Source organism: Lithobates pipiens, unplaced genomic scaffold, assembly GCF_037356315.1.
Source record: "Lithobates pipiens isolate NorthernLeopardFrog02 unplaced genomic scaffold, aLitPip1_a1.2 Scaffold_22, whole genome shotgun sequence".
Classification (NCBI taxonomy): domain Eukaryota; kingdom Metazoa; phylum Chordata; class Amphibia; order Anura; family Ranidae; genus Lithobates; species Lithobates pipiens.
Window position 1 is genome coordinate 270,404,259 of NW_027507784.1, and position 72,089 is coordinate 270,476,347.

Sequence of the window (72,089 nt, forward strand, 5' to 3'; positions counted from 1 at the left end):
CACAGAAAATCAGAAAGGCCTGAAAAGAGCGAGCTGAAAATCAGAAACGAGCAGACAAAAATGCACTGAAAATCAAATACGTACTATAAAAATACGCCCTGAAAAACATATACGAAATGACTACATGCACTGAAAACCAGAATCAAACCCACAAACACAAACTGAAGAGCAGTATTGATCTGAAAAGCACGAGGCTGAAAAGCGTGAATTGTCTCTCACCATGCTTCTACTAACACGAAATTAGAAAAAGGAGCCGAAAGGGTGGCACACTGGCTATTGAACTTCCTCTTTATAGTGCCATTGTATGTGTTGTACGTCAGCGTGTTCTTGACAATCGTAATTTCTGACAACATTTGTGAGACCGTGTGCATGCAAGACAAGTTTCAGCTAACATCTGTCAGAAATAAATTTAGGATTTTGTTGTCGGAATGTCCGATCGCGTGTACGCGGCATAACAGTGGTGGATCTTAAAATGACATTTTGGTTAAATAATAAACAGTGTTGCTGCATATTCCCGATCGGAATTTCAGCCAGCAAAAGACCGATGAGAGCTTTTCATCGGAAAATGCGGCTGTGTGTATGCTCCATCGGAATTTAGCTGGCCGAACTCCCGCCAGCAAAAATTTGAGAGCATGTTCTCAATTTTCCAATGGAAAAGCGGAAATTCCGATTGTGTGTATGCAATTCCGACACGCAAAAACTCATGCATGCTAAGATTCAACTACGAAAAATGTATTTTTAATATTTTTGGGGATATTTATTATAGCAAAAAGTTAAAAATAATGAATTTTTTTAAAAATGTCGCTATTTTTTTGTTTGTAGCACAAAAAATAAAAGCCACAGAGGTGATCAAATACCACCAAAAGAAAACTCTATTTGTGGGAAAAAAAGGACATCAATTATGTTTGGGAGCCTTGTCGCATGACCGTGCAATTGTCAGTTAAAGTGACGCAGTGCCGAATCGCAAAAAGGTGCTCTGGTCAGGAAGGGGGTAAATTCTTCCGGACGGAAGTCGTTAAGTCCTTTCTGGATCTGGAATCTCTGAAAGACTGTCTAGGCTGCCTAGCTTTATGGGTGTTGTTTTCATCTGCAAGACATTTTTTGGTGTAGGTTTCATGGGCACAATTAACACCCAAAGACCAATTTTTGGGCACCTATTTGACAGGTGCATGTCATTAAAATTTCTGACAGCAAGGCCAATTCTTGCTTTCCTCAAGAATACCTCTATAGGGTTACGGTGTGAAGGCACCGCCAACACCCAAAGGCCAATTTTTCCTCACCTGTTTGACAGGTGCATATCATTTAAATTTTTCATAGCAAGGCCTATTCTTGCTTTCGCCAAGAGTACTGTACCTCTATAGGGTTATGTTGTTAAGGCACCACCAACACCCAAAGACCAATTTTTCCACACCTGTTAATTCTATCCAAAGTCTGCGAAAGAGACACCAGAATTTATCCAAAAAGACTCTAATCTTGTTCTGAGTGCACACAATTGTGACTTCATCATACAGACTGGCTTCCTAAGCCAATGTTTACAAAATAAAGAGAGCTTTCATGGAAAATTTTATTTTTGTTGGCTTTAAAAATATCATTATTGCTGCAGCAGGTTCCATACAATGGTACAGGCGCTATGTTTAAAGGGATTTGTCGCATATATTGTTATTTCTCATTTTTATGGTTTCACATTAAGCATCAGTAAATCACTGCTCGTTTAAAAATTATGTTTTTTTTTTTACAAACTTTGTGTTCATTGATACGTGTCCCCCAGGGCAGTACCCGAACCCCATTTGTATGCCTGTTTTCTTGCATATAAGCCTTCAAAATGGTCACTTTTGATTCCAGTTCTAGTTCAGGTCCCATAGACTTCAGTGGGGTTTGTTATTTGGTTCAGAACTTTTGCGATGTTCAAAAGTTCTGCTGCAAACTGAACCAGGGTAATTCGGCCCATGTCTACTCTTATATGATATAATATGACCCAGAATAAAAGTGCCCGAGCAATTAATTTGCCTCACCCACCAATGGGAACGTGATAGTTATAAAGCATAGTTTAAGCCCATAGCAACAAGCAGTTTTAAAATGTTTTACTGTAATTAGTTCAGGAGGTCACATAGTCATAACTGCCATGGCACCAGCTACTAGAAGCTATTTAAATGTTAAAATCCTGTGAAACAGCTGTCAGTCAGCGGTCAGCAGGAGAAGAAGAAGCTTCCCAGCCACTAACAATGAAAACTTTACTGCGTCAGCAGGGCGATGGCGATGAATGGATGCTTCACTGCCTGGTTATGGATCCTCAACATACAGACATTCAACAAGCTTCATCACTGTTGTCTTCCTCTGCACTTTCTGTGCATTCAAACTAAGCTACACAGCTTCTCTGTGCCCCGAGGGAGTTCTCCAGTTCTGTGGTGTTATCTTCCTGCTACAAGATCACTCCTTCGGCTCCTCCTGCTAACCTCTCAGATGTCCACCCTCTTTCTTCACAGAGCCACAAGCTGGCTGGCAGATCAGATGTTGGTGCGGTCCTAGCTCATGCTACTTCATACAGAAAAAAGAAGACCTTGTCGCTTTGACTCCCCATCACCACCCAGACAGCATTCATTGGGTAAGCGCTGTTCACAGGCTGCCCTAAAGAAGAAAGCATCCCTGTGGTGCAAAAACAGATTGGAGGCCCTAATTTGGAAAATGTTTCTCTAGCTAATTCTGTTCCTGCTTTACCAAATTTATTGCAGATATATGCTGCTGCAGATAATGACACTGTCATTGATCAAAGTGATTAGTCACTGGCACATGATACTAATTGTAATGATAATGTTATTGATGCATCTGTTAGTATTCCAGCTCAGTCTGCAATGCCTGTTGTAAATACGCTGATGACTGCCTCCTCCAATGTGACAGGTAAGTGTACTTTTGCGATTAGTACATTCATTGTCTTCATTACAAAATAATATAGAGTACAACCTACTCCTACTAACACGGTTGAAGCCAATGTTGCTGTTGTTTGGTTGGATGCTTCTACTGTTGACCAACCTACAGTGTCTCAGGTATCGACATACACTCCTTCTGTGCCAATTTCTACACCTGACTCATATATATGTGACTCTTTGAAAGTATCGTAAACATGTGTGTACACCTGTGTGAAAAAAAAAATGTGTATGAAGTGACCCCAAAAAGAGATGGGGACAGATAATAGTGTATTCAAACAATTAATAAGAAAAAGATAATATATATGGTAACCTATATGCATAAAATCAATTGGGGACTGTATGCATGCTTATCCCAGTGAAGGGGGAAACAAAAAAAAAACGGTCAATGTAGACACATAAAAATATGACTAATAACAGTGATAAAGTCCATGATAAAACATGAAAAATGTAAAGTCCATATGAAGACGTGCAGAATATCAATCCCAACGTGTTGCAATGTCAACCAAGGTCCTGTGGTGTTGTGACCTCGGTTGACATTGCAACACATTGGGATTGATATTCTGCACGTCTTCATATGGACTTTACATTTTGCATGTTTTATCATGGACTTTATCACTGTTATTAGTCATATTTTTATGTGTCTACATTGACCGTTTTTTTTTTGTTTCCCCCTTCACTGGGATAAGCATGCATACAGTCCCCAATTGATTTTATGCATATAGGTTACCATATATATTATCTTTTTCTTATTAATTGTTTGAATACACTATTATCTGTCCCCATCTCTTTTTGGGGTCACGTCATACACATTTTTTTTTCACACAGGTGTACACACATGTTTATGATACTTTCGTTTCAATAGATTTTTATTGTTATTAAGTAAAATAACAGATTACAAAACATGTCAATAATAAGTGATAGTAGGGCAAGACGCCCCCTAAAAGACATATGGATCATACTGGTAAAGCATATAAGAAGAAAACAAATAAGAGAAACATATCCCCCCCCCCAGACCAAGGTTGCAATAAAGGAGATAAGAGAATAAACCCGGACCAACCCGAGAATGAGAGCGCGTGATGGCAAAGATACGCTCGATAATAAAGGATCAACGAGGCCCCACCCCAAGTCACGGGGACCCGGAGATCCCTCCATAGCACCTTCCACCAGAGGCCGAGGCGGGCCCAGGGAAGATCGCCCTGCCGCCCCAAATGGGATCACACTGCGACTGGGCACCTCCCCAGGGCCCCCCCCCCACCCCCCAGCGAAAGGGACTGGCCAACAAACTACATTGGTTCTGTAAACTAAATAGCACAAGTGAGAGCTTTGAATTATGCAACTGAATAAGGCACACGCGATATATACTCATTTTCTGGGAGGGAGAGCAAAAGAACATAATAGAACGAAAGAAAAATTTCCTTGCAGTGTATAGACTAGGAAATCCAATAAGAGAAATGTTAACTAATCACAACAAATATTTGCAATCAAAGGGAGCATCCCCTACAGAAAGGGGAAAAGGGAGTATAGGAGGAAAAAAGAATAGACAAAGAAAATAAGAGCAGGAAAGGTAGAATAAGGGTAAAGGAGAAGGACAAGTAGCGTAGAAGAGTATAAAAGGAGGTAGAGGGCAGTGTAGAAGGTCATCTGGAGAAGTGAGCCACAGCCAGTAGAACAGCTATTTCAATGTGGAAGGGTGATCCCAACAAAAGATGCCCAAGGTTCCCAAGTGTGATAGAATTTCTCAGAACGATCCAGGATTACACCGGCCATTTTTTCTTGGTTCATGATCCAGGAAATTTTTTTCTTTGCTGCTCTGGGTGAAACATTAGGCGTTTTCCAGGCTTTTGCCAGGGTGAGTTTGGCACCTAGTAAAATAAAGTGGATGAGGCGTTGAGTAATCCTGGGCGTTCCCGAGACTGGGAAGTTGAGAAGTGCAATGAGGGGGGATGGTACGATAGTCTGTGAGGCAATAGTGCTTATCCAGGAAAAATTTTTACGCCAGAAATGACGCACTCTAGGGCAGGACCACCAAACATGAAGCATATCACCTCTAAGGTCACAGCCCCTGAAACATAGAGGAGATGTGGACGGGAAGATGTGAGCAAGTTTCGTGGGTACTAAGTACCACCTGGTAAGTACTTTAATGCTCGCTTCTATGAGACCGGTATTCATGATACCCTTGTATGAGTAGGAAAAATTCCTTTGCCAAGTCTCCAGGTCCCAAGATTGGGCTAAGTCATCTTCCCAGGCCAACATGTAAGAGGTTTTGGACTGTTTACCTGAGAGTGCCTTGTAAACCAGTGAGATCCCACCCCTCTGCTCGATGCCCTGCCCACACCATTGTTCATAAGGGGTAATTTGTGGAACGTCTGTGAAGGATCTATATTTTTTGTGAAGAAATGCAGATATCTGTGTAAATCTGAAGAATTCAGATCTGGGCATGTCCAGTTTACTGACACAATAGGCCTTCGTTAGGGGGCCTAAAGGTCGGAGAAAGTGACCTATTCTGTATAGCCCTTTATCTAGCCACCACCGGAACGCTTTGATGTCTAGGCCTGGGTGGAAGTCTGGGTTGTGAAATAAGTGCTTCAGGGGTTCTAAAGAAGAAATTAGGTGTGCATTGCCTTTGATGGAGTCCCACAAAGTGAATGAATGGGATAGCGTCGGCGACATGATTGGGGGTCTAGATTTTTTGGGGTTCCATAGAAGGAAATCGAGGGTATGAAGCGGGACTGCCAATCTCTCAATGTGTATCCAGTCAGGGTGTTCCCATCGGGAGTAGATTCTGGAGAGCTGAGAAAGTTGAGCTGCTTGGAAATACCAAAGCAAGTTTGGCAGTCCCATTCCCCCCTCCGTCCTTGATCGATATAGGACCGACTTAGCCAGTCTGCGTCCACATTTCCCCCAAATAAATTTGATGACCTTGGCTTGGAAGAGCCCAAGGTGGTTTTTATTTATTGGTATCGGGAGGGTTCTAAAATAGTAAAGGATACGCGGGAGTAATGTCATTTTGATGGCATTGATCCTTCCTAGCCAAGTCATGGGAAGACCCGACCACTTTAGGAGATCTTTCTCTAATGTTTTGTACAACGGCGGGTAATTATCTTGGTAGAGGAGGTCTATCCTTGGTGTTAGTTTTATTCCCAAATATGTAATATATGAGTTGGTCCATGAGAGTTTAAAGCTATCTCGAAGCCTAGAGATGAGTGAGTCTGCAAGATTAATGTTAAGTGCTTGAGATTTGCTGTAGTTAACCTTGAGGCCAGATACCAAGCCAAAGTCATCCAATAGGCGGCATAAGTTAGGGAGCGTTGTGAGGGGAGAGGATACAAAAAGTAGGATGTCATCCGCAAACAGTGCGCATTTGTGAGTTTGGGAGCTGCAGGAAATACCTTTGATATTGGGGTCGTTTCTAATGGAAATCGCCAGAGATTCAATCGCTATAGCGAAGATAAGAGGGGATAGAGGACAGCCTTGTCTCGTCCCCCGTAAGATAGGGAAAGACTCAGAGTAAAATCCCTGCAGACGGACCTGGGCCGAAGGGGTTGAGTAGAGAGCCCTCAGAACATTGAGAAAGTGCTCACCAAAGCCCCAACGCTGTAAAGTGGAGAAGATGAACGACCAGTTAATAGAATCAAATGCTTTTTGTAGGTCCAAGGAAAGCAAACAGCCTTGTCGGGGAGCTCCTTTGTCCCAGTTGGAGTTTAGGATAGAAATCAGGTCAATGGCTCTGCGCGTCTGGTCAGAACCCTCTCGGCCTGGGATAAAGCCTACCTGGTCCTTATGGATATACAGACTAATGAAAGAGGCCAGGCGGTCTGCAAGGATCTTAGTCAGAATCTTTAGATCATTGTTGATGAGGGAAATTGGTCTGTAGTTGGAGACAGCACTAGGGTCTTTGTCAGGTTTAGGAATAACCGTTACATATGCCATATTAGAAGAAGCTTCTAAGGTACCCCCTCTCCGGAGCTCATTGAAAAAACGAGCAAGGTATGGGGCTAGAGTGGTGGAAAAGGATTTGTAGTAAGGTATAGAGAAACCATCTGGGCCAGGAGCAGAGTGGGGTTTTAATTTTTTGATCACAGCACAGACTTCCTCCTGTGAGATAGGGTCATCTAAGATTTGACGATGGGAAGATTTCAAAATTGGGTTTTGTACCGTGTCGAGGAACCTATCGACCTGCGCTTGCGTTGGACAATCTTTATTACTATAGAGGGATTGGTAGAAAGAATGGAATTGTTCCATTATGCGTTGCGGATTTTGGGAGAGGGTACCACCCTTTATTTTGATTTTAGGGAGAGCAGTGTGTTTGATTTTTGGAGAAAGTCGACGAGCTAAAAGTGTACCTATCCGATCTCCCTGGCAGTAAAAACGGGATTGATTCCAGCGGATCCATTTTTCAGCTCTAGTAGTGAGTGCTAGGTTCAAAGAAGTACGAGCTGCATCCAGGTCCGAGATGGGAACCTCGGAGGGGCGAGCCTTGTGCCTTTTAGATAGGGCCGCAAATTCCTGCTCCAATCTGACAATATCAGATTTTTGTGCTTTGTTAATTTGAGAAGCAATTTGAATAAGGTGTCCCCTGAGAACCGCCTTATGAGCAGCCCAAAGGCATGAGGGTCCAACCTCCGGGGTGTCGTTGACTTGAAAATAAGCTTTAATTTTGGTTTCAATCTCCGCCTTCCTGCCCGGATCGCTCAAAATAGATTCATTGAGGCGCCATCTCCTACTGGGTCGAGCCACTCCAGGGCGGCGAAAGACTATCACCACCATAGAGTGGTCCGACCAGACTACGTCTTTAATGAAAGCTCTATTTGTTAAGGGTATGGTATGGGAGGTAACCCATATGTGATCTATTCTCGAGAAAGATTGGTGGGGACTGGAGAAATGGGTATAATCCCTCAGGGATGGATTCATTTCCCTCCAGATATCAATCAGCCCATGTTGGGAGATTAGTTTGGCTATACGCAGACTTTGTTTAGTGGGTCGAACAAGGCGTTTACCCGGAGGACGTGCCTTGTCCATGCCCGCATCAAAGGCCGTATTCGAGTCACCCCCAAAAACTACAGTCCCCTCCAATAAAGGTGACACGGTGTCTAGAAGATTCTTAAAGAAGGCATATTGGCCTCTGTTGGGGGCGTAGTATGAGATGAATGAGTAGAGATGACCATCCAGCTCTCCAATCACTAGGATAAATCTGCCTTCTGGATCTTTAAGTTCTGACTTGAGAGAGAACGTACATCTGTTAGAAATAAAAATACCCACCCCCTTTGTTTTATCGTCTGCATTGGCCAGTGAAAAATTAGAGAATTTGGAATGGATAAAAGTAGGATGAAAGCGTTTAGGGAAATGGGTTTCTTGTAGGAGTGCTACATCAACTTTTTGGGAGTGAAAATGTTGAAACATTTTCCTACGTTTGGCCGGGGAATTTAGGCCTTGGGCATTATGAGTAATAAGCTTAAGGGGAATTTTGTCTGGATCAGTTACCGCCATCGAGCAGAGGAGTGGGAATACCCCGATACACAAAGGCACTTACCCGTAGAAGATTTATAGACCAGGATAAAAGCAGACCGGTGAGTGACTCAACGAGCATGGATGAAGATCGTGTCCTCCTTCTCCAGATGACCTCTAGGGGAAAGAAAGAGCAGAGAATGAGCAAGAAAAGGAGATAGAGAGGAGCAGAGAAGGTAAGAAGGGGGACAAACATGACCCCCGATGCGGGCGGAAAGAATACCGCCTGCAAATAAAAATTCAGAAACCTCCCCAATCTCAATCCCAAAGGGGATGAAGATAGGGAGTAATCCTGACCAGTGAAGGGTCAATACCGAGTTCACTAGGCAGGAAAGGGTGCATGAGCACCGCCCTAGCAAGAAGGACCATCTAAACATTTAAACAATACATAACTGTCAATAAAAAGGGCCCCAGAACCAACGCTAACATTAGAAATCGTTTAAATCTCCCCAAGGACCAGGAGAGAATAAAGAAATACAAATCAGGAGAAGTAAAATATTTGAGTGTGGCAACAGAAAATTGGTACAAAAGGGTTAGCTAGTTCCCCCCAACACAGATGGAGACCTTGAGTGTTGTTCCCACCCCCATGGTGAGGTATAAGCTAGGCAAAGTCCCTGCTCAAGGTCCCCGAGAGGGGATTAATATCCCCCCAAAGTCCCAAAACTTGTACTGTAGGTAGATCATAGCGAGTCAAGGAGGGACGTTGTCCTTCGATTTCTTGTGTCTTGCGGGTTTCCACATCGAGTTCAGTGGACTGGATGGACTGGAGGGAAGTTGCCTTTTAGCTGAGTGAGGAGAGGGCTCCTGTTGCATAGTGATTGGGTCGTGAGAGATGAGGCCGAGTCGTAAGAAAAGCTGTTCCCCTTCTGGAAGAGAACTAAAGGTGTAGGGTTTGCCATTGAATAACATCTTCAATTGAAATGGAAAGAGCCACCAATATTTGATGTCCTTATTCATAAGGATTTGAAGTAGCGGTTTCAAGGTGCGTCTCTTTTGAATGGTGGAGGGAGATATATCAGCAAAGACTTGAATTTGGTGACCCTGAAAGACGATTTTGGACATGGATCTGGATTTCTTCATGACTGCTTCTTTCACTGTATAGTGATGAGGCTTTACTACAATATCTCGAGGCAGGCCATCATCCCTGGGGGGCCTGAGGGCCCTGTGAGCCCTATCAAGCTCTAGGTGGTGTTGTGGGACGTCAGGGAGTAGATCTTTAATGAAAGCCTGTATTGTCGCAGGAATGTCCTTGTAGGATTCAGGGAGTCCCCTGACCCTAAAGTTGCACCTCCTATTTCTATTTTCAAGGTCATCTATTTTGGCGTTGACAATTTCCAGTTTTTCTTGTAATACTTGTAAGCAAGCAGAGTTTTGATTTGTTCTGGAAATCGTCGCATCCAGGTTGGATTCAATAGTTTCAATGCGAGATCCGATGTTCTGGAGGTCTGCTTTGATGTCACTTGTGATTTTGGTAGCCGTGTTTTGTAGGCCCCTGTCCAGGAGTTCTGCAAATTTAGCAAAGAGTTCAGTCACATTGATCGACTGCAGTAGGCCCGAGTCTCCAGGCTGAGTTAGAAGTTGGGGCTGAGGGAGGTTAGCTCCCAAGGGTGGGAAATCCATGTCTGGGAATGATTGCTCCAGAAGAGATACTGTGGAGGCTGGGGAAGCCATTTCAGGACAATCGGTGGTTGGCCGTCGTTGCAGAGCAGATGAGGAAGAAACCGCCAGTTGTGCCTCGGTCATGTAAGCCGCGTCCGAACGGTGAGGTCCGGTCGCCAATTTCACCTCTGTATTGGAAGAACGGGTCGTTTCATAAGTCGGCTTGAGGTTTCTCCTGACAGCCCCGGAATACATTGGGGAGATCCCTGGTATATTTACTACTCAGCGGACAAGTTGTGGAGTGCGCGTTGGTTCTTTGGGCACCGTCATCAGTCCGGATCCGCCAGGGCGGGACGGGGCTCCAGATCTATGCGACCATCTTCGGAGCTGCCGTGCATGCGCCCTCTGGGGGCAGAGCTAGTAGAAAGCAGGAGACTCCCCTCCCCCACCACACCAGCAGCGTGTGGAAAGAATACTATTAGGCCTTTGGGTGTAGCAAGATGGCTGACCTCAGTCAGCACAGACCCGGTCCAGGGTCAGGCCAGACTAAAGATGCAGTGTGGGGGGATTGGGAGGTATATGCTGTCCAGGGGGGGCCCTGCAGTCAAAAGTAGCGGGTAGTGGGGTAGCGGTCCGAGAGCGATGCTCTTCCGCGGGCGTCCGCCGTAGGAAAGTCCGGGGATCTACAGGCTTTACTAGGCCGCACTAGGCCGGACCCAGCCACGGCCTCCCTGCTCACCCCCGAGGCCCGAACGAGCCACCGGAGCACTCAGGGAGGGAAGATCAGAAGGTTTGGAGGGTGGATGGTCGTCCCCTACCGCTGGATGCAGCGAAAAACTTGAAGATTCGGCAGGCCTCCGGAGCGGCAAGATGGCCGCCACGAGCTCCCGGTATCGGCTGTCCCGCGGCCGAGTGGAGGGGTAAGTGCGCCAAATAATGTCACCAATCGCTGCAGGGCACTCCAGAGATTAGATTGCTGTAGGTTTGATCACCAGACAGTGCTGGAAAAGGGAGGATGGCGATGGATGGAGCTCGGGATACTCGGAGCTCCCTCAGAAAGCGTCCACCGCCTAGCACTTCCGGTCACGCCCCGTTTATGATACTTTCAAAGAGTCACATATATATGAGTTGGGAGCTTACACTTTATTTTTGACATTTTCTCCTAGCTAAAAAGTTCCCAATTTTAGCGTGTCAGCAGGCCTTTAACTTATTCTTATTCCCCTCTAACTGACCATTGCGCAGTATTGTTGTTATATAATATCAATTTCTACACCTGCACTTTCTCTAGCAGTCCCTGAAAGTTGTTTTAAAGAGGCTCTGTCCTGAGAACTTTCACCGTTAGGTTTCCATTTGAGTAATTCTGTTAAAGATAATATGATAAAGATTACTCTTTTAAAGATAATCGTATACACAAAAGAGAATTTGATAAGAATGTTGATGAGAAGCATAAATCAGTGCCTTTTAGCTTTTATAATTGGTTACAGGCATTCTGTATCTTTGCAAGTGTCATAGGAGAGAACCATCTAGAACGCTGTTGTGGATGGTTCCAGCATGTTTAAATTATACTGGAAGCATATAAGAAATGTAATGGTCTGGCATAGTTCTTTTATGACAAATAATTTCTTCAGAAACTTGCTGTTCATAAGACATTGAAATGGGGGTGAAAAATGTAGGGCTGTGGATGAACTTCCTACTCCCTCAAAAGCAATTCACTAAACCTTCTGCTCCTCCTACTGGATCCTTTCAGCGCGGCGTTTGTTTTGGCTTCAATGAAGGCCATTATAAATGGCCCAATTCATGCAACTATAAGCACAAATTTTCTTATTGTGCTGGCAAACATTCAGTGTCACGTTGTTTTAAAAAGTTAGTTTATAACAACTCACTGCAAAATAAAGATCTTTTTTTCACAAAAGCAGTAATGCCAGTGAACTTAACAAATATGTTACCATGGCTGCACATTTGGCCAAATCAACAGATGGTGGCCCTGTTGTTTAACGTTTTTTCTAAAGGATTCCCTTTGCCCACTTTCTCAGGTTCTGGATGTTTGCTTCATGATAATTTACTATCTGTTAGACAGCATGCTGCCATTGTAGCTGAATTTTTTTTTTGCAGAAGTTCAATAAGGTTGCGTAGCTGGCCCTTTTGATTAACCTCCTTTTTCCAATTTTCTGATTTTGCCATTAGGAATTATTCCTAAAAAAGATCCTAATTCTTTCTGTCTCATCCATCATTTGTCCTTTCTGGATGGAATGTCACTAAATGATAGCATAGATCCTTCTCTCTGTATGGTATCTTATGCATCTTTCGATGACGCTTTCAAGAAGATCGGTAATATTGGCAGAGGTGCGTCGTTATTATGGCGGAAATATAAAATCTGCATTCAGGCTATTACCTAGCCATCCCAAAGCTTTTAATTCTTTGGGTTTCTCTTTCAATTGTGGATTTTATTACGACAAATGCATCCCAATGAGTTGCTCTCTTTCATGTCATTATTTTGAGACATTCTCAACTTTTTTAGATTGGGTGGTATCTTTTAAAACTGGGTCGGCTAATTTGATTCACTATTTTAATGATTTTCTGTTTATAGGACCCCCTGATTCTTTGGAATGTTTATACTTATTGGGAGAATTTCAAGTGGTGTGCAGAGCTTTTGGAGTCCCCTTGGCCCCTGAAATAAAAAAAATTGCCTTGAATTTTTAGGCATTTCGATAGATATCGTTAACATGGTAGTTCACTTACCTGTTGAAAAGGTTAAGAAAATATTAGAGCTAGTTTCTTTTGTTCTTACCAAACATAAAGTTACTTTGAAAACCTTACAGATGTTATTGGGATTATTGACTTTTGCCTCCAGAGTTATCCCTATGGGTAGGGTCTTCTCTAAGTGATTATATCGGTCCATTTTGGGTGTTTTCTCTCCATTTCATTTTATACATATTATGACAGAGTTGAAAGAAGATTTAATCATTTGTCAAATTTTTTTATTAAATTTTAATGGTTGAATGTTATTGCAGGCACCTTTTTGTTCTATGTCTACAATCAATTTATCGATTGATGCTTCTGGGGCTGTTGGATATAGGCTTTTTGGGCAAGGATATTGGTCAGCTGATAGTTGGCCACAATCTTGGAGAGAAAAGGGTTTGACTTAAAATGATTGTTCTTTTAGAACTCTTTTTTATATTAGTTGCCCTGGAATTGCGGGGTCCTTATTTTAGTAATCGTAGGCTTTTGTTCTATTCCGATAACAAAGGGGTGATTTATGCGATTGATTGTTTCTCATCTAAATCTTTACCAGTTCTTACTATATTGAGGCAAGTAGTATTAAAATGTTTAAAATTAAATATTTGGCTAAAGGCTCAATTTATTCCAAGAGTGGATAACATTATTACTGACTCATTGTCCTGCTTTCAGATCCATCATTTTCTGCTTCTGGTTCCAGAGGTAGGTGAAGAGGGTCACTGGTGTCTGCCACATTTATGGGACATGTTTTGACCTCTGTGGCTTCTTCTATTCAAAATTAAATTACACCTTCCATGTGGGAAAATGATCAAGCCATGTGGTGCTCTTGGTGCTCTTTTTGGAGCAATTTGGGATACAGACCTTCTCAATTCTCTGAAGCACTTGTTTTGTCCTTTTTGTATTCTTTTTTTGGCACGGTGTTATTCTTATTTCCATGTAATGAAAACTTTGGTGGCCATTTTTTTTCTTAAATCACATGGTTTTAATTCTTGCACACAATTCTTTTCCGTGAGACAAGCACGGAAAGGGTATCATAAGTGCAATATTGTTGCAGACTCAAGATTGACAATTACTGCAGATGTTCTATCTCACATATGTGAGTCCACTACTTTTGTTTGCTTCTCTGCCTATGAATCACTACTATTCAAAGTATCTTTTTAGTCTCTGTTTTTTTGGAGCATTTTGCATCTCCTAAATTGCTTACACTTAAGATAGGGGATTTCTCTGGCATTTTCATTTCTGGTTTAAAGTTGAGTAGTGGCTTCCTGCAGATTCTCTTAAAAAAGTGCAAGACTGATCAGCTGGGTCAAGGGCATTGGATTATGCTTTGGCAACTTAGCAACTCTACAATCTGTCTGGTTTTATTGGTACAACGATTTTTGGAACTTAGACCGTCTATTGAGACTCACTTGCTGATCCATGCATCTGGCTTACCTCTCACTCATTTTCAATTCAAATCTGTACTAAATAAATGCTTGCAATTTCTCAAATTACATCATTTACATATTACATCCCATTTGTTCCATATTGGGGCTGCTACGAAAGCTGCAAACCTAGGATTGTCTGAAGATATCATTAAGGGTATAGGGGGTTGGCAGTCTTCTTGTTATCATTCATATGTTAGACCTCAATTTTGTTTTTAATTTTACAGATTCACAGTGCCATGTTTGATTGTAGGCCACTCCTATATCTATTGAGCTCATCAACGTGCTTCGGAGAGAGTCTACGGTTCCTATTTGGGCCTTCGGACAGATCAATTTAAAATGTGGTGATTTGGTAAAAGGGGTATGATATTGTTTGAATTGTGCAAAGCCTTGTCCTCCTTGTACTTAACCTGTCCTCCCCCTGGTATCCTCATTCTTAATTTATCCGGCAATGATATAGGTTACCACAAAACGCTGGATGTTATATACCAAATTAAATTTGATTTGTACCTTATTCATTTCATTTTGCCTAATACCATCCAGTTTTTTTTTTTCAGAAATAATTCCTAGACTCCAGTGTTTGTTAGTTCCTGAATTTAAACATTTTGAAAAAATCAGGAAATGTATAAACCAAGCGATTTTAAAATGTATGCCTTCAATGAATGCCTGGTCTTTTTGTCATGTTGACCTAGAAGGGGGTTTGAGTGGTTTTCACAGAAGGGATAATGTGCACTTGTCTGATAATTTTTATTTCAATATAAAGTCTTGTATCAAATTGGCCGCAGTGCAGGTGGGGTGCCAGGCTCATTTAGGTCGAGCCTGGCATGTAGGACAGTTTCTGGTTTAAATAGTTATAACTCAAACTGTAATGGCTGCGTTATGAGATATAGATTTAAGATATGTGTAGAATGATATAATAATATGTTGGTTTGGTGTAAATATATTTGGTGATAACACAAGAATGTAAATTTGTGTATTAAATTGGATTAAAAATCAAATAATTTATTGCCTGGCCAATCTTGATTTATTAAAGGTATGTCCAGTGTTTTTATTGTCATCAGTTGTATTATTAAAAGGTATTATATGGATTATTAAGTACTGTAAATGAACTTTAAAAGTACTGCATAATTGAAGCCCATAGCAACAAGCAGTTTTGAAATGTTTTAATGTAATTGGTTTAGGAGGTCACATGGTCATAACTGCCATGGCACGAGTTACTAGAAGCTATTTAAATGTAAAAAATCTGTGCAACAGTTGTCAATGGGTGGTCAGCCGCAGGTACAAACTGTACTTTTAACCCTTTCACTGCCAGGTCCGTACAGACCTAAAAAGTGCCCACAGGTGGCCAAGTCCGTACGTCGTATGAACCTCATATCTCCCTCTCCTATAAGCTTATGTTCACTTCAATGACCACAAGCTTAAATCAGAATTGTTCAGCAGACTCTGCTGAAAAATTCTATAAGTCTCATTAGCGGATTACAACCCTCTGATCAGAGTTATTAACCCCTAATGTGACTGCACCCCCCACGCCGCCGCCTTCCTGTCCCCTGCCTCTTCACCTCCCGCCACTAACTTTCACTTAGAACTACTCCCCCCACTTATCTCACTTCTTATCCCCTTCACCCCCTTCTCCCCCCCAGCACTGATTACCCCCCTCCACCCCATCCAACCCCTCCAGCAAACTCGCATCCCACAGCCACCATCATTAGACGGCTTCAGGTGCTGCATGGGGCTTGGGGGTCCAGATGTGTCCCCCCAACACCTCTGATCACCTCCCATACTGTCCCCACACCCCCGATCTATGGCCGCTTGTGGCTTGGGGGGCTTGGTATTCATGTGTATACCAAACCCCCCTGTACAATGGATATAGGCAGCGATCGTTGCTATATCCACTGACAGCTGATTATTGTAACCGCAAGTGTTACAATGTATCAGGCTGTCATTTAATTTCATGAATGGAATCTCTATACAGATTCCTCATTCATTCATGTAAAGTGCTACAGAGAAAGGGACTATCTCAAAAAAAGAGATATGGGGGTCTGTTAAAATCTCTGATATCTCACCAAAGACCCCCCCAAAAAATGTAAAAAAATATAAAAAGTAAAATAATAAAAAAATAGTAAGACAAACGCCCCTGCATCCCTAATGGATCAGTCCCCTTTTTTATGGTTCGGACTCTGTCAAGCAGGTCTGCTGATCCCTGCTGAGCAGGCTGATGACAGGTCCGTGTCCGCTCCATTGGCACAGAGTGAACACGGACACAGCCCGTTATTCTCTATGTGTAAAGTAAAAGAGCAAAGGAAAAATTGCAAAAATGGTCTTGCCGCCTGAGGGTAAAAATGAAGAACAGGGTCTGGCAGCGAAAGGGTTAAAAGATATCTTGCTGATTAACCACTTGCTGACCACCTCACGACAATATACTTTGGCAGAAGGGCTCATACAGGCAGAATCACGTACTTGTATGTGGCCCTTTAAGAGGCAGCCAGCGGGCGCGCCCACGGCAAGCTCCGTGAGTCGAGTCACAGGTCCGCTGGGATACCTGCGATCATCTCACGGGGAGGAAGAATGGGGAGATGCTAATGTAAACAAGCATCTCCCCGTTCTGCCTAGTGACAGTGTCGCTGATCTCTGCTGTGATCGGAGCAGAGATCAGTGACGTGTCACACACAGCCACTCATCCCACAGTTATAAACACGCCCCTAAGACACACTTAACCCCTACGGTGCCACCTAATGGCTAACCCCTTCACTGCAGTGACATTTACACAGAAATCTGTGTATTTGTATAGCACTGATTGCTGTATAAATGACAGTGGTCCCAAAAATGTGTCAAAAATGCCAGATATGTCTGCCATAATGTCACAGTCATAATAAAAATCACTGATGGCTGCAATTTAAAAAAAAATATTGATAAAAATGCCATAAAATGATCCCCTATTTTGTAAAAACTATAACTTTTGCGCAAACCAATCAATGATCCCTTATTGCGATTTTTTTTACCAAAAATATGTAGAAGAATACAAATCGGCCTAAACTGAGGAAAAAATAGTTTTTTTATATATTTTTGGGGGGATATTTATTATAACAAAAAGTAAAAAAGAATGTGTTTTTTTCAAAATTGTCGCTCTTTTTTTGTTTATAGCGCAAAAAATAAAAACTGCAGGGGTGATCAAATACCACCAAAAGAAAGCTCTATTTGTGGGGAAAAAAGGAAGTCAATCTTGTTTAGGAGCCACATCGCATGACCACGCAATTGCTGAATCGCAAAAAGTGCTCTGGTCAGGAAGGGGGTAAATTCTTCCGGGGCTGAAGTGGTTAAGTAAAAATATATTGTTGTGTAAGATGGGTCTTGTGTTGAAAACAAAACTAGGCATAGGAAGTGATGTATGTGTCGTAAGATCCACATAAGGGTCTACATTTATATCTGTCTAGGTGGCATAAGGATATTGTGATATTGTGATTGGTTGATGTAATTTGAACATGTTGGTGGAATTTGGTCGGTAACGCCTATCTTTCATTAATACTTATCCCCCCATCAGGGATAATAAATCGGAACAGTGTATGAAGCACCGTGTTGTGTCAATTATTATATACACTGTCCCCCTATGCAGAGAAATATATTTGGGTGAAAGCAATGGAATCGGCTGATAGAGTAATTATAATTAGATAATAAGATAATAGGCAGGACTAGTGATTAAAGGTGATTAAAGGTTTTTAAACAGATTATAGGGACTTAGATAAAAGAGAATCGTTTTTTTCTTGAGTATTTTTTGTTGGGGAGGGAATTCCTAACTTTCACCTGTATTGTCCACCTTTATAGGACAAACACCTCAGGTTAGGAAGTACTTAGAAACTATTTTGAAGTGTGTGCAAATTAGTATTACTCCACTGGTAGCATAACTTGTGATTGCTGGTTGGTATTGCTAGATTGCTTGTATATTTTTGTTGTAGCAGCCTGGGGTTTCTATGATGTTGTGCCCAGGTTGGCTTTAAGCGTTCTGGGAACGCTGTGTGAAAAAATGTACACGCCCATTGTTAGCTTTTGAACCACGTGGGAAAGGAACACTCGAGGGACACTCAAGTAGGTCGATTTTAGAAATAGGGAATAGAAAAGAAATAGAAATAGAAAAGAAATAGATGTCAGAAATAAGGAAAATAACTAAATTAGGAATCTCCCTTGTTTATACCCAAATATCATGAGAGCGGTAAGTACTTTTGTATGTATGTTCATATAATCTGCTAAGTTTTCTTTAAAAAATAAAAGAATGTATGGAGAAAATTTCAAATGTGGTTAGATCATTACTTAAGGGGTTAAAAGAGGTATTAAAAGAGACAAAAGAAATTAAGAAAATGTTCTTGCTGTGGTGCAGCAAGGGATATGTTAAAGGTTAAACAGGAGAAAGCTTCTTTGCTTAAGTTACCACAGTCACTGATGCATTCTAACAGAGGGGTAGAAATGGATATGCCAACACATATTTCAAGAGAATAATACAGACATACAGTATATAAAGAGAATGAATATTAACCACTTCAGCCCCGGAGGATTTGGCAGCTCAATGACTGGAGGACTTTTTACAATTTGGCACTGTGCTGCTTTAACTGGTAATTGTGAATTACCATGAATATTTTTTTTTTTTTGTCGCAAGTGATTGAAAAATGACAAAAAAGTTGTCACTAAATGATATATTGCTCAAATATACCATGGGCATATGTGGAATGACACCCCAAAATACATTCTGTTGCTTCTCCTGAGTACAGGGATACCACATATGTGAGACTTTTTGGGAACCTAGCCATGTACATGACCCAGAAATCCAACCACCGTCTTCAGGCTTTCTAATGGCGTAAAATGGTGACTTCACTTCCTAACTACCTATCACAGTTTCGTAGGCCATGAAATGATAAGATAGCATGAAACTCCACCAAATGACCCCATTTTGGAAAGTAGACATCCCAAGATATTTGCTGATAGGTATTTTGAGTCCATGGAATATTTTATATTTTGCCACAAGTTTCAGGAATATTCAATTTTTTTTTTTTTTTTTACACAACATTGTCATTAAATTATATATTGTTCAAACATGGCATGGTTATATGTGGAATTACACCCCAAAATACATTCTGCTGCTTCTTCTTAGTATGGGGATACCACACGTGTGGAACTTTTTGGCAGTCTAACCGCGTACAGGACCCCGAAAACAAATCACCATAACATTACAGTATAACAGTTATGCCCCGTACACATGGTTGGATTTCCCGACGGAAAATGTTCGATGGGAGCTTTTTTTGTGTAGGCTCCATCGGACATTTTCCATCGTAATTTCCATCACACAAAATTTGAGATCTGGATCTCAAATTTTCCGACAACAAAATCCGTTGTCGGAAATTCCGACCATATTTACACAATTCCGATGCACAAAGTTCCACGCATGCTCGGGATCAAGCAAAAGAGCCGCACTGGCTATTGAACTTAATTTTTTTCGGCTCGTCGTATGTGTTGTACGTCACCGAGTTCTTGATGTTCGCAATTTCTGACCAACTTTGTGTGACCGTGTGTATGCAAGACAATTTTTATCCAACTCTTATCGGAAAAAATCCATGGATTTTGTTGTCGGAATGTCCGATCATGTGTACGACTTACCATACCTGCAAAGCAAATACAATAAAAACATAGTAAAAATATTTTTTTTTTAATGTAATCTGCCTCTAATGTTAGGAGCAAATCACTCCTCCACCCCTGCCCCCATGCTTCAGCATATATGTTCTTTTTTTTTAACTATGGTGGTGAAATCACCTCCGAGTCACAGCTTTATGTATCGTGGGAGCAAATTCTGTTGCTGTCAAGATAAATAAACCCATGCTGCAGCTGAATGGTGTACCTGCTAAGCAAATGATGGTTAGCAATAAAACAAACATTACAGTATAACATACCATAACTGCAAAGAAAATACAATAAAACATAGTAAAAATAAAACAGAGAGAACGATAGATATAGAACAATAGTGAGCGAACAGTAGAGCGGGCAGTAGAGAGCGAACATAAGAGAGAGAAAAATAGAGAGAGAGAAGAAAAATACAACCACAACAATTTTGGCTTTTTTTTGTGTTTTTGTGTGTGTTTTTTTTTTCAATTTTTTCACTTTAAACTGTAAAAAAACTATAAACTGAACGTTGCAGATTAGGGTCTCTCAAAATAGGATGACTATCACATCTTTGGAGACCCCGAGACCCTGTGTATGTGTGCCTATGACTGTGTGGTGCTGTACCCTATGCTAATACTCAACTAGTGTGTGATAGCGTTCGTCACCAATGCAAAGACCAGGTTGGTCAGGACAGGAGGGACAATAAAAGCAGATGTCACGCCTAAATCCGTGCTTTCTACAGACACAACATCTTCTGGGGGTTTCTTTGGCTTGGAGTACCAGAGAGGACATGCAAAAAATGCCCCTCATGCAGGTTACTGCATTTGGATTGGGAAGTTGCCCCCCCCCCCCAGCCTAGGACGGGAATCTACAAGCCACTGGGGTAAGCCCCAGTGATTAGTTTACACGGTGCCACATGCGCCAATTTGATGATCAAACAAGTCACTAAAAAGTGGCATGCTTGTGTAATAATTGTCCACATACAAGTGGTACCCCTTTCCGAAATAAGGGTGACACCAAGTCCCATACAATCTTACCAACGCTCCCTATGTAGTTAGGGCAGTTCTCCGGCTCTACGTAACTATCTCTTCCCTCGTAAACCATAAAACTATATGTATATTCTGTGGCCCCGTCACAGAGCTTATACATGTTGACCCCGTATCTGGCACGCTTGCTGGGAAGATATTGTTTGAATGACAAGCAGCCAGAAAAGGTAATCAGGGACTCATCAATGCAGACAACTTGATGGGGAGTAAACAAGGCTGCAAAACATTGCTTGAAGTGGTTTACAAGGGGCCAAATTTTGTAGAACCGAACAAATTCAGGGTCAGCCTGAGGACAACAGAGTTCATTATCGTTGAAATGTATGAACCTCAAGATCTGCTCTTATCGTGTCCTGGTCATGGAGGCAGAGAACATGGGCATATGGTGAACTGGGTAAGTGGACAAATATGACCGATACTCACTCTTTTTAGTTCTGCCCATGAGGAGGGATAGGCCCAGGAAGGTCTTAAATTCAGAGACCGTAATAGGTCTCCAATCTCTGGCAAGGGTCAGCTGGGGATTAGCAGTGATGAATTGACCAGCATATAAATTGCTTTGGTCCACAAAAGATCTACAGAGATCTTTGGTGAAAAACAGCGAATAAAAATCAAGTGACGTAAAATCAACCTGAATTCATGCTCAGAAACGTGTAGGCCTCTTCACTACTCTACCTTCGATTTGTCAGCGACTGATTTAAGAGCTACCAAAAAAACTGTTATGCCCCGTACACACGAGCGGACTTTTCAACATCCAAAGTCCGAAGGACCGAGTCCGTCAGACTATCCGATCGTGTGTGGGCTGCAACGGACTTTTGATTCGCCAAAGTCTGACGGACTTTAGAAATGAAGCATGCTTCAAATTTTCCCGACGGAACTCCGCCGGACCCAGTTCCGATGTAGAAGTCCGCTCGTCTGTATGCTGTTCCGACAGTCCTAAAACGACGCATGCTCTGAAGCAAGTACGAGACGGAAGTGCTCGGTCTTGTAAAACTACAGTTCGTATTGGAAGTAGCACATTCGTCATGCTGCAAATTCTGTGCTCGTTTAAATGTATAGCGCATCTTCTTTATAATGCTAGAAGAACGAAGTCTTTATTTATAATGCTAGAAGAACGAAGTTGCTTTGCTGCTCATATTCACTCACAGAGTTCTCACCAAACACATTTCTGTCTTATTTCTCCTCATCTCATGAATGATCTTGTTTTTATTTTAAAGCCCCATCTCAATATATTTTTTTTTTTTTTTTGGAGTAATTTTTTTCCTCCATATTTTTGGTAGAATTCTTTACTATGTTTTTCTTGTGATCTCCATATTTAATTATTCTGTCAAGTAAAAAAAAAAAAAAAAAAAAAAAAGTTATTAACTTGACAGAATAATTAAATATGGAGATCACACGAAAAAAAATGTTCAAGAATTCCAAAAAAAATATGGATGAAAAAATTACTCCAAAAAAAATAAAAAAAATAAAAATGTTGTTGACTAGTTTTTTTCCTCCATATTTTTGGTAGAATTCTTTACCATTTTTTTTATTGTGATCTCCATATTTAATTATTCCATCAAGTTAACACCAAAAACGTTTTTTTTATTTTATTTTTTTTCATTACCACAATAACCTTTTTATTTTTTTTTTGGTGACAAGTTACCACAATAACATTTTTATTTTGTTTGTAACCTCAAGGAGGTTAGTGTCCCTTGTTAATTTCACATTGTTTTTTATAGAAATGTATTTGACCAAAAAACACAAAGGCAATTATATTTTCAAACAAAAATATCCATTTATTCTGGTTCAACAAACAAAAAAATGAAGGCAACACTGGAGAAACTTGTGACATTTGTGTAGCCTTTTGGCCCCAGGGCAAACGTGAAACTCTGTGGAAAAGAAAATTCAAATATTACGAAATCCAATATGGTCCCAGAATCCCAGACATCAAGAGCAGCATCAGATGGTATATATGTCCCCAGGCTGTGGTACAACAGGCTGCGTCTTTTTGGTCGGACCAGAGTGAAGCCAGGTCAGCACCTTCTTCTCTTCGCTCCACCCTTCACTGCACCCTTCCCTGCAGACTTCCCTGTAGCCTTCCTGGGAGGCTGTGTCTCCGGTGGTGTACTCGTGGCAGGAGGAGGAGGAGGAGGAGGAGGAGGAACAGGAGGAACTTGCTCCACAATATTGCTGTTGGCAGATAATTCGCCACTCAGCCCCTTCTGTAACGCCAAGAAAATTAGCCTTTCACACTGCAGACGTTGGCCCATCTCTATTTGGTGGAGACGGCTGGCGATGTAGCAGCCATAGGCCTCTTCAGCGTCAGGGGGGCTGTTTAAGACATTAGTAGCCTCTCGAATTAGGCGCAGGGATTCCTCCTGTGCTAGCGAATTTTTTTTTGCCCTTTTTGATGGAAGACGGAGGGGAGGCACCTGTGATGTTGTCAGGCTTCTACTAGGCCCGGCCACCTCCTGGCTGACAGAGGGCATGGCCTCCTCCTGGCTGACAGTGGGCCCAGCCTCCTCCTGCCTGCCACTTTCCCCACCTTCCTCCTGGCTGAGCTCATCCTGTGTATAAAAAAGGGACATTGTTTTAGTTTTTTGTTCATCAATCCTAAACATTTTTCAGCTCCTGACTTCAAAATTCTGTTAATACATATAAAAGAGTATCATTATGACACCACTATTTCTTGTTTCCGCTGGTGACAAACATTTGTGGCCACTACTGTAAATTGATATGTCCAAATTTTAACTATTTTTTAACATCAATAATAGCGTACAAATTCTAATAACATCTAGTTAACATCATTAATATTATGAATATCACTATTTTTGGTAACAAAATACCTGGCTCCAGCTGGGTGCATCCGCTTCTTCCAGGATGGAAGGCTCCGCTTGCTCATCAGCCTCTGCTGAGGTGGAGGGAATGCTGCAGGGAAGGGTGGAGGGAAGGGTGGAGGGAAGAGTTGAAAGCGACTCCCTGGCTTTACACTGGTCGTCCAGGAACCGTAGCTTTTCAAAGTACCACAGCCTGGGTACATACACATCACCTGGTGCTGCTCCTGATGTTTTGGATTTATCGATTTTCCTCTTTTCCTTTCGGTGCATATTTCGCAATATTTGAATTTTCTTCTCCACAAAGTCCACGTCTGCCTCTGGGATCCAAGTCTGCACAAATGTCAAAAATTTCTCCAGTGTTGCCCTCCTTACTGGTTTATTAAAATAATCCTTGTGCTTGGCATGCCACAGATTTGTCATCTCTTTATATTTGTCTATAAATAGACTTAAAAATTCCGGGTCCTTGAATTTCTGATTCATTTTTCTGAAAGGCAATACACAAGCCAAAAACAATAATGTTAGCTCAGACTCTCCTAATCTTAGCCCAATATAGACTCCAGGATCTGCCACTTATTTGGGGAAATGGTTTAAACTTACCTTCGTTTTGCTTGCTCCCAACTTCCGTTCCTACTTTTGCAAACGAACATACGACATGTGATTTTTGTCGTTATATACAGTGCGTACGCGTAGAACTACGCCTGCGTTGCCCGCCCCTGACGTTCTTTTAGTCAAGTTCTTGTTTTCCCGCCCCTTTCTGCGCACTTAACGTACGTACGACATGTGATTTTTGTCGTTATATACAGTGCGTACGCGTAGAACTACGCCTGCGTTGCCCGCCCCTGACGTTCTTTTAGTCAAGTTCTTGTTTTCCCACCCCTTTCTGCGCACTTAACGTACGTACGACATGTGATTTTTGTCGTTATATACAGTGCGTACGCGTAGAACTACGCCTGCGTTGCCCGCCCCTGACGTTCTTTTAGTCAAGTTCTTGTTTTCCCGCCCCTTTCTGCGCACTTAACGTACGTACGACATGTGCATTTTGGCGTAAGATCTAGTGCGTACGCGTAGAACTACGCCTGCGTTGCCCGCCCCTGACGTTCTTTTAGTCAAGTTCATGTTTTCCCGCCCTTTCTGCGCACTTAACGTACGTACGACATGTGCATTTTGGCGTAAGATCCAGTGCGTACGCGTAGAACTACGCCTGCGTTGCCCGCCCCTGACGTTCTTTTAGTCAAGTTCTTGTTTTCCCGCCCCTTTCTGCGCACTTAACGTACGTACGACATGTGCATTTTGGCGTAAGATCTAGTGCGTACGCGTAGAACTACGCCTGCGTTGCCCGCCCCTGACGTTCTTTTAGTCAAGTTCATGTTTTCCCGCCCTTTCTGCGCACTTAACGTACGTACGACTTGTGCATTTTGGCGTAAGATCCAGTGCGTACGCGTAGAACTACGCCTGCGTTGCCCGCCCCTGACGTTCTTTTAGTCAAGTTCTTGTTTTCCCGCCCCTTTCTGCGCACTTAACGTACGTACGACATGTGCATTTTGGCGTAAGATCTAGTGCGTACGCGTAGAACTACGCCTGCGTTGCCCGCCCCTGACGTTCTTTTAGTCAAGTTCATGTTTTCCCGCCCTTTCTGCGCACTTAACGTACGTACGACATGTGCATTTTGGCGTAAGATCCAGTGCGTACGCGTAGAACTACGCCTGCTTTGCCCGCCCATGACGTTCATTTCCAAGAATATTTCCCGCCCCCTTTTCTCTACGGTGCGCAGTAGGAGAAACATGGCGGAAACACAACAGGTGGTTGATCTTAACGACTCCAGTAGTCACGAATCCCCGGAGCCACAAACGTCCCGATCCGGAAAGAGGAGATTTAAGGCCTCAAATATGGCATTTCAAGAGATGGTGGAGATGGTGGCAATCTTGCGAAGTAAGGATTATGATGGCAAGCATGGACCATACACCCATCCGAACTTGTGCAAGGCCAGAATCATGGCCAAAGTAGTTAAGACCCTGCATAATCGTTTTGGGGTACGACGGTCAAAAGACCAATTGAGGAAACGGTGGTCCGACCTTAAATTGAGGGAGCCGGATCAATACAGAAGGATCAAGAAAGTTCTGAAAAAAAGTAAGTACTTGTCGTGTGTTCCTATTTTATGATTATTGCATACAGATCCATATGCTTTACCTTTGTACAATGTAAAAAATTGCTGCTTTCGTGTTGGATACAGTTAAAAGAATCGTATCGTTTTAAACCCTCGTAAATTGTTCGTGGCAAACCTCGTTTATGATACAGGGTTTAAACAGCATTTTTTGGCTGTGTAATTTTTAGGACACAAAAAATGATTAGGACATTGTGGTTTAGATGTGTTTCAAAATACAATGACTAGAAAAGAACATTCAGTGTAATTGAAGGAGAGGACACTTGGCAGCTGGGTAAAAACACATCTGCACTCATGAGCAAAGGTGTGGGACACCAGAGAACATTTATTAGGGTAAACCACACGCCACACGGGGTTCCCTGGTATACTTTGGGGGGGGGGGGGTTGGGCATGTGTGAACCTTGGCACAAAAAGCAAATTATTTTTGGCAAAGTGAATTGATTTATCATGTCTTCACATTTTGCATCTCTTCATAAACCGACAATTGTACAACACTTCTAATCAAGGTTTCATCTTCCTAGTTCTGGCCTTAAATATCTGTGTGCTAAAGTATACCTTTTTGTTTGTTAATTTCTCATAGGGGAGAAAAGCCTCACAAAGCAGGATCCCAGGGACCGCCACCCTTGCCAGCAGGAATGTGAGGTTAGCCCCATCCCCCCCGTGGATGTGCATGTGGAGGAAGGAGAGGTGGAAGAAGGAGAGGAGATGGGCACCCCACCAGGTGAGTGTCTGACACCACAGCTTCAGGTAATCGATGTATACCTACATATTTCCAAACACATGTTTTTACATCTATTTTAGGTGATGTTCTGGAAAGCGACACATTTCCAAGCACCAGTGCCCCCCCCGAGGATGTCGAGGAAGGAGAGGTTGAGGAAGGAGAGGTGGAGGAAGTAGGGGAGATGGGCACCCCACCAGGTGAGTGTCTGACACCCCAGCTTGTTGAAATCCATGTATGACTACATAATTTTTGACCCAATTTTTCCCATCTATTGTAGGTGATGTTATGGTTGAGGAAAGGGCCCCATTTTCCAGTGACAGCGCACAAAGGCTGATTGGCCAGATAATGTGCTGGAATGGGGAACTAGATGACATGCGAACTAGCCTGGATCTCATGAAGACTCAGATTGACAATATGCAGCTGGAAATGAAGAACATGATCGATATTTTGGGGAGAATATAATCCGTTTCTCCATAATATCGATCATGTTCTTCATTTCCCTTGTTTTAGTTCAAAGATTGTTACTTCCCAAATTTTTACGATTGTGGCTGATTGTTGTTATACATTTTTCATATTTTTTATAGAAAAATAAAAACCACAAAAAAAAAAAAATGTTTTTAAAAATTGGAAAAAAAAGGAAACTAAAAAATGTTTGGCAAAGAAAGTTAAATAAACCCAAAAAAAAATGATATCACTAAATATTCAATGGCACATGTGAATGTGGCCAAATTAAAATTTTGAAGAATCAAGAATGTGTGGCGTATTCTTTCAATGCTTAATACCAGTTTGGGAAAAGTGATTTTGTGTATCCAGTGACAATGGGCCTTATTGAATTTAATGAAAATACACTTGGCACTACAAGTGCACTAGGATAACATAGGAGACAGCACAAACCAAAAGCAAGCAAGAAAACACATTTCAGATTTGAGGTTCTTTTATTATTTTACTCTTTTTAAAAATTAAATATTGTGTGGCATTGCAATGGCCCCCCTACCGTTAAAATAAGTCACATATCTTTGGCGAACTTCACGGGCACTTTGGGGGGCCAAGCCAGTATGGCCAGTATCCAGGCCTGTCAGTGATTCCGGACCAAGTCCAGCCTCCGGCATTATTGTGGATAAATAAGTTGTTGAGTTTTTATGTAAAAAATTGTGCAAAATGCAGCACGTAAGTACGACATGGTTCAGTTTGTATTCGGCTAGGTTTATAGCAGTCAGAAAAACACGGAACCGGCTGGCCATTATTCCAAATGCATTTTCCACAACTCTTCTCGCTCTGGCCAGCCGGTAGTTGAAAACCCTCCTCTCCGGGGTGAGGGCTCTTTGGGGGAATGGCCTCATGATGTGGTCGTCCAGAGCAAAAGCCTCATCAGCGATGAACACGAAGGGTAGTTCCTCCACATTCTCCGAATCAGGTGGCAATCCCAGGCCACCTGTCTGTAGACGGCGGTAGAACTCCGTCTGGGCGAAGACTCCTCCATCCGACATCCGGCCATTCTTCCCCACGTCCACATACAGAAATTCATACTGTGCCGACACCACCGCCATTAACACAATACTGTGAAACCCCTTGTAATTATAAAAGTATGACCCCGAATGGAGTGGTGGCACAATGTGGACGTGCTTCCCATCTATCGCACCACCGCAGTTCGGAAAGTCCCAACGGGTGGCAAAATGGGATGCCACAGTCTGCCATTCCTGTGGCGATGAAGGAAACTGGGGAGGCAAAGCAGAAAAAACCAAAATAAGTACTTTTGCACATTAAACATTGTACATTACAACACAAACTTTATTTCACGCTTCTGCCTAGTCACAGGACACCGATCGTCTGCTCCCTGTCATTGGGAGCAGTGATCAGGGTCATGTCACTGCTAGCCCATCCCCCAGACAGTTAAGAAACACTCACCCAGAACACACTTTAAACCATTCCTTGGCCCCCTTGTGCTTAATAAAACACCTTCACTGCATGTGACATTTTTACAGTAATCAAGACAATTTTTTACAGCATTGATCACTGTATTAATGACAATGGTCACAAAAATGTATGGAAATTGGCCAATGTGTCTGCCATAATGTGGCAGTCACCAAAAAAAAAAAAAAAAAAAAAAAAACGGTTAGCAACGCCATTACTATTTTCAAAAATGGCAAGATTTTACAAATGCCAGCAAAATAGACCATATTTACCAAACGATAGAACTTTTGCCCAAAACAATCAAGAAACGCTTATTGTGATTCATTTTAACACATTTTTGTTTACTAAAAGAATACGTATCAGCATCAAATGATGTCCAAAAAAATCATGGTGATATATTTTTGTGCCTATTAGAGCGAAAAGTGAGAAAAAAATGCATATTTTGAAAAATGCATTTTGGGTTTGTTGGTGGTTAATCACCAAAAATAAAAAAGCAGAGGTGATCAAAGACAACCAAATACAAAATCTCTTTGTGCTAATAAAATGAAGATAATTTACTAGGAGGAGCCATGTTACAAGGACGCACAATTGTCAATTCAAACAACGCACTGCCAAATCACCCAAAAAAGTGATGAAGGTCAGGAAGGGGGGAAAATCATTCCAGGGTTGAAGTGTGTTAAAAATACAATATATAATGCAACATTAATTTAAAGACACACAGACTCATTGGAATTATATTAAGTGTGGGGGGGGATCCAGTTAAAGGACACACAGACCATTTGGGATACTATTAAGGGGGGGGGGGGGGGTCCAGTTAAAGGACACACAGACCATTTGGGATACTATTAAGGGGGGGGGGGGATTCAGTTAAGGGGACACAGACCATTTGGAATAATCTTTAAAATGTTTGGTTTTAGGATAAAGCAATAGAATGGAGCTGACAAAAGACATTTTAAGTGACTAGACTAGGTGGATATGGGCCTACCATAGCATGTTGGTGAGGTTTAATGAAGGCAAATATGCATGAAAAACAAAAAAGGAGCATTAAAAGATTGCAGCATGCATGAGGACAAAGGGGACATTCACAGCATATTGCAATCATGGTAATTAGAGATTGAGGAAAGAAATACAAGGCATTAGCAAACATTAAAGACAATAAAATGTGATGTTAAATGCTAAATCTTACCTTAATATAGTCCTCCTGCAGGACCTGTATAATGGCAGAACAGGTCTCTGGGATAATGATGCTTCTCCCTGTCGCCAAGTAGCGCAACGTGGCGACGAGCCTCTTCTCCGGAGTGATGGCTTGCCGCATGCAGGTATCCTGCCTGCTGATATAAGGGGTCAGCAAAGCCAGCAGATGGTGAAAAACGGGGTCCGTCATCCGGAGATAATTCCTGAAATCATCAGGATTATTCTCCCGGATCTCACGAAGCAAAGGCATGTGCGAGAACTGGTCACGCTGGAGCAACCAATTCTTCGTCCATGAACTCCTCAACACCCCGTCCACGGACTGTTCTTGGGTTGCAGAATGAACTACAACACCAAGCGCAAGCAAAGCACGAACTCGACGACGAGTACGTACACGCAACATGGCTTCAAAACGGTCGGATTGTCAGAACGAACTTAACAGACGTCACTGAAGAACAGCAAGGCCTGTGAAGAGCGAGCTGAAAGTCAGCGAGCGCAGTTAGATCGCACTGCAAAATACAGACACGAACTGACTACACGCACTAAAAAACAGATACAAACCTCACAAGCACAAACTGAAAAGCAGTGAAAAACGTTCTGAAAAATACGAGTCTGAAAATCGCGAATCGTCTCTCACCAAACTTCTACTAACACGAGATAAACACGAAATTAGCAGAAGGAGCCCAAAGGGTGGCGCACTTGGTATTGAACTTCCGTTTTATAGTCTCGTCGGACCTGGTGTACGTCACCGCGTACCAGACGGGCGGACTTTAGTGGGATCGTGTGTAGGCAAGTCCGTTGCGTCGGAACTCTGTCGGAACTCCGGCGGAACTCCGGCGGAACTCCGGCGGAAACTCCTACGGATTTAAGTCCGCTCGTGTGTACGGGGCATTAGTGTTCACAGGGATCAGGCCTGACTCTGCGAACGCTGCAGTTATGTGTTTTGCAAGTGACAGTTATCGATTGATACTGCACTTGGGTGGGCAGGGCTGGGAGGAGGAGCTAAACACAGGTGCTAGCAGGTATCTTGGCTGCTCCCCCTAACACTGCATTTTTGGGAACCCTAAACTGCTGGGGAAGCTAGTATAGATCAGATCAGATATTGATCTGTTCAGACACTACTACTAAGGGAGGCGTATGGTGCATGTGTGGGTGTTAGCGCTACTGACACTGATCTGACGCTGCCTGGGGCGACGCAGACTCTATCTGATGCTAAAATCTTACTTTAATCACCTGCTGGGTGATCAGGGGGTTAAACCTTTATTGGGTAAAACACAGCGGGTACCCTGACACTATAAAAAAAATCTAGCTAAACTGCATCACCCATGACACTTATATGGTGACAGGGGGTAATCAAGGGGTTAAACCTTTATGGGGGGGGGGGGGTTGGGGGTTCCCTAGACCTATCTGAGCCTAATACTATGTAGCGGCCATAACCCATTTCAGGGTGGCCTTGACTTAATGGGCTTACTGGTTGCCTTCTCCTGGACTGCTCTTCAGCGTCTAGGGGTTCCCAGAGTTGATACCCAACGACTTGTACACTGACACAGATAAAGTCCTTTCAAAAGGTTTTATTTTGCAGTAGAACTTTCACAAAACACAGTCTCTGGGAACAGAGGGCACGGGTGAAGAACTCAGGTACCTTGAACTGCAGGTTTAACAAAGTCTCTACTTTTACCCAGAGAGTAGCCACTCGCAGCTGGGTACTTCAAGGCTGAACAGACCTCTAGCCAGAGCTCATGGCAGTCAGCACGTTGACTCGAACTTGAACAATCAACTGAAGATAAACAGGAAAATTTTTCCAACTGTACCTGAAACGTTTCCTGCTTCCTTTGAGGTACTGGAAAAGTGTGGACTTGTCAATGTCCTTCCCAACTCAGCAACCCGGCACTTCTCAGGATGCCACTTGTTGGCCCTCCTCCGAAGAGTCCTCCCCGGTCACTTCCACGAGCTGTGGTGCCCCTCCAAGCTAAGAGCACCCACAGACACTCTGAATCCTCCCTCAGTTACAGCGCCCTGGACCAGCGCTGTAACTACCCCAGACCAGTCGGGTCTAACAGGGGCCACTGACAGGAACATGTTGCGGGATGTCAAACACCCCGGGACCAGGACCCCTCGCGGGGCTACCCCGGCCCTGGAACCAGAACAGACCACATGGGTCTCTCGAACAACTCCGGACCCCAAACACGTGATCCACACCTGCTTAAGTACCCCCTCCCAGACTCCTCAGCGGGTTTGGCACTCTCGCTGATTGGCTCTGAAAGGGCCATACCCAAACATCCAACCAAGCCTGGTTCTCGCCTGTCATGTGCACATCACCACTCACATGACCAGGCAGAACATCAATCATGGCCTGGCCAGACTGGTGTTCAGTCTTACCTACACAATTAACCCTCAGTATTGTAAGGTCCAGAGGCAAAAACTAAATTTACAAAACGTGTGGCATTTGGTCCCACATATCATCCGCTACAACGAATTACCCTAACACTGATTAGTGTGACTAATGACACCAGTACAGTGATCAAAAAACAATCTGAACGCTGCATTGGGTGACAAAGTGATAGGTGGTGAAGGTGTTTACTTGAGGGGTGATCTGGGGGTGAATTGTGTGCCTACATGACCTGATGTCAGTGTAGTGTTGTGCAACTCGGCCACATGCCCGACGTAACATGAGGGTGATTCGTCTGCCTGTGCCATTCTGCCGCAGTACAACTGTGGCAGATGGTCGGCAAGCGGTTAAACGGCCAGTCAGTACTGCAAAAGTACAATAGTATATGAGGAAAGTCTCCCCTTTACTAATATTTGTTAATAAGAGCTTAAATTGCTTGCAAGACGTGTAATTGTTTAAATACATGTTTTGATGACTCTAAAGCCCCATACACACGGTCGGACTTGTACAAACTTTTCCGTGGACTTTTGTACAAAGTGTGTTGTCCACAAGTTTGTATTGCATACACACGGTCGGACTTTTTGACAACAAACACGAACGTAATGACGTCACAACGTACTGACGCCGCTTCAAAAGAGGACGTTCAATGACTCCAGCGCCACCTTTGGTCAACTTCTGTATTGTAGTCTGATCGTTTGCAATGGTTCTGAGCATGCGTGTTTGTACCTTGTACAAAAGTCCGATGCTTTTGCGTACACACGGTAGGACTTTGCTCCATCGGACTTCTGTTGTCAAAAAGTTTGTCCGTTCGCAGAGCCAACAAAAGTCCGATGAAAACAGAAAAAGTTTGTCCGATGGAGCGTACACACAGTCGGATGTTGCTCCAAAACAGCTAATTTGCATGTTTGTTGTCAAAAAGTCCGACCGTGTGTACGGGCCTTTAGAAGGTAAAAAGAATAGACTTTTGAAGGTTGCAAAAGAATGTGTTAGGTGTGCTGGAGGGTTGTGTAAGGAGAGGGAGTGTTTTGAAAACACACACTTTGTGGTAAGTATAAAGTAAGTGAGTTTAACCACCTTCAGACCGGACCATTTTGCTGGTAAATGACCAGAGGTCTTTTTACAATTTGGCACTGCGCTGCTTTAACTGGTAATTGCGCGGTCATGCAATGTTGTACCCAAACAAAATTTGCGTCCGTTTCTTCCCACAAATAGAGCTTTCTTTTGATGGTATTTGATTGCCTCTGCGATTTTTATTTTTTGCGATATAAACGTAAAAAGACCACAAATTTTGAAAAAAAATGATATTTTCTACTTTTTGTTATTAGAAAAATCCAATAAACTCAATTTTAGTCATAAACACGGTACAAAAGGTAAACCGCGCTACTCAAACAACAAAAGAAAGCAACCTATAAGCAGCAACCCTAATCGTAATACTCCGATATCAAACTAAATAGGTGAACAAAATGAGCTGCGCTAAAAACAATGAAACTAGAAAATAATCAAACACCAAAAAACCTAATCAACCTATACCAATAGACGTAAAAACAATATTAAATTGACAGAAAAATGTGATTAGTGAATAGTATACATGAATACTAACGTATCGTCATAAAGTGAATAAAGTGTATACTAGACCTAAAATGACATTGATGTGAATATTACAAAGAAAACCCCCACAATAATTAATGTAGATTGACACAAAAAAAGGGTTATAATGTGTGCTAGATTTAAACGAATAGTATTAACTAAAATAATATTCAAAAAACCATAAAAAGTTCATATGTGATGAAAAAAATATATTTATATATAGTCCCAAGATTAATATTGGTTCTTCAAACTTGACATAAAGGTGCAAAAATATCCACAAATGCGTGTATATAAAAACAAAAAAAAAATTTTTTTCAAAACAATCCTCCACCAGTGAGAAGAGGGGCCGCTTACCAGAGCTTAAGATCCCAGTGTTAGTGAGATCAGTAAGGCAACAGCACAGAGGTTTCTGGGTGAACCGTCACAGGCATCCCACCATCTCCATCTCCAATATGAAGCCTCCAATCGAGAAACGAAGGTGTCGTAGATTGCTGACACCACGCTGTCTCTATCTCCAATACGAAGCCTCCAGTCCGGGAACGAAGGTATCGTGGATCATATAAAAAATCAAAGACACTCGCATAGCGTAAAACCACTTGGTTTAATAAAGTAAAGTTTAAAAGATTTACACTCACATGCGTAAAGAAAAAACGATCATATAAAAACGAGCCGGCCGGACTCGTGTGCCGCCCGCACTTCCTGGTTGGGCGTAGAACGCGGAGACGTCAGAACGCCTATCTCCCTACGCGCGTTTCGTCACGAACGGACGTGTTCACGGGATGCGGGACGGCGTTCTGACGCACCGCCTATATACAAATTCTTAAACGGACAGCCTCGGTCTGAGCTCCATGCTGTCCTCTCAATCCACCATGTTGGGTGAGGGAAAGAGGACTGGAATGCCCATATTAACCCCCAGTCCACCATTTTACATAAGAAAAAAAAGGGGTAAAGATTTTTGCCCTACCATTACGCAGAGGCAAACCCATAATAATAATCCTCCCGATTCTTTTAGGAACCATAAATTAAAAATACAAAATTGTTATAGAAGTACATAAAAAGAAATTAAAAAATTTCTTTCAAATATCAATTGAAAAATATATTTATCAAAAGGTATCCAATAAAATAATAAAACAATATTAAACACAAACAAAACAATCCAAACGGATAAACAAGACAGCTTCTGTAGTAAAGATATATACTGTCTCGTATGTCCAGATACTAATACGTTCTTAATTGAAAGAATTATATACCAGTGGAAATTGGAAACTTTTTATAGTAGTAAAACCACTGATATGGCGTGTCAAAAAATGATAAGGGCAAAAAAACCTCATTGGGGACTCATGGAACTCACACCAAGTTTACAGTTGAAAAAGCAGCAACTACCACAGGAAGCTTAAGCTATGTAAATTATTCCAACCAATCATATACTATTCAAGAATTGTCAATAAACGCATTTACGTCTACTTCAATATTAAGACCATGAGGAACATAACTTTTTAATCTGTGTATCCACATCATTTCAAGCTTGGAAATGCTTCTTACCAAATGGGTTCCCCTCCAATGGGGGTTGAACTTGTCAATTCCCATAAATATTGTGTTGGTAGGGTCTCTATTGTGTGCCAGCAGGTAGTGTTTGGAGACCGAATGCTGGGTATATCCTCTACGAATATTCCCAATATGCTCATTCAAACGTACATGTAAAGCACGTTTGGTCCGCCCTACATACTGGAGGCCACAAGGGCACTCCAGCATGTAGACCACTGCCTCTGAACAGCAGGTAATAAAGGGTTCTATGGTATAAGACCTAGATGTGACCGTAGATCTAAAGGTAGTACTTCTCCTAGACCGACAGCCATTTAAGCTACATACCGTGCACTTCCTGCATTGATAGTACCCAGTAAGGTTCGAGAAAAAATGCGGACGATTCGTGGGTGGGTCCAAAACATTAGGGGCCACCCTATCCCTCAGAGAAGTTACGCCTCTATAAACTACTTGGGGTCTGTCAGGCAAAATGGTTCCCAATACTGAGTCGTTCCTAAGTACATGCCAATGTTTTTTAAGTATATGTTTGATCCTAGTGTGTTGGCAGGAATAATTGGTGATGAAGGGGTAACGAAAATTGTTTTGACGGTCTCCTTCTCGTTCCTTTAGTAAATCGGATCTTTCTACTTGACTAATCTCATCTATCAGACGTGTCAAGGGTTCAGGTGGATAACCTTTATCAATGAACCTCTGAGTGAGAACGCGGGCCTGTTGTATAAAAACATCCTGTTCTGTACAGTTACGTCTCAATCTTAAGAGCTGACTTCTAGGTACTGATTTGAGCCAAGATGGATGATGGCAACTAGTAGTAGGTATAAAGGAGTTCCTATCGGTGGTTTTAAAGAAAGTTGATGTAATAAAACGTTCTCCTTTAATAGTGATAGTAAGGTCTAAAAAATTTATTTTAGTAAGACTGGCTTCATAAGTGAGGTGTATACCCCTGGTGTTGGCGTTAAGCTCACTCATAAACAAGGAGAGATCCGATTCACTCCCATCCCATAGGAGGAGGATATCGTCTATGTACCTGGCCCAAAAGGTCAGCTGTGGCCTGACACGGGCATAGACGACATCCTCCTCCCATTTCCCCATAAACAAATTCGCCAAACTAGGGGCATATTTGGCCCCCATTGCGACCCCTTTAATCTGGCGAAAAAAATCCCCTCCAAACCAAAAAAAGTTATGCGTAGCCGCATAGTCTAAAAGTTTCATAATAAAGATTATTTGTTCTGAGGGGAGGTCAGAAAACCTTTCTAGGGAATCTGAAACGGCCTCTAGGCCCATATTTTGGGGTATGCTTGTATAAAGTGACGCAACATCTGCAGTCACCAGCAGAGTCCCTGGTTTAGGATGGTATCCCTCGAGAAGGTTAATTATATGCCTAGTGTCTTTAATAAATGATGGCATTCGACGCACTAGAGGTTGTAAAAAGAAATCTATATACCTGCCCACCCGGGAAGTGATGGAATCGATCCCACTAATAATGGGTCGTCCCGGGGGGCAGGTTAGACTCTTATGGACCTTAGGTAGGTAGTAGATTACAGGGATTCTAGGAGTTTTTGGGACAAGAAAGGCCTTTTCTTTCTTATTTAAGATTCCCTGATCGAATCCCTCGGCAACAAGGGACTCCAAAGTTCTTTTATATTGTACATTTGGATTAGAGGGTAGGGAGATGTAAGTAGCCCTATCTCCCAAAATCCGATTCATCTCGCCTATATAGTCATCCTTATTAAGGATGACTATGCCCCCCCCTTTGTCCGCTGGGCGGATGACCACATTTTTATTGTTGCAAAGGGATTCAATGCCAGCATCAATCACCTCTTTATTTCTAACTTTTTTTATACGCAATTCTTCAAGGTCTTTGAGGGCCAGATCGCGAAAGACTTTTAAAGAGGGACACAAATGCCCAGGTGGGTTGAAAAGTGATGGATTAGAAAGCCCCGAGTGACAATAGTCACCAGAGGTATTTCTAAGAAAGTTGGTAGGATTTGAAGCTACATATCTTTGAATATTGAGTTTTCTAACATACCTATGAATATCCATGTATGTTTGAAACTTGTTCATGTTTTTGGCTGGGGCAAACTTGAGGCCCTTATCCAGGACACTCAGTTCACAATTACTAAGAGTGGCCGAGCTAAGGTTAAAAATACCTGCACCAGTTATGTTCTTGGTCTTTTTGGGCTGAGTACGCCTCCCCCCTCTAGTTCCTCTCTTAGCTCGACCACTCTTTTGATGCCTTGGTTTGGCCTGGGAAAACCCCAATTGCTGTGGCTTGGGTTCATACCCAAGTTGCCATTACCAGAGCTTCCCTGAATGTCATTATAGGGACCCATATTGTTAGGCCTCAGATTAGTCATACCCTCCATAGGTGGAAATCCCGAATCTTGTAAAGGCAAAAAGCTGTTTTGTGTAGGAATATTAAATTGAGATTGATAGTCCACATCATAATGTACCACTTGACTGTTATTATAAGCAGTTGATGGGTTAGATTTTGGATATTGAGAAGGGAGGGGTAATTGACTATAAGTAGGGGATGGAAAATAACCCTGTTTTGAAGCAAAGTTTCCCATCCATCCAGGGGGAGGTACAAACGGTCTCTCCTGTCCCCAGTTTGGAGGGGGGGCAGCCTGACCATAATAGGGAGAGGGGGCTTGGGCATATATGTGGGGGAGAGGGGGGGCATTCTGACGTTGCCCACCCCGTCCCCTTCCTCTATTGTCATGCCCCTGAGGGGGTCCTCGCTTTCCACCTCTCGTTTGACTGTAGTTTCTCTTTCCCTCACCAGGGGAGCGGAAACGGGAATTTACAGAATTTGCAGATGGTACTGTCTGGTTTTGTATATTTTGGGGTGGTATCCCACCCTGGGACATAACTACCGGGGTAGTATCCATAGCTGGACCGGAGACATCGATTTGTTCTATCAATAATCTCTTTTGCCATTCAAAAACAGTCAGAGATTGATAGTCCAAGATATCTCGGTTATATTTCTTTTTCTTTTTTAGTTTTTGTTCCCTATCCTCTTTCTCCAACAGTTTGAGAAGACCTTTGGATCTATCTAAATATTCCTCATTATTTTTGAAGGGCGATATTTTATCTTTTAAGTTTTTGATCTCAATATCTAAACGGTTAAGTTTCAAATTTTTCCTCTCCACCAGGAACCGTAGAAAGGCAACGCCAGCTTCATTAAAATATTTATACCATCCATCCAGATCTACTTCACCTTTCTGGGGGCAAACCTCCCACCTTAAACTGCGTGGGACCATCTGTAATTTTATATATGTTTCCAGAAACGCAATGTCCCATTGAGTGTGGATCTCAGATACTATAAGGTTTTTTAGCCTTGTAAAGAGACCACCCAAATCCCCATCACCTTCAGCAAAGGGTTCAAAAACCCCTTCTGTGTTTACCACTCTGGAGGCACGAAAATCAAAAATATCCATAAATAGAGTAGCTGCAGTAAATGTATAAGAATCACAAACACGGTACAAAAGGTAAACCGCGCTACTCAAACAACAAAAGAAAGCAACCTATAAGCAGCAACCCTAATCGTAATACTCCGATATCAAACTAAATAGGTGAACAAAATGAGCTGCGCTAAAAACAATGAAACTAGAAAATAATCAAACACCAAAAAACCTAATCAACCTATACCAATAGACGTAAAAACAATATTAAATTGACAGAAAAATGTGATTAGTGAATAGTATACATGAATACTAACGTATCGTCATAAAGTGAATAAAGTGTATACTAGACCTAAAATGACATTGATGTGAATATTACAAAGAAAACCCCCACAATAATTAATGTAGATTGACACAAAAAAAGGGTTATAATGTGTGCTAGATTTAAACGAATAGTATTAACTAAAATAATATTCAAAAAACCATAAAAAGTTCATATGTGATGAAAAAAATATATTTATATATAGTCCCAAGATTAATATTGGTTCTTCAAACTTGACATAAAGGTGCAAAAATATCCACAAATGCGTGTATATAAAAACAAAAAAAAATTTTTTTTCAAAACAATCCTCCACCAGTGAGAAGAGGGGCCGCTTACCAGAGCTTAAGATCCCAGTGTTAGTGAGATCAGTAAGGCAACAGCACAAAACCAAGCACCGCCTTCAGGCTTTCTAAGGGCGTTACAGTTTTGAAGGCCATAAAATGCCAAGATGGCACAAACCCCCCCAAATGACCCCATTTTGGAAAGTAGACACCCCTAAATTTAGGGGTACACTAGTGAGACTAGGTAATAAATGGCGGGTGCCCTGAAACTATAAAAAAAATAACTAAACAACCAGCGTCACCTGTAACAGTTATATGGTGATCACTGGTGAAAGGGTTAACTAGGGGGCAATCAGGGGGCTTTATGCGGTAGTATATGGGGGTCCCTGGCGCTATAAAAAGCTGTGGCGAACCTAAATACCTACCTGCCTAACTAGCGTCACCTGTGACACTAATACAGTGATCATAAAAACTATCGCTTATTAGGCTGGGTTCACACTGGAGCGATGTGGGAACGCCACGAATGCGCGGCGGGTTCCCGCATCACATGCCTCCCGGCGGCAGTTCACACTGCCCTATGCGAACTTCTGGGAGTGTCAGTGAAATGTTAATGACACCCCCAGATCAGTTTGCATATCGCAGTGCGATCTGCAAACTCGGATCGCATGGTGTGAACACCCATGCGATCCGATTCTGCTGCGGACCAAAAAAAGGGTCCCGTGCGAGTTTGCGGCGGGTGCGGCGGGTGCGACACGAATTCAGCCATACTATCTGTATGGCTGAACTCGAATCGCACAGAGATCGGATGTGATTTGCACTGCAGTGCGGTGCGAATCACATCCGTTCTCATAAACCGCTGCAATGTGAACCCAGCCTTAGTGACACTGGCGACGGGGGGTGATCACGGGGTTAAACCTTTATTGGGGGGGTTAGGGGGGTACCTTAGAACTAAAGGGGGCTAACCCTAACTGCCCTAACAGTTATTACAGTCACAAATGACACCCGCCGGGTGATCAGGGGGTTAAACCTTTATTAGGTAATAAATGGCGGGTGCCCTGAAACTATAAAAAATAACTAACCAACCAGCGTCACCTGTAACAGTTATATGGTGATCACTGGTGAAAGGGTTAACTAGGGGGAAATCAGGGGGCTTTATGCGGTAGTATATGGGGGTCCCTGGCGCTATAAAAAGCTGTGGCGAACCTAAATACCTACCTGCCTAACTAGCGTCACCTGTGACACTAATACAGCGATCAGAAAAATGATCGCTTATTAGGCTGGGTTCACACTGGAGCGATGCGGGAACGCCATGAATCCGCGGCGGGTTCCCGCATCGCATGCCTCCCGGCGGCAGTTCACACTGCCCTATGCGAACTGCTGGGAGTGTCAGTGAAATGTTAATGACACCCCCAGATCAGTTCGCATATCGCAGTGCGATCTGCAAACTCGGATCGCATGGTGTGAACACCCATGCGATCCGATTCTGCTGCGGGCCAAAAAAAGGGTCCCGTGCGAATTTGCGGCGGGTGCGGCGGGTGCGGCGGGTGCGACACGAATTCAGCCATACTATCTGTATGGCTGAACTCGAATCGCACAGAGATCGGATGTGATTTGCACTGCAGTGCGGTGCGAATCACATTCGTTCTCATAAACCGCTGCAATGTGAACCCAGCCTTAGTGACACTGGCGAGGGGGGGTGATCACGGGGTTAAACCTTTATTGGGGGGGTTAGGGGGGCACATTAGAACTAAAGGGGGCTAACCCTAACTGCCCTAACAGTTATTACAGTCACAAATGACACCAATGCAAAAAAAAAAAAAAAAGCAATTGGTGTCACTGTGACTGGGGGGGCAGGGGTAATTGGGGGGTGATCGGGGGGTAAAGGGCGGGTGTGAGTGTGCCTGGCATGTTCTACTGTGTAGTGTAGTGCTTGTGCAACTCACCGATGCTCTCTCCTCGGTGCCGGAACGAAAAATACCGACACGGAGGAGAGAATACATCACTTCCTCTCCTGTGTTTACATTACAGGAGAGGAAGTGATGTCACGGGACATTTTCATTCGTCGGGAGCGATCGCGAGGGGGTGGCCATGAATGAATGGCCGTCCCCTCGTCCGGGATCGCTTCCGAACGAATACCGACCGCCGCAGGCACCGGGCGGGGGCCCGATCGGGCCCCCGACCGGCGGGCAGGCAAGGACGTACATGTAAGCCCTTATGCCTGCCCGTGCCATTCTGACGACGTACATCGTCGTGCGGCGGTCGGCAAGTGGTTAAAGGTGTTTTTAATGAAAACATCCTACATTGTAGAGGTTAATGTAAGTTAAGATTTAAAGGAAATGTAAGAGGTGTATTTATTAATGAAAGTTAAATTAAATAAAATTTAAAAAGCAGCAAAGAAAAACAATCAGAGAGTATTAAGGTATTAGGATTGCAGTGGAAAAGTTAATTGAACTTACCACTCAGGTCAGGTGGAGCTCACATCTAGAAGTTTAGGAGCACTGGGGGTTATTTATGTAAGGAAAATCCACTTTGCACTACAAGTGCATAGAACATATGTTATTGTGGGTTTAAACGCTCTGGTAAGCCTCCCTAATTTTCTGTGGTGGTATCCCTCACTTTAGCCATATATCCAGGTTCACCGTATGGATATTCACGTGAAGTTTTGAACTATTTTTTGAATATTATCACTTTGATTTTCTTTTGGACTTTTATCATTTGTATATATTGCTTATCACATTTTTCAATTGTTTCTTTTTTCAATTTATTAGCTGCAAATATTTGGGTTCATTGCCCCTTGTTTGATATCTGTATCATGTAATGTTTATTCATTAGAGCGCTACACTATTTGTTTTTATTTGTTTTGCTATTATCTAATTGCTGTGTTAGCTACTATTTGTAAAGGGTAGCGCGGGATTACTTTTTACACTCTTAAGTAAATACCCCCCACTGTGTCTGCAGTTAAATCCATTATCGAAGGTGAATTAGTATGCTACCAATATGTCTGCCATACAGTTCAGAGACAAGATATGCAGGAAAAAAAACAGAAAGTAACATTATGGATCATCAAGGTTTAATGTTACATGGTGTCCATGTTTGCTTTAGCATTGTGGGAAAATTAATTTTCATGTATTTATTGATTATGAAGAATATTTGAACCAAAGGGTGGTCAGGAATTACATGAGTCTGTCAAGGACTGTCTATATTGAATGAATGATAAAAGGTTTAATATGAGGAAGTACATTTTTTTGCAGCCTGTCTCAATCTACGCAGTAGAGACATTTTGAGATATGTGTAAGCCCATGTATTAATATTAAAACTAAAAAGAGGGGAACCTGCCATTCAGCATAATATTGTTACTTATTTTAAATGATTAACCAAATACAGACCACTTTAACACAATTGTTTAAACACATATAATATTGCCATCTTTGTTCTGATAATTCAATAATAAAGGTTGGAACAGAAGGATAAGAGTTAAGAGGTTAACCTGAACATAGATATAAGAAGTATTGTATAGCAGAGCTTTGGAGTGTGTATGTGTGCAGGGCACACACAAGTGGTATCACTGGTAGAATTTTTGAAGCTTATGAACTACTGAACGCTGTTTTTTTAGTATAAGGAATTCTCTTCCTTCTGCTCAGAGAGAAATGCTTAATTATATGTGCATGTGAATTTTTGTCTTGTCTTGAAATTTCAATTTAGAGTATACGTTGTTTTTTTCTTCTGAATGCAAATGGTTGTTAAGTAGTTGATATATGTCCTTTGATCTTGCCAAGACAGAGAGTGTTACCAAAGTGGGAGGGACGGAATAGGGTATCTGTGTGTGGTGCTTTAAGAGGATTGACTCGTGGATTTGGACAAGGACAAATTATAATTTGAGTGAGTTCTCCTATCCAAATTATTGTTTAGGACAATACACAGAGGTACATAAAAACAAAACAAAAATATTGCGCTTGGGGCAAACCTGAGAGCTGCAACTAAAAACCATCTAATATCCAAATATGGGTCAAATCAGAAAAATTATACATATACAAGTTGCGCTAAATATACATGAAAATTGAAGTGAAAAACTCAATACAAATCACAAAGAAAATGCAAATCAAAAAAACATCCTGTGTAAAGTTCAATCAAGAAAAAAAGGAGTCTTTGTAATCAGGGAATCTTAGTTCCAAAAAGAAGCCAGCGAACAGGAAAATCAATCCTTTTTACGAATACAGTGGAATCTTCCTGACTTTGCCACTATCACATCCAGATCTGAAAAAGGTTTGACTCTTACCGCAACGGGTGGACTCCAAACCAGCGGAGTCGTTAGCGTGAGCAGACAGCCCTCTGCGGGGCTCTTTTGCATGTATTCCGTTCCGGTGTACTACTGAGGGCATGAATAGATGCGGGTCAATCGAAGATAATCAGCCCAGATCGAAAAGTTCCGGAAACCGTCGTATGTTCTGCTTCTCCTCTCGGTCACCGTAGAGAAAGGCAAAGTGGCCGTCCGATCTCCCTGTATGCCTGGAGTTATGTAAAGCTCCCCAGCGAATCGTCGGATGCCAAGGTTTTTCAATGCGCAAACCTGGGTAGTGGTAAATGAGCCTGGAGCTAAAACGAAGAGCTCCGAGAGCCACGGAAAGACTGAGACGACTCCGCTAGTTTGGAGTCCACCCGTTGCGGTAAGAGTCAAACCTTTTTCAGATCTGGATGTGATAGTGGCAAAGTCAGGAAGATTCCACTGTATTCGTAAAAAGGATTGATTTTCCTGTTCGCTGGCTTCTTTTTGGAACTAAGATTCCCTGATTACAAAGACTCCTTTTTTTCTTGATTGAACTTTACACAGGATGTTTTTTTGATTTGCATTTTCTTTGTGATTTGTATTGAGTTTTTCACTTCAATTTTCACGTATATTTAGCGCAACTTTATGTATAATTTTTTTTTACACAGAGGTACATGTCTGCTTGCATGAATCTGCTATTTTGCTTCAAGTGAAAAATGGGCAAATCCCAAGGTAAGGGGATCAAACCGCCGCCCATACCTTCGCCACCACTTTCGGGGAAAGCATTAAAAATTTGTAAACAAGAGTATCACCCACAGACCGCAGGCTGCAGCTCAGGCTCAAGCGATGGCTGCTGCGCCACTGGTGGAACAGGTTGAGGTAGCTGTTCATACACAGTCCCCTCCGAATGAGGCACAGGCTTTTCAAGCCAAGGCTTCACAATCTCCTGTGGTCCATGTTTCAGCAGCTCCTGTAATACAACTAGGTAGTCCAGAACAGCATCGGTCACCAGACTCTTTCCAACTGGACTTTGACTTTCTGCTATATACACCTGATCATGATGAGGTGGAACTTACTCCCCCTTGGCTACAGGTTCAGCAGAGGATGGCTATGGTGTCGGTCCTTTCTGTACACACTGAGAGTTCTCCTCTTGTACAAAAAATACAAGAGTACAAACAGAGAGCTCAGTCAGAATATAAAGCTCTTAGAAGTGAAGTGGATAAATTAAAAATGCTTTTCACTCCCAAATCAGATAAAGCTCATACCCTGAAACTTAGGAATGTCATGTCTATGGCTGATTCCAGATCAGAAGTAGATGATATGATAAAATTGATTCTTATAAATTGTATTTTGTGGGTGCACTTCATTATCATGTGTAACTCGGGAATGCATACATATTGCTGCATTTGCATTTCATATTTAGCAAGTCCTGAAGTGGAGAGTGAATGTTAAGAAGAATTTAATTCAGACAAGTTATGTATATAGATTTAAAATATGCTATTACATGTTTATTGTTGAAAGGTTGCAACTATTGTCAGTCTATTTATTGAATGTGTTGGGCACATATTATTAAGCTCATGCCCAATGCACAGTTAATAGGAATTTTAAAAGGGAAATCTGATGTCACTACTAAATTACCTGAATTTAATTGTACCAAATTTGTTTTGAGGAATCTGATTAGATAATTAAGTAGATTAAAAGGTTTAAGATAATTGCAAGATACACATTTTTAAGAGTAACATTTCAGAGTAACATTTCAACTTATAGCTAAGGGATTTTGTTTATTTCAGTTAGAGTCTGACTTTAAGGAATGTTTTAATTGTATAATTGCCTATCCTTACATTGTTGAAGGTTTTTAAGGTATTTTTTCAATATCAATATCAACAAATGTACTATATTTCAGATTGATATAATTGCCTTGCTCTGAGGTGTTCAATAAAAGGCGTTAAGGTGTGATAGAAGAGCCTAGAAAGGTGTTTCAAGATGAATTATGGAAAAAATAGATAGGTTTGAGGGGTAGTTATGCCGAGGGGCCCATTTGTTGATATTGAATTTAAGGAAATGGGAACTTGGCATTGTGCTAGGACAGGGGTGCCCAACCTTTTAAAGAGCGAGGGCCACTTAAAGCGGAGGTCCACCCTAAAATGGACCTCCGCTCATCGGAATCCCCCCCCCCCCCCGGCGCCACAATTGGCACCTTTCAGGGGGGAGGGGGGTGCAGTTACCTGGATAATCCAGGTAACTGCACCCACTTCCGGGATAGCTGTCTGCGGAAAGGGGCGTAGATTACGCCCCTTTCCGCAACTGCCCGCCCCTTTGCGCAAGTGCCCCGCTGCCTGCTGGGAAACACACAGTTCCCAGAGGCAGCGGGGACCGTCCGGATTGCGCCGCGCGGCTCGCGCATGCGCAGTAGGGAACCGGGAAATGAAGCCGAAAGGCTCCATTTCCTGATTCCCATACCCAAGATGGCGGCGGCAGGACCCGACAGACGACCTAGCGATCGGCTTCGGGTGCCGACATCGCGGGCGCGCTGGACAGGTAAGTGTCACTATTTTAAAAGTCAGCAGCTGCAGTATTTGTAGCTGCTGGCTTTTAAAAAAAAAAAAAAACGCGGAGTCCCGGTGGACTCCCGCTTTAAGTGAATTGGTAACTGGTCGCGGGCCACAGTGAGCAGAGCTGGAGGATGACAGCCCACTCAACCCTATGGGCCCTCTGATCCAATCCAATTCGCCAAATGGCAGAGGCAGATCCCTATCTATTTTTTTTATGTAGGCAAGTCCGTTTTACACCTGCTGCTGAATAGTAAGTCCGATTGGGTCAGACCAATCATGTGAAAGGGGCCTAAGGCTTCTTTCATACTGATGTGCTGCGATTTGCCCAAACCGTGGGTGCAGCGCAGTGAACCTGTGGATTTTCTGCGGGTTAGCTGCACTTTGCCGTAAACTTGTATTATATCCTGCAGGTGTGGTGCACTTTCTAAAAGGGCAACAAACCCGCAGGTAATAACAGAAGTCTATGCCTCAATGCAGGTAACCCGCAGCTACACTGCACCTGCAGATCAGTTTGAAAGCAGCCCAGTAATCACTGCAAAATAGATATACCCATATATGCTGTCTATTTAGTAGTAAACTTACCTTTAATAACCGTCTTCCATTTAGGTATCACTGGCTGCTGCTGTCCCAGGCAAAGTGCATTTGGTATCACTCCACCTATGACAGGAGCAGGCACTATACACAAAGCATTTGGCTTATGTGGCTCTTCTCTGCAGCCACTTGCTTCCACTACCAGCGTCTTAATTCACACAACTACTGCTCTGGGATGGCGGGTCGGCAACCTGTGATCTGGGATGGCCAGCCTGCCATCTTAGAGCAGAAGCTCAAGGGCCACATCAGAGGGCTCCGCGGGCCACATGTGGCCCCCGGGCCACTGGTTGGGCACCCCTGTGCTAGGATATATTGCCTGTTACAAAATGGTTATTTGAGCAAATGTTTTTAGTTGTGTTTAAGCTGTTTTAACAATGATTGGGAATTTTAAAACATTTTTGATTTGTACCTTTTTGGTAACATTAGGATTATTAAAAAAAAGGGGAAAGTGTTCCAGGCACTATGCCAAAGGAATTGTGGTTAAAAAAAAAGGTAAGTAACTTAAGGTTGTGCAATTTTAATGTACTAAGAAACAAAAGAAAGGAAAAATATACCTTTTGATAAAAATATGGGAAAAGGTGTTCAGGGAGAAAATATGGAAACATTTCTAAATGTAGAATGAATTAAATGGCCAGTGAATGTGGAATAAGAAAGTGGTTGTATTGTATTTAATGAATGCACAATCAATTATTTGATTAGTAAAGTATCTAAGTGGTTGTTTAAAATGTACACAACGAGATGGTTATCTCTGTTCTCTTATTTTGAGAGTAGAGGTTATTAGGCCCATGTTCCTGATAATATATTTGTTTATGTACAAAATATTTTCCTAAAAGTTTGGAGGCAAAATTAAAATTTGATGATGGGATTTTGGTAAAAAAAAGGGTGAAATTATAAATGTTTGAAGAGTTACTGAAATTAAGTAATAAGGACCAAAATAAATTGTTACATGTATGTTGAGTCCATGAAATTCTAAAATTTCAGGGGGAAGTTTGTTTGAATAACAGTCAGGGTGACTATTCTGGATAATTCCCAAAATTTCAACCATAAAGTGTTAATGATGTAATGTTGTTTATTCATCAAATGTTTTGTTTGTTGCTGATAGTCAGATATATTTGCAAAGTTGAGAGGCTGACTTCTGAGTCAGAATATGTGTTTGGGTCAAATGCTCTGTTCTGTTCTGAGACCCTGGGGTCCACTTGGGTCCCAGAGATAGAAGGTGTTTATGGTTTCTTGAAATCCTGCTGTAATACTAGACTTGGGAAAATAAAATGCTTTATCATACATTGTGGTATTGTGCATATCATAAACGAGTGATGTGGCTCTTATGAAGTTCAAATGATAAATTATATATCCATTCCTAATGTTAGCCAATGGGAGTAAAATGTTAAAAACAATAATGGCTTTTCTCTAGGCCAGCCTTTAGGTTCCTTCAGGGGGTCTTGGCAAAATGCCTAAAAATTGACTCAGAATTGTACTGTCGGGAGTCCTACATTTGTGGATGATTTTGCATTATGTAAACCTATTAGTTTAGATTTTTTTATTATTATTATTTATTTGGGGTGCCTTGAGAGTGTGCACAATTTGAAAGGGTGTATTGATTGAAAAAAGGGTTGATAAAAACTGCTCTATAGGCAAGGGATTGTCAAACAAGTTCCACAGGGCTCTTGGTACTACCTTGGGGAACAATTTCGAATGCAAAAATCAATAATAAAAAAAATTTTTTTTAATTAACATGCCTGGTGGATGTCCCTGTCCTATAGATGCATTGCCTGTGGGGTAACACATCTGAATGACAGATGCATAGAACACCTTCTCATTTACACAAAAAAGTAAATAGTAATTGAAGCCACAATTTTTGTTTAATTTAAAAAAATCTAAAATATCCCATGTTGTACATACTTCATCCACCAATCGCATTGCCCAACTATGCTGCTCCACATCAATCATAACCGCTAGCCGACCAGCCACTACAGTTATACTGTGGCAGTTTGTCGCGGCCATATTGCTGTAGGTGTGCATTGGCTGAAGTGGATAATAAATAACCCTTGACACCTGGTAGAAAGAAAATAATCTTGCCAACCAATGGACATGTCCAATGTCATCACTGACTAGCGCTGAATACGATCTCTCCTGTTAAACATAAACAAAGCTCTGGGGTCTCTCCAGTAATGTCATTGCCCAAATATGGCTATGGCCATATTTGGTCTGTGTCATTGCCTAAATATGGCCCCATGACCTTATTTAATCAGTGATGTCACACTACCTCACCCTTTGTTTACATGGCTGGGAATTGCTGGCCAGTAAATGAATCGAACCAGGTGATATCACTGGTTGCTAATATGCTGCAGTCCCAGCACCCACCACTTCTTTAGCAACCATTGATAGGTAGGAAGATGTCGTAAATAGTGGTAGTAGATATACTATTACTATATATGATTTTCGGCTTCTGCTAGACAGGCAAAAAGTCTGGGGTTTGGATGAACGCTGGAACAACCAAAGTTCAGACCGAACCTTGCATTCACCCCTACGTTTTAATATTCCCTCATGTAAAACAGATTAGGAATTCAGAGGTCACGATGAATCATAAACTCAGGGGATATAAGATACTGGTGGATGAACTGGTCTTCGGATATCTACCTAAAACAGAAGCATCAGCTTGAATGGGGCCTACCATTTAATACTATAAAAAGATAAAAAAATATATATATTTCTGTCTTCTAATATTATTAACATAAAATAATAAATGTAGTAAAATAATTGCTCTGAGTGATATTTTTTTTACCCCAAAGTGTATTTTTATTATGGTATGCATTGGAATAGTCTGATAAGACATAGGTAGGTTCCAAATCAATATACTGATACTATTCATTATTTTCACTACCATAATAGAAAGTAATTTTCTACGTAAGTATGTTAAAATATATAACAACATCCCTAACTATGTAACTAAAATTAATAAATTTGATAAGTGGAATAACTGAACCACAAAATGAATCTGACTGACACTGTTGGGGTCTGTAAAAAATCTTCTTAAGATAAATTGACACTGGTCTCACTGGGATTTTGTTTTGAGTCATTCTGGATCAATGGTTTTGGAACATTTTTACAATGAATTGTACTTGATGGACTTGAGCCTTTTTTCAATTTTGCTAAGCACTAGGCTACTATTTTATGATTGTACACACACCAAGCTTACAAAATGCCATGACATACTTATTTTGGGTTCTGGCTCCACGTTTCCTTTAAAGTACAGAACATTATTTTATTAGTGGATCTGGCTGCTACCAGCAAGGACTAGTTATCAAAGCTTCTCTGTGATGTCCATTACCTCCCATCTCAAATGCCTTGAGGAAACAGCATCTGTTCTCTCTAGGGGCTGAAAAAAGAGGGCATGAAAGAAATGTCAACAGGGAGAAAAATCAATACATGCTGGAGCGTGTTTCAATTTCATTTCACAGAAGGAGAACCTACAATGTAGTTCTCTTTTCCTTCTTGTTCAAATAAAGCTAATGAACAATGTCATATTATTGTGTGATGCGCTTCTTTCCAAACTTCTATGACAAGACTCTGTATTGTTTTCTCTTTTGCCATTTTTTTTCTAGCATCAGTGGCTTTGAAAAAAATAGTGTCATGGGTTGTCCCACTTACAGATTTACGTAGCTTTTTCATAAATGTTAACGAAGGCCCCCAGTTTTTCTAATAATGATAGCTTGAGAGATTAGGACACATGAGTTAGTTGCGTAATTATTGAACTCCTTTTATATACCATAGATACTGTAGATTGACATTTTGAACCCTTTTTTGATTCTGGAAATTCCTGAAGGGCTGTGGTGAAGTTACCAGATAACAGAGAAAAGGTTTTAGTGTTACATACTTCTTTTTTTGCCAGTCACCTGGCAGGGTCAGTGCAAGGATTTTTGCCTACACAGTTGAAGGTGGTGGTGGAAGTGATAGGCGGCTTCAAAGCCGCTTGCATCACTTCCACATGAAAGCTGACAGTCAGCTCTACTAAAGTTTAAACACACTCCCGACATGTATAGTGATGAGGAGTGTGTAAAAAAACACATGTCTACATCACTGCTAAAAATCTAAATCCCCTTTATGCATCCCTGAATGGACTCTCCTCATCAGTATCCCTCTCCTACATGTGTCAATGGGAGCTGGACCTCCAGTCCCCAATTGATCTGGCAGACTAGAACAAGGCTTGGAAAATGGTGGCAAAACGCTGCGTATAAGGTCCTTTTCAGATAGTACTGGGTTCCTGCTCAACTTGCTCATGCCTACCTGAGAAGTGGTGACAGATACTTTCACATCACTTTTCTGAACGTTCCTGGAAAAAAACAGGGAAAACAAACTTGTTTTTGCATTGGCTTAAAAATTTCTGAAATTTCTACATCTCTAGTCCTGATTAAAAATTAAATATGAACTAAACCTAAAGCAGAACTAAAGTCTACAATGTTAACATCTGCTAAAAATGGTCTAAGGTCCCTTGACAGCACCAACATCTTTTTTCTGGATGCTAAGGTGTGGCTGTCTTCTTTGGTTGATACGGGGTGATGTCACTTCTGAACATGGGCAGGAGTTCTGCCATCCTATCACACTGCATCTTCCATCTGCTTATGCGTCTGAGGTGCCAGTATCTTCTAATCGGCTTTTTCCAGATGCTGCCATCTTCATTGGCTGGTGAGGGATTCCTTCACACCTAAACATGGGCCGAGTTTCTGTCATCCTGACACACAGGAACTGTGCTAGATTGTGAACTGAGCTATGCATTCTAAGGAAGAACTTAAATCTCTAATTAAAAAACTGCTGGTGGGCAGGTAGGTTTATTTTGTTGCAGGAGAGACTTTGCATGTCTCTTCTGCATTGAAGAGCCTGCCTGTTTACAGTTTTTATATAAGAGACCTAAGTCCCACTTTCCACTTATACTGGTAGAAATTCTAGAATGGAATTTATACAGTTAAAAATGGCCAAGGTTTAGATTTTCCTCCAATATTATATGAAAATAAAATTAAGCCTTGTTAAACGTAAAGTCTTGTAAATTTGCCAGCTACCACGACTTTCACTCGCTGATTTTTTATTTTGTTTTCTATCAGTCACCTAAAATACCTGGTCTAAACTGCTGTCACTTCCCATTACATTTTTATGTCGGAATTCCATTCCTTTCATATTCCTCCACTTTGATCCATTCACCCTCACTGCTGTCATCCTGCCAAACTTTCATGTTTGACTTTCAAAACTTTATTAATTGACTGTCAGAGGCTCATTATGTGCCTTCATTAGTCTTCTGTACATGTATACTCCCTCACAGCAACACTAGAAAGCACTGTGTGCATGGACATGATGATCTGCGCCCCAGGAGGTAAGACTTCAGTCAGATTCGCTTATTGCAAGCAACACTGAACAACGGTGATACTGCTGACCTCAAATACTGTCAGGAATAAGCAAACCCACAAACGTCCAGACAAAACCTTAAATACTGTTTAAATCAAGCCTTTGGCTAAAATATAAATCGCTGACTAATATTGCTTTGACATGTTCATAAATGCTGAGGAAATGCCAAAGCACCAAGGCTGGCATAGGTATATAAATAAACAAGCAGGAGATTAAACTCACCCTACATTAATTAATTGCATTAGGCTAATATTGGACATTGTGCAACATATCTGACATTTAAAAACACGCCCTTATATCAACTTGACCTTTGTGGTCCTACCACATAAGAATTAAAGAGATTATTTAAAATTATGGTCATAGCACACACTTCCGTTCTATAACTTATGATTCCCAGCATGCTTTGCAGCTTCTCCTCTGCTGTTTACTTACATTTCTAAGGACTATATATCCCATGGTACCTTGCTGCCTGCAAGCAATGATTCATCTCCTGAAACTCCTCCTCTTATAGCTGTGCTTTAATCAGAACTGTTCTGAATGACAGGATAATAGAGTATTACACTATCCCACTTGTATTTATAGTACATTTTCACAAATGACTTGAGCACAATTGCCAGTGAGTAACCATGGAAAATGTACCAGCATTTTGACAGAGTGGATGTTAAGGTTATGTTTACACCTGTGCAATATATTCACACAAAGTATAATGACATGTGTTAGTTCATGCATTAACTTGTGTTGTGTTAGGGCAGTCCGTTTATTTGAATGGGCTACCTTATTCACTAAGTCAGTGCACCACAACACACAGTAGTGTGTTACCATTTGCTGTGGTGCAGTAAAATGCACATGTGTTGGCAAAGTACATCAGATGTCATCAGGATTGAATGGCACCATAGCACCACAATGTGCAGTTAGCAGTTATTTGAGCATTGTGCTAATGTGCACATTTCCATGATGCACAGGTGTGAAGCCAGCCTGAGTTTTATTTTGAGTGGGTATATACCAGTTCACCAAAATATTCACTCTCCTTCCAGAAGCATGGGGTCTGAATGTTAAGGGGGGTTGATCTGGGGACTAAATGTTAAGGAGGGCTGATCCAGGATCTGAAAGTTAGGGAGGGCTGATCCAGAGTCTGAAAGTTCAGGGAAGACTGACCTGGGGTCTGAAGAAGGGCTGATATGAATGTTAAGTAAAAACTGATCTGGGATCTGAATGTTAAGGGAACCGATCTGAGGTCTGAATGTTAAGAGAAGCTGATTTTTTCCTAGAGCAATAATAAACATAAACAGCAGGGGCTTTAATGATTTTAAGTATAAGGCCAGCTGACTTGTTCATTGTTGTTATGGTAACTAATAATGGTAAACATATGAGAAAAAAGGGGTTTCAACCCTATCTAAAGGGGGGGGGGTGACTAGTGGTTACTTAAATGACAGACATGGCTTAAATAATAAAATGTAACATTTATTTGTTAATTTCAGTATCAATGTGTCAAATCCTCCTATATAAATGTAGCACTGATATCCTTGTCTTCTGATGTGTATTAGCATTATAATGAAAGTCTATGGACGGTTCTATAGCTTAGTGTTTGGCGCCATCTAGTGGCCAAATACCAAAAGTAACCTAAACATGGACACCCTCTCTTGCATTGCATGCTGCGTAGGAGATAAAAGGACCCTGAGCGGCCATTTTAGGTCTCTTGGGAACACATGGCCTGCCTGTGAGGACTTGTGCAGGGCAGAGGCCTCCCGGAGGAAGCGACTTATTGCCTGTGAGGAGCGCAACCCTGCTGGGTTGTGTGAGTGACCAGAAGTACCAGCGACTCAGAGATCGGATTGAGAGGATCCAAAGACACTCGTTTGAGCATCGGAAGACCAGGTCCACCTGTCGGAATGGGACTGAGTGATGGAGCTGGCTGATGCAGAAGCAAGCTGCAACTACTGGACCAAAGTTACCATACCAAGGTTCCGATCCAGTTGATGAGCGGGTTGCTACCCATTGTTTTTTAAACCATTGCACCTAGTCAGACTTATATACAGGCCTCGCTGGGGTACCTAGTCCCATGGAGAAGGAGTATAGCAACTTGTGCTAGGCAGGCATAAGGCCTACTTACTACCACACTTCAAGCACTGCATTATATTTGTGGAAGCAATACTAGGATCATCCTTAATTACATTTTAACCACTTTAACCTTGAATTACAAATTTATATGGAATTACCCTTGCTAGCAAAGATCAGAAGATAAATACTGAGTACTTTAAGTGAAATCTCACGCATAGCTACAAAAGTAGGGGGAGCTCCCATATATATATATATATATATATATATATATATATATATATATATATATATATAGATAGACAAATTGGCATTCATATTTCCCCAGCTGCAGCGTATTGCCAAGTTGTCTCCGGTGGTAATGATGATGATGAAGATGGAGGAGATGGAGATGGAGATGATAATGATGAAGTTACTGATGCGACTTGGGTTCCAGATCGAGCAGAAGAGGAAACTGAAGGAGAGGCGGAACAGCCCCAAGGAGGCCGACATCAAGAAAGAGTAGAGAGCAGCCACCATATTCTATCACATTCTGCAGCTTTTATCTCCCGACCCACTCCCCAAAGCTGTCTGGGCCTTTTCAGCACATATTCAGCAGATCGCACTGTTACTATCTGCAAACTGTGTCTCAGGCACATCAAATGTGGCAAAAACATCAGCCATTTGGGTACCACATGCTTAACAAGGCATTTAATGTCCAACCACTCAGCCCGTTGGCAAGAGCACCTAAAAGCCACAAAAAAGGGGTACAAATCTGTCCCTCCTCCTCCTCCTCCTAACCCACTTTAGTCTGCCCCTGCTATACTGAGTCATTACCTCTCAGCAACCTCCACCGAGAGGGATGATGGTATAGCACAGGGTGTCCCAGGTCCTAGCAGCACATCAGCCAGCACCACACCACCAGTTGTAGACTGTATCCAGCAAGTTTCTCTGCCCCATCTGCTGCAGCAGAAAAAAAAATACAGTCCCTGCCACCTGAAAGGTTATGTTAAGCTTCCATCTTGTTCTTTCAGCCATCTCATATACACAGGCTTCCAGATTTGTATTAACATGAGTTCTTGTGTAGGAGTTGTTTCACACGTTCCTTATCTAAAGTTTTCACATTCCTTCAGCAGCGGAGAACAAAGGCTACTTGTCTTAACCAGTTGTAACTGCATATGAAATTAATATCTACTGTGCATGTTTTATTATGAATATTCTGTGTGACTTGTAATTTGCTATAAGAGAGGCCTCCTAACGAATCAAATACAGTCAGTTTCCAGAACACTATATTGAATGCATGCCTTTTGTTCTTGGGCTCCAGATATATCTGAAATTGCACAATACATTGATCCGAGGTCTGAGAGGTTAAAGCGACCACCCTAGACACATGATTAACCCTTATACCACCCACATGCCCAGCGTCTAAATGCAAGCTTGTAAAAGTTGTTTGTTCTCCAACTTCTGCCTTTCAACCTGGTGGATTCTGCCCCTTCCGTGAATTTGCACAATGTGCTGAGCCATAATGGCAGGTTTCCAGTCGCTATTACTTTTCACGTAAGGCCGTTCCATTTCTCTACCATCACGAGGAAGGGAATGTTCTGGCATCGTTGGCAAGGCAGTCAGCCATAAAATTCACCTTACTGCTGACACGTGGTCCAGCAAGCATCAGCAGGGATGATATATTTTGTTCTCAGCACACTGGGTAACGCTGCTTGCAACTTGAAAGGATGCAGGACAGGAATCGGGGCTGCAGCTTGTTGTGCCCCCACGTCTCCATACAGCTGGTGAGGATGATGCCAGACCTATGAGCTCTACACCCTCTTCCACCTCCTTCTCCACCACCTCCATGCACGCCTCTGCAGAATTGTCTTATGAACATCAGGTACCCCATAAGAGTTCAAAGTGCTATTCCATGAGTCAGGCTAAAAGGTGCCATGCAGTGCTTCAGCTGGTGTGTTTAGGGGACAGAAACCACAGATTCTTGAGGCTCTGCAAGGACAGGCCCAGGGGTGGTTCACACCACATCAGAGCTTGGTTGGCTGAAATTCAGTGGGAATTCCACCTGCCTGTAAACTGCCTGATTTAGGACATGCCCACTAGGTGGACTTGACTTTTGCAATGCTGCAGCAGCTATACATGCAGCAGAGGGCCGTCAACAAGTACCCATGCGCGTACCACGCAACAACAGTCTCAGGCTGCTTCTGCCTTTTTTCCCCCAGGCCAATGACTGATCGTTAAGGATGCATGCACTGTATTGTCACCATTTGAGGAGGCTACAAGGATGGGGAGCCGTGACAGTGCATGCATCAGTGACACAATCCCTGTTGTGTTCCTACTGGAGCAGACTCTGCATGTCCTTATTGGCAGGGCACTGGAGGCAGAGCAGCAGGAGGAAGAGGGGGACTTTTTTTCCCCTCAAGGCCCATTTTATCCAGGCACCATCATTCCTATGTCACAGAACACACAGGAGGAGAGAAGAGAGGAGGATGATGAGGAGGATGCTGGCACTTTCATAGGCTTCAAAGAAGAGGAAGACATGTGTCAATCTGTAAGCAATGGCTTTACAACCCCAGGATCCTTGGGAGTAGTACGTGGCTAGGGGGCGGAAGTTCCAGATGCTGTCATCCTGAGAAACCCAGAGGAGTCTGCTTCTCAAGTCTCTGCAAATTTCAGGCACATGGGCAACCTCATGCTTCAAAGCCTGCGAAAGGACCCAAGAATACGTGGTATAAAGGAGCAGGATGATTACTGGCTGGCAACCCTCCTTGACCACCGTTATAAGGGGAAGGTCTCAAAATGTATCCCGTTCCCACAGAGTGCAAAAGATAAAATCTCTTGAGGACATGTTAAAGAGGATTTTATTGAACTTTTTTCCTGACTCCTGTAGGTTGCCTGTTGGTCAAGAGAGGAGTGTTGGATAAGTGAGGCATTTTGGAATTTGTTTAGTCCACGCTGCCCAGGGCTGTCAGCTTTCACCTCCCATCGGCAGCGTCTGCATCACATGGTGGACGATTATATCAGTTCCAAAACAGAGAAGGAGAGCTTTCCAGCTGACGATCCACTGACTTACTGGGTCATAAGAATAGACCACTGGCCAGAACTTGCCCAGTATGCTATTGAGTTGTTGGGCTGCCCTGCATCCAGCGTGCTTTCAGAACAGGCATTCAGTGCTGCAGGAGGTTTTGTTATTGATCATTAAGGATGAGCCGAACACCCCCCGGTTCGGTTCGCACCAGAACCTGCGACCAGACCTAAACTTCATGTGAACTTTAAAACCTTATTAAAGTCTATGGGACTCGAACGTTCAAAATCTAAAGTGCTCATTTTAAAGGCTAATATGCAAGTTATTGTGATAAAAAGTTTTTGGGGACCTGGGTCCTGCCCCAGGGGACATGTATCAATGCAAAAAAAAGTTTTAAAAACTGCAGTTTTTTCGGGAACAGTGATTTTAATAATGCTTAAAGTGAAACAATAAAAGTGTAATATTCCTTTAAATTTTGTACCTGGGGGTGTCTATAGTGTGTCTGTAAAGGGGCGCATGTTTTCTGTGCTTAGAACTGTCCCTGCACAAAGTGTCATTTCTGCTATAATGAATTGTCGGCTCCCCGTAATACAGAGAACAGTCATTGAAAGTCATTGATAAATAAAGAAAGCGTGGGGTTCCCCCAAATTCAATTACCAGGCCCTTCAGGTCTGGCACGGATATTATGGGGAACCCCGCGTCAAATAAAAAAAAAATTATGTGGGGTTCCCCCTAAATATCCATACTAGACCCTTCAGGTCTGGTATGGATTTTAAGGGGAACTCTACGCCAAATTTAAAAAACAATGGTGTGGAGTTCCGCCTAAAAATCCATACCAGACCCTTTATCCGAGCATTCAACCTGGCAGGCCACAGGAAAAGAGGGGGGGCGAGAGAGCGCTCCCCCCTCCTGAACCGTACCAGGCCACATGCCCTCAACATTGGGAGGATGCTTTGGGGGTCTGTGACCCCTCAAAGCACCTTGCCCCCCATGTTGATGAGGACAAGGGCCTCATCCCCACAACCCTGGCCAGTGGTTTTGGGGGTCTGTGGGCGGGGGGCTTATCAGAATCTGGAAGCCCCCTTTAACAATGGGACCCCCAGATCCCGCCTCCCTCTTTTCCTGCGGCCTGCCAGGTTGCATGCTCGGATAAAGGGTCTGGTATGGATTTTTAGGGGGAACTCCACGCCATTTTTTTTTTATTTGGCGTGGAGTTCCCCTTAAAATCCATACCAGACCCTTGTTCAGGTCTGGTATGGATATTTAGGGGGAACCCCACATAATTTTTTTAAAATTTGACGTGAGGTTCCCCTTAATATCCATACCAGACCTGAAGGGCCTGGTAATTGAATTTGGGGGAACCCCATGCTTTTTTGTTTTTTTTATCAATGACTTTCAATGACTGTTCTCTGTATTACGGGGAGCTGACAATTCATTATAGCCGCGAGTGATTTTAAATTACGTTTTTTTCTGCAGAAATTACACTTTGTGCAGGGACAGTTCTAAGCACAGGAAACATGCGCCCCTTCACAGGCATACTATAGACACCCCCCAGGTATGAAATTTAAAGGAATATTACACTTTTATTGTTTCATTTTAAGCATCATTAAAATCACTGCTCCCGAAAAAAACTGCCATTTTTAAAACTTTTTTTTGCATTGATACATGTCCCCTGGGGCAGGACCCAGGGACCCAAACACTTTTTATGACAATAACTTGCATATTAGCCTTTAAAATTAGCACTTTTGATTTCGAACGTTCGAGTCCCATAGACTTTAATAGGGTTCTAAAGTTCACATGCATTTTAGGTCTGTTCGTAGGTTCTGGTGCGAACCGAACCGGGGGGTGTTCATCTCATCCCTAATAGTGATCAAACCACACTTCTATTCTGTGAAGGAGGAGATCATGAAAAATATTGCACACAAAGACCTTTTTTTTGTCGAAACCATCCAGTGAAAATTTTTGCGGACATCTCCCAAACTACCATACAAGGAAGCCGGGCTCTGAAACCACTGCTGAATGTCCTTTCCCAGAAAGACATTAAATACTGGTGGGCCTTCCCGTTCACGCTCAAATTCACCTTCAAGTCAAAATCCTACTCCTTCTCCAGCCTACAAGAAGGGGAGCAGCTGTTCCTGAGCCTGAGGCTTATTACACTTAGCCTGTCTCACACTCCCCCGACCTCCCAACTGGGAGCCACCATAAGTCAGACACTGACTAGCCCCATATCTCCACTGTGGAACAAAAACACCTTCAAGCATCCGAAGAAAGGCAAACCTCCCTGATTCAAGGGTTGGATCCTCTTTACAACCCCTCTCCGAGACATTCACAAGTTGTTTAATTTTTTTAAAAAAGTTCATAACTTTCCAGCCAGTTACCCAATTTCCAGCATTACCCAGACCTAATCTCCGAGATCCAGGAAGATAATCTTTTCACACTACTACTTGACACCAAGCTCTGATGCATCAGGAACTGTGGAACCTTTGCAGCATCCCGTAATTAAAAGGACTTTCACTGCAATTCTATACCTGTCCCCTTTTACATGTTGTCTTGCACACCTATCCCCAGCCCCTACCCCTACCACCTTACCCAAGGGAGTGGCGATCTTAATATCTAATAACTGTAAATTCACACCTCAACTGAAACATAAAGACTCAGAGAGCACTATAGACAACCAATTATATTTCTTTATTTCGTACTATGCACCCAATCGCTTTTTTCCAGGCAATGGTTAAAACGTTAGCTCCCATGGTGGGAGGAACTGTAGTATACAGAGATGACTCCAATACTGTCCTGGACCAAGGTCTAGATAAATCCAGACCCCCTGCCTCCCAGCTTACCCAACCCCCCAAAAAGAGCCTAAAATAGCCAAATGAATTCACCTACACATCCGAGTCGATGCATGGAGGGAGGTGAATCCAACTAAGAAGGATTACATGCACTTCTCGTGCCCACACCAATCCTACACTAGGATCGACCATATATTTATTTCCATAACCAACATCTCAACCATAGTCAAATCAACCATACGGGACACAGTGTGTTCGGACCACTCCATAGTCACACTTACTCTCAAGGAAGGCTACAACCACTCTAATCTCCTTTAATGGAGACTTAACAAATCTATCCTCAGTGACCTGATTAGTGCTATAGAAATAGAAAAAAAACATAAAAGAATACTTTTTCCTAAACAACACTGAGGAGTGTCAGCTGAAACCCTCTGGGCAGCCCGCAAGGCCACCATTCGGGGAAAAATAATCCAAATTTCCTCCCAAATTAAAAAAGAACGAATGGTAGACATCGAAAGACTAGAAAAATAATAAAAAATCCTGAAAAACCTCCACAAATGAGATCCCATGAAGGTGCACAGACAAATGAGATAGATGCAGTGCGCCTTTCCCTAAATCTGGCTCTCACAGCCAAGGCTGAAAAGGACATCAGATGGCCGTTTTTAAAACTTTTTTTGCATTGATACATGTCCCATGGGGCAGGACCCAGGTCCCCAAACACTTTTTAGGACAATAAGTTGCATATTAGCCTTTAAAATTAGCACTTTAGATTTCTCCCATAGACTTGTACAGGGTGTTCCGCGGCTTTTCGAATTTTCCACGAACACCCCAAATTGTTCACTGTTCACTGAACAGGCGAACAGGCAATGTTTGAGTTGAACATGAGTTCAATTCGGACTCAAAGCTCATCCCTACTGATCATAGATTGCGTCTGTTCACAGACTCTGTGGACCGTTTGACTTTTATAAAAATTAATCAGATCTGGATTACCAGCTATGAAGTCCCTGATGCCGAAGTCACAGATTAAGTCTTTTTGGAATGTGGAATCTCTGCAGGACTTCGAGGCTGTCTAGCTTTGAGGGTGTTCAATCATTTAATCTGGAAGAATGCTTTTGGTATAGGTTTCATGGGCGCAATTAACACCCAAAGACCGATTTTTCAGCATCTGCAATTTTTTTTTGTCAGAGTATTTTTTCTGCACCTATTTGACAGGTGTATATCATTGCAATTTTTTTGTGCCTTCATCAAGAGTACCTATATAAGGTTATGGTGGGAAGGCACCACTGACACCCAAAGACCAATTTTTCTGTACCTTTTGACAGATACATATCATTGCAATTTTTTTTACAGCAAGGCCAATTCTTGCTTTCACCAAAAGTATCTCTATAGGGTTATGGTGGGAAGGCACCACCGACACCCAAAGACCAATTTTTCTGCACCTGTTTGACAGATACATATCATTGCAATTTTTTTTACAGCAAGGCCAATTGTTGCTTTCATCAAGATTACCTCTATAGGGTTACGGTGGGAAGGTGCCACCAACACCCAAAGACCAATTTTTAAGCACCCGTTAATTCTATCCAAAGTCAAAGTGACACCAGAATGTATCCAGAATATCATCTCGTTCCTAGTGCACCACATTGTGGCCTCATCATACACACAGGCTCCTCAGATGTTGCTGAGCAAAACAAAGGCAGCTTGCAGGGAAAATTTACTTTTTTTGGCTTCATAAATGCAATTATTGCTACAGCAGATTCCAGACATGGTGCAGATCTGCCACTTTACGGGTAGACTAAGGGGACCCCTCGGGCACTATATTGGAAGGATTTTTTCATTTTTATGCTTTCACTTTAAAAATCAAGAAATCAATGCTCATTTAAAAATTAAATTTTTCACAAACTTTTTTTTTATTGATACATGTTCCCCAGGGCAGGACCCAGACCCATATAACCATTGTCTGCCAAATGACTTGCATATAAGCCTTCAAAATGGGCACTTTTGATTTTTGACATTCGAGTCCCATTGCCATTTAATTGGGTTTGTTATTCAGGTCCAAACTTTCCCAGTGTTTGAAAGTTTTGATACGAACTGAACAGGGGTCAATTTGGCCCATCCCTAGTAGTCACAAGTATCATGGGCTCGGTCACATTCACCCTCTACGATATCATACAGCAGTAAGGACTCATATGCCCATCCAGAAATACAGAATCCCAGCTTCCACACTGCTCAATGTTCAGACATATTGCTATGTGCCATCCCATCAATATGTAGATGCAATGGCTGTGCTCGCATGCTGCTGCTTGAACAACAGGAGGGGGGCATGATAAGGTCACATGATGTCACAATCTCTACCTCAACCAACCATAGAAGGCCTTGTATTCATTCATAAAATACAAAACTTGTCAACATGGGGAAAAGGTGCTTTGGGGTTGGGGGCGCAGGGTCCTCCCTGCCCCAAAGCACCCACCCCCCATGTTGAGGGCATGTGACCTGGTATGGTCCAGAAGGGGGGGTGCTCTCTTGCCCCCCCCTTTCCTGACCTTGCGGGCTACATGCTCAGATAAAGGTCTGGTATAAATCTTGAGGGGGGCCCTACGCCATTAATTTTGGCTGGGGGTTCCCCTTAAGATCCATACCAGACCAAAGGGTCTGGTATCATCTTGGGGGGGAACCTCACGCAACCTTTTTTTTTTACATTTTGGCGGGGTTCCCTTTCAAAATTCTCAGTACACAAGTCACACCGCAAGTCAGATCATCTTGATCCGAGTTCTTGTGGACTTCTATTCAAATCAATGGGCTCCCATAGGGAACCATTGATTTTGAATAAAGACAGAGCAACGTTGAATGAGGCTTATACAGCGTTAAGCCTTGTTAAATCACCTTTAACACCTTTTACCGACGTCTGGCGTTTTTACAGCTCTAGCGCTGGAGCCTCAGAATGCGCTGATCCTTGTTTTTTTTGGAGCTTAAAAACGTCTATGCCACTTACAGATCCTAAACACCTTGGTAGGGAGGCCATAGGCTAACATGGAGAGGCGTTTTTAAGCTGTGAAAAATGTTCCTAAAAGCGCCTTTAAAATCGTCTGTGGGCATGAGGCCTAAATGTAATCAGTAGCATCAATAACAAACGTTGGAGGCTCTCTAGCCCCTGTATATACTGTACAGTTTGTGGTATTCTGTTATTTCTTTATATATGACATACTGTAGATGTAGAAAGTGTACCTGTCAACATAGCCCCCAGAAGATGAAAGTCATTTTCTTTACACTTTTCATTTCGAAGGATTCAACCGTTTGCACCAGTGAGTTGTAAACAGCACATGTAATTTCAAATGTCTTATGTTCTGTCATTTATAGGATTTATAGTTATTAGAACTAGTCATGTTCATATGAAATTTAGAGGTTTACAGACACATGTAAGCAATAAGAGACCTTCTAAGAAATATTAAAACGGTTTGTATATTGAAAGAACAAAGCCATGCAACAAGTCATCCTATAAAATGATATAGCTGTTCGGGAAAAATTGGAACTGCACTAAAGTTTATTCAATTTACCTTCTATAGTACCTATTCATGAATGGCCTCTGGTGATGCAATGCACTGGTAAACTGAATTGCCCCATGCAGTACAATACTTTAGCTGTACATATTATTTTGTGAAGTGCATCATTTGCATAAATTGATCATGATGATTAACCTCTATGGAGTGTCTCACCAAAAATGTTTTTTTTTACAGAGGATGCCTAAAACCTGACTTGTAACTTAGTGCTTCAACCAAGCAGAAAATTACATTACATTACATATTGGAGACGCTCTGGACACCAACGGTTGCCATGTTGCATTGAAATTTGCTATAAATTACAGTGCTGCAGTTTGAAAAGAAAAAGTTATTTTTTATAACATTAAATTACAATATGGTTTGCACAATAATTATATATTATATAATTATTTTATATTATATATTATATGAAAACATTTTAAAAATAAGAACTGCGCTCACCCAACTATTATTGATTTGTTTTAACAACCACTTATTTTAAATGTAACAAATAAGTCCAATAAGTGCAAACAAATATAGTCAAATATAGTGGAAAAAATTATTTAAAGTGCTAATAAAGTTCAATAAAAAATGCCAAGTGCTATAAAGACACCATAAATATTTTTAAATGTAAGCACTGCTCATTTGTATTTAAGATTGATGTTTTTTTTTTATTTTTTTTTATATTTGTTATATGGTAGGTGTTTCTATCATATTATTTGGGCAGCAGCTATCTTTGTATTTATAAATATCACATGATCTATATTTTAGTAGATACACTGTTGCGTGGGAAATTGTATTAATTTAACACAAAAATTATATATGTAAATCATTTTTTTTCTACATTTTTTTCCAGGAAAGTGGAATAACCCTTTAATGTGGGAGTGGAGAGAAGAAGAGAAGCTAGAGCACTAACTGGCATTGACCATGAAGAAGGAATAAAGCAGACCACCTGGCTGTGGACCAGGGGAGCATAGAAGAGGTAGAAAGGAAGATTAGGAATGGCTAAATGGGCAGAATAGTGGATGACTGGGGAAGAGGAAGAGTCGTAGCATTAATACCCGTAAAGTGAGATAATGAGCGAAAGAGAAGGCAAATTGTCAAGAGTCAGATCAGGGCACATACCATTGAGAGTGAGTGGGAAAGAGCAAAATGTAGATTATAATAGATGGATAGATGGGGTAAAAGTGAGAGTACACAGGTATACAAAAGTATATGAGTGTGGGCAGGGGATAGAGGAGGTTGAGTGTGAACTAATCATGGACCACTGAAAGAATAGGCAAAATGGGGCTGAGGATGATTGGAGGGACAAATGCGAGGAAGATTGTTACTTTTGAGGTGGAGGGGGGAGGTTGCATTAGAGTAGGAACTGATCATGGACAAGAGAGAGAACAGCCAGAGTGTACGGTTCCATGTACATCGATCCAACGCAGAGTCCTGCCTCCTGTCCAAGCTGCTTAAGTTCCTGCCAATCTGTCCTGAACCTGGGTATCATAGGTGTTTGCAACTGTGGGTTAGTGTTCGAGCAACATGTCTCCACTCTGTAGCCAGACCTCCCTGTTTCCTGTGGCATTTTCTGTCGCTTGTGCATATTTCTATTTTGTGTGTTTGTTCAGTCTTGTCATTCTCAGTGTTTTTCCTCTGGCTGCGCTCTTATATTCTCTTAGGTTTCTGTTTGTGCATCCCTTAGTTTTTTGTTGCTGTGGGTGCTCTCCACAGCATTGTTTCTTGTCCTTTTTGCCTCTTGCACCTCATTCCTGCTTGCTGTGTTCATCTCTCTCTGCATTATTGCCCAGCTTCCCCCACTGTCCTTTTACTTCACGCTTGCTTTCTCTATCCTCCCCCCAGTATCTCTTCTTAGCTTGCTGCAGTAGTCTTGCTTGGTACATTTTATCCTGTGTGTACCCCGAGTCCTCCCAGTGTGCTATTTGCTGGCACTGTGACTGCACGGGTGTCTTAGAGAGCTGCAACCTGGTAGAGAGCCACAACCTGGGGTCTGCCTTGCAGCCCAACATCCACATCTTCAGTCGCTCTAGTGAAGACCAGGTGGCTCCTTAGATCCTGTGATTCTGACACACCTCCATTTGTGTGCGATAACAATGGTCCTGCTAAGACTAGTACCCTGGAACACCTGTTTAGTCATTCCTACTGCCCCGCTAGACCCAGAGTTTTACAGTCCCAGGTGTTCCAATCTATAGATCATGACCCAGGTATTGTCAGGAAGCATGAAACAGACAGAGACAGAAGTACAATCAAATCACACTTGTTTATTAATAAAAATAAAAAGGTAAATAGGAAAAAGCGTAGTCAAGCAAGCCAGAGTCCAATAGCCAGATCGGGTAGTCAGCCAGTCCAAAGTTCATAAACCAGATCAGGTAGTCAGCCAGTCCAGAAGTCAGGGATCCAGGGAGAGCAACTACAAGCAGGATGGAAGCCAGGAGGGATGTCAGCAAGCCAGTCTTGAAACAACAGCAGGAGATGGTTCCTAGTGATGTGACCAAATGTGAAGGCAATGGAGAAATGAGCTGGTAGACTTTAAATAGGCAGGCCAGACGTGCATCATCGGGAACAGCTGGTAACTGTGGAGAGAGAAGAGAGCTGGCAATTAGCTGACAGCTGAGCGGCCAGCCCAGAGGAGGAAGGGCTAAGCCAGCCCTGACAGGTATTTATGGTACAAGATACTATGTATGAAATGTTTTAATGACTGTACACTGACATCTGTGCATTTATGTAAGTTCCTAGCATCTGTAAGATGTCAAAGCTAGTGTCAATTTGTTAGCAGCCACTGATTTGTTACAAACTATACTGAAGAGGGGTCTGTGGCGCTACCTGTTCTATGGGCACATATGTTACTAGTCCCTAGATATTTTTAATGGAACTACCCAGACCTGGATGCCTAATATAGAAGAGAGTTGATTAAAGGCACCCCAAAAATTTGTTCACAAGGGTGTGTGTCCTTATTAGATGAAATTTGTGGTTAAAAATATATCAGATTTTAATAGTGTGATACTAAACCCACAGAAAAGTGCAAGTGCTATACTATATATTAAACTAGGTGTCTACAACAGTAAACTAAGTGTCTACAATAGTATAAATTGTGAAGAATCACTTGTTCATAGAAACAAGTTGAATGCAAAGTACAGTAAGTGCTCAACCTTAAAAAGGACGTAGTGTGTGTACTACAAAAATACTATACAGTACACTAAGTTCAAATACTACTATAAATAACGTGCGGATGCGCGTATATAACTTCCATTAGTCATTATATACACTGGCTGTAGAGAGAAAGCAGCTGGCTACAACTGAAATGGAGAGGTTAATAAATATAAAACATTAATACAGGAGCTGTTTTACTCCACCATGGCAGCCAAGAAATAGCGAGCACAGTTTCCAGAGACAACATTCCACAGAAAATTATAGCATTAAGGAGAATGGGGAGCACAATACCAGACACAGTGAAGCACAAAAGCAGTTTAGCCAGGGAAGTTGAATGAATGAATGCAGCTGATAGTATTGTGGAGAGAGCTCAGAGTGGAGTGCAATGTGAATTGAAATAGACATTATTACTAAAGGCTAAAACACAGAAACTACAAGGAAGTGAAGACCATTTTATTTTTGAATAGTGTGATTTACCTTTCATTTTCTGACACAGAGACACGACAGGAAACAGAAAGAAATGTTTTCCAAAACAAGGAGAAATCTACTCTAGACAACTATGCTTGGAACTAGTGTCATAAATTAGATAGAAATAAAGATTTCTTTTGGATTTCCCTTCACTTTCTAAATGAGAGGCAGTGGTCACCAGGACGAACATCTCCTGAGAAGGAAAATAACAATAAGGATGGCCATTAATGATTCTTTTTTTGACCAGCTACCAGCCATTTGAGGTTAATGGGAGAACCCTTACTGTTGACAGTAAGTGGGTTTCCTCCACTGCCCGAATACACGATCAGCAATGCTTAAGCTGATTGAAAACGAGTTTTCTAAAATTCCCATTTGAAAGGAGCTAATCACTGGGTCGCTGATCACTAGGTTGGCTCCTCTTAACCAATTCAGCCCGGAAGACTTTCCCCCCTTAATGACCAGCTCATTTTTTGCGATACAGCACTGCGTCGCTTTAACTGACAATTCCATGGTTGTGCGACGATGTACGCAAACAAAATTGACTTCCTTTTTTTCCCACACATAGAGCTTTCTTTTGGTGGTATTTTATCACCTCTGCAGTTTTTTTTTTTGCACTATAAACAAAAAAAAAAAGCGACAATTTAAAGAAAAAAAAAAAAAAAACTATATTATTTACTTTGTGCTATAATAAATATCCCAAAAAAATAAAAAATAAAATTTCTTCATCAGTTTAGGCCAATATGTATTCTTCTACATATTTTTGGTAAAAAAAAATGCAATAAGAGTACATTGATTGCTTTGCGCAAAAGTTATAGCATCTACAAAATAGGGGATAGATTTGTGACATGTTTATTATATATATATATATATATATATATATATATATATATATATATATATATATATATATTTTTTTTTACTAGAAATGGCAGCGATCTGCAATTTTTAGCAGGACTGTGACACAGCGGCAGACAGATCAGGCACTTTTCTATTTCAATATTGTTTATTACATTTTGAAATAAGAGCTTACAGTGTGTATCTTAATCGAGGGTGTAACTGTGGGGTTACATATCACAGATGTATTGAAATTCTAAGGCTGTTCAACAACAATATAACATGTCAAATTTCAAGGAATACAAATGAGAGAACATTTGCTGGGTACATCTCTTAGGTGGAGAAAAGGCAGAGAAGAAGACATTAAGGAAGATGGCTAGACTACAAGGATGATGTCCAAAGTGAAACCCTTTGGGGTTATTATGTCACTGTTACAGATGCATAATACATAAGGAATGATGGAGACAATCTGACCATTGTGTACAAAAGTTTTAACTTTTGCTATTTTTCATGGATAGCATAAGTTCAAATTGAGTCAGAGTGTTAAGTTTTATCAAAAAAGAGGAAAACTCTGGAGGGTCTTGTTGTTTCCAGCAGGAAGCTATAGATTTCTTAGTGACTGTCAAGCAATAAAGCATGAAGGGGTGTTGATTCTTGGGCCAACGTTCATAGTTTAGTAAGAGGAGAGACATGATTGGGTCTGGGGAGCAGGTAGTGCCAGTGACGGATGTTATTAATTGAAATACCTTTCCCCAGAAGGGAAGAATCTTGGGTCAGTGATACCATATGTGTGTGTAATAGGGATCCTAAATCTTCACACTTCCTCCAGCATAGTGATAAGTTACTCTTGGAAAATTTGGAGAGCTGAATTGGGGTGTAGTACCATCCGTGTATTAACTTTTTTTTTGTAAATTTTTGTTTATTAACAGTTTATCAAAACACACAATACAAAACACATGTACCAAAACCCCTAGACCCTTGTGCAGCCCTCTGACCAATACCAAATCACATTCCACGTTCACCAGCTGTACCCCACAAAAATCCTACTTCCCAGACATCAGTGGCAGTACTAAACCCCAGAGGCCAGACAAATAACCAACCGTGGTTACATTATTGCTCTGCCCATTATATCAGATGGCTATTGAGGGGCCCGCTCCCAGCTCAGTGAATTAATTCAAGGTATCCTTGGCGTCCAGCCAACACTGCCACACCTTCTCAAATTTCTTGGGACATCCCCTACTTAAGTAAGTAGCTTTATAAAAAGGTAGTGCTTTATTAATTATGCTTTTCCAGTAGGACACCGTAGGTGGTTCAGGTTTTTTCCAGCACAACAGAATAGCTTTGCGTGCGTAAAACAAAGACAGAGAAATCATAGTCCTCTGCACCTTCCTAGACGCCAACTCCTCCACCAGTCCAAGCAAGCATGTCGCGACCGTGACAGGAATTGGCACCAAAAGTACTGTCTGTATAGTATGCGTCACTCCTTTCCAGAAGTTCTTTATCTGCCGGCACTGCCAAAATATATGGTCAAGTCAGCGTGGCTATCTGTGCAGCGCCAGCACCCTGCTGTACCCGTACCATATATCCCAGCTATCCTTGCAGGGGTATAGTATACCCTGTGTAAAATTTTGAATTGAATGAGCCTGCCTCTGACTGACACCAGGGTTTTGAACGGGTAATCCCACATGTCGCCCCAATCCTCCCCCCCCGAAATCTGTTACTAATGCGCTCCACGTGTCTCTACATTTTTTGAGCATGTTTGGCCTTTTGACAAATAGTTCTTTGTAGACTGTGGATAGGGGCTTCATCAAGTCCTCTGTCCCCAGCATACTCTCCAGGGGGGACATACCCAGCTCCAGAGTGTCAGAGCCAAACTGAGTGAGGAAGGCATGTCTCAACTGGAGATATCGAAATAGATACCAATTTGGAAGGTTGTATTTAACTTTCAGTTGGTCAAACATGAATAGCTTTGTCCCCCCCACTAAATGCTTCAATTGTTTGATGCCAACACTGGCCCATATCACTGGATCAGGAATCACACCAAAGTGCGGTAGTCTGGATTTGAACCAAAGAGGGGTGTCCTGTGACCAGCTCCCCACTTCGTTTTTTTTTTTTTTTTTTTTTTTTTAGGACAGTTCTTATTGAGGAAAATGCATAGATGTACAGAAAATTACAACATGCTGGAAAAAACATTACATAAACACAATCAGAGTTCTTGGCAGAAACGAAATCAAGCATTGAGCATTTGAACATACAAACTTTCGTAGGGTAGCTTGGCTACCTTGGGTTACAACTTATCAGAGATAAATGAGTTCAGATTAGCTCTCACAAGGTAGAAGACGAGGGAGCCAAAAACAGAAAAGAAAAAAAGGGTCAAAATGAGTTGGTATGTTGTGGGGCTGTAACAGCATCTCTATCCTCAAACTTAAAGCCAATTCGGTCTGGGGGTGCGGATGTGCGGGGTTCATTTGAGGATAAGGCTAATTGAGCTTGGTTGAGAGCCTGCAGCCTATGGAGGCTTGTTCTTGAAATCTTGCGTACCAGGCCATTTTGGGGGGGCCCATGGTGAAAGTCAGTGGACCGCAACAGTGGATTGTACTTCTGGGATTCTGTACTGCTGATAGTTAATTGCATACAGTGAGTCTACAGAGTGGGGAGTGGGATCAGGATGGGGAGTGATTAGAAGGGGGAGGGGGGGGCAAGGGGATGGGGAGTGAGAGAGAAAAGGGGAAAGAGGAGGGGGGGAGAAGGAGAAAGGGGAAAAAAAGAAAAAAGAAAAGGGTGGTGTGGGAGCGGGCTGAGAATAGAGGGAGGGTTTCTCGGGATATCTGGCACAGTCGTCAGGTGTCATGAGGGTGTAAGAGATGTCAGGGCTCTTTCTCGGCAACCCCCCCTCTCGGAGCTTTCCAGTTGGTAAGTTACTTAATGCATCGCAAGCTTCCTTCTAATTCTTTACCCCACCTCGGGTTTATACTGGTACGTGCTGGTTATGACCAATAGGTAAGTATATTTATGGGTCATTATTTGTTTACCTCTGTGAATGCATTGGTTGTCTGGAAGTGTTTCCAGCAGGCCCATTTCATGTTGAATTTCGAAGGTGTGTCCCTGGAAATGTGGATCAGCTCCTCCATTTCTGCTATTTTATTTATTCTGGTGAACCATTCTTTAATCGATGGTGTTCTGGGGGAGCCCCAGTGAATGGGGATACATTGCTTAGCTGCATTGATCATGTGCATTGCCAATGAGCCATGGTAAACCTTTCTCGGTAGAGGCGAGAGGTGGAGAATGCATTGAGATGGGGTAGGATCGACATTGTATGTGGTAACGAGGGCGATGATTCTGCATACTTCTCTCCAATACACTTGCAGTGGGATACAGGACCACCAAATGTGTAGTAGCGTCCCCCTATCCTGATTGCACCTCCAACAAGTATCTGCAGTGCTCGGAGTGATTTTGTGTAGGAGAGTTAGAGTACGGTACCACCTTGATTGTATTTTGTAGCCATTCTCTTGAGTGTTCATGTTAAGTGAGCCCTTATGGATAGTAATGGCTTCAATGGAGCTGGGACGTTCTTCGTCAAAGAGTAGGTTATGGGTGAGTGCTATGAGGTGTCTTTGGGGGTCTGATTGCGTACACAACTCAAACGGGGTTAGTGGTCTGAAGCATCGAGTGTCTCTGTCCAGCGATCTCAGGTAGTGGGCGATTAACAAGTAAGTCCAGGGGGGGATGGGAGGTCTATCTGTGTTGCTTGCTAGTTTCAAGGCTGGCATGAATTTGCCTCTCTCATAGAAGTTGTAGGCTCTTAGCTTATCATGTGTCCAACTGTCTGATAGGAATTCGGGGGACATGCCGGACGGAAAGTACAGGTTACATTTAATTGGAGTCAGAGGACCTGGTTTTGAGGATACCTGAGTACGGGAGCAGATCTGTTTGAAACATCTTAGGGTTGGGCTTATGAGGGGGTGTTGGGAGGCGGTGATCGGGGTGTGAGTTGATTGTGTCCAAGGCATGGATGCTAGTGGGAGAAGAGAAAAGGATGCTTCTAAGGAGACCCAATCTTTACAGGGACTGTGGACATTCCAGTCCACTATTCTGGTAAGATGGACAGCTCTATAATAATTGAGTATATCTGGGAAGCCAAGGCCTCCTAAGTGTTTAGGACGTGCGAGGATCTTAAGCCCAATTCTAGGTTTCCGGCTACCCCAGAGAAACCAGGAGCAGATACCATTGTATGTTTTGAAAAAGGTTTGGGGAAC